General features: G+C 43.6%; 1 protein-coding gene across 1 annotated transcript; it reads right to left on the bottom strand.

Annotated features, from left to right (window-relative positions):
- Positions 1-31374: 31374 nt before the first annotated feature.
- On the bottom strand, positions 31375-48811 carry LOC106583884 (aspartate beta-hydroxylase domain-containing protein 1-like). The gene is made up of 4 exons (XM_045705887.1): positions 48785-48811; positions 41016-41223; positions 40561-40674; positions 31375-31612 (listed from the first exon to the last, which is right to left on the bottom strand). Exons 1-4 carry the CDS (start codon positions 48809-48811, stop codon positions 31503-31505), a joined length of 459 nt encoding a protein of 152 aa, XP_045561843.1. The 3' UTR covers positions 31375-31502.
- Between the last annotated feature and the right edge of the window lie 23278 nt (positions 48812-72089).

The following is a 72089-nucleotide window of genomic DNA, read 5'->3' on the forward strand; positions in this document are numbered from 1 at the left end:
CATGCTACACTTAAACACTTTAGCGTTTATTGATGGGCACAATGTCACGTCCTGACCAGCAGATGGAGCTGTTGTAATAGTTTGGGGGTCAGGACGTGGCAGTCTTGTGTGTGTGTTTGAATGTTCTGTGTGTCTTGTGACTCCTGATCAGGAACAGCTGGGAATCGTTGTTCCTGATTGGGAGTCATATATGTAGGAGTTGTTTGTCACTGGGGTTTGTGGGTGGTTGTTTTTACACTGCGTTTATAGCATGTAAAACTGTTACTGTTGTCACCTTCATTGTTTTTTCAAGTGGATGCTTTACTCTTTTTGGTAATAAATAACCATGAGTATTCACATACCTGCTGCGCCTGAGTCCATTTATGAAGACAACCGTTACAGAACCACCCACCAAAGGACCAAGCAGCAGAGGAACAAGGAGGAAGGATGGACATGGGCCGAGTTAAGGAGGAGCGTTTCCAGGGCGATGGAAGACCTTAGGAAATTCGAGAGGCAGCCCCAATAATTTTTTTTTGTGGGGGGGCACAAGGGCAGTTTTGCGGGGCAAGAATGGAGCCCCAGGCCAGCTCCCCGCACTAGCCTGGAGGTGCGTGTTCCCAATCTGGTACGCCCAGTACCAGCACCACGCAACAGGCTTCAAGTGCGTAAACCCAGCCTCGCCAGACAACAGTCACCAGAGCTGCCCGCCAGTCAACAGTCGCCAGAGCTGCCCGCCAGTCAACAGTCGCCAGAGCTGCCCGCCAGTCAACAGTCGCCAGAGCTGCCCGCCAGTCAACAGTCGCCAGAGCTGCCCGCCAGTCAACAGTCGCCAGAGCTGCCCGCCAGTCAACAGTCGCCAGAGCTGCTCGCCAGTCTACAGTCGCCAGAGCTGCCCGCCAGTCAACAGTCGCCAGAGCTGCCCGCCAGTCAACAGTCGCCAGAGCTGCCCGCCAGTCAACAGTCGCCAGAGCTGCCCGCCAGTCAACAGTCGCCAGAGTTGCCCGCCAGTCAACAGTCGCCAGAGTGGCCAGACTGCCCTGAACTGCCGGAGTGGCCAGACTGCCCTGAACTGCCGGAGTGGCCAGACTGCCCTGAACTGCCGGAGTGGCCAGACTGCCCTGAACTGCCGGAGTGGCCAGACTGCCCTGAACTGCCGGAGTGGCCAGACTGCCCTACACTGCCGGAGTGGCCAGACTGCCCTGAACTGCCGGAGTGGCCAGACTGCCCTACACTGCCGGAGTGGCCAGACTGCCCTGAACTGCCGGAGTGGCCAGACTGCCCTGAAATGCCAGTGGCCAGACTGCCCTGAACTGCCAGAGTGGCCAGACTGCCCTGAACTGCCAGAGTGGCCAGACTGCCCAGAACTGCCAGAGTGGCCAGACTACCCTCCGGTCCAGCCCGAGTGGCCCTCCTGCCCTCCGGTCCAGCCCGAGTGGCCCTCCTGCCCTCCGGTCCAGCCCGAGTGGCCCTCCTGCCCTCCGGTCCAGCCCGAGTGGCCCTCCTGCCCTCCGGTCCAGCCCGAGTGGCCCTCCTGCCCTCCGGTCCAGCCCGAGTGGCCCTCCTGCCCTCCGGTCCAGCCCGAGTGGCCCTCCTGTCCCCCGGTCCAGCCCGAGTGGCCCTCCTGTCCCCCGGCCCAGCCCGAGTGGCCCTCCTGTCCCCCGGCCCAGCCCGAGTGGCCCTCCTGTCCCCCGGCCCAGCCCGAGGGGCCCTCCTGTCCCCCGGCCCAGCCCGAGGGGCCCTCCTGTCCCCCGGCCCAGCCCGAGGGGCTCTCCTGTCCCCCGGCCCAGCCCGAGGGGCCCTCCTGTCCCCCGGCCCAGCCCGAGGGGCCCTCCTGTCCCCCGGCCCAGCCCGAGGGGCCCTCCTGTCCCCCGGCCCAGCCCGAGGGGCCCTCCTGTCCCCCGGTCCAGCCCGAGTGGCCCGTCTGCCCAGCGCAGCTATCGGCGCCATCAAAGTGGGGGACGCCGAAGGTGGAGCGAGGTCCACGGCCTGCACCTGAGCCACCTCCAGGATAGGTGGGTTGGGGAGGGAGGGTGTAGCACAGTGCCGTCGCTGACGGCAGCCACCCTCCCTTCCCTCCCTTATTGTTTAGGGTTTATGGGTTTTGTTGGGGATTTTGTTTGTTGGTGGTTTTTTTTTGTGGTTAGGTGCATTCCGGGGTCTGCACCTTGGGGGGGGGTACTGTCACGTCCTGACCAGCAGATGGAGCTGTTGTAGTAGTTTGGGGGTCAGGACGTGGCAGTCGTGTGTGTGTGAGTGTTTGAATGTTCTGTGTGTCTTGTGACTCCTGATCAGGAACAGCTGGGAATCGTTATTCCTGATTGGGAGTCATATATGTAGGAGTTGTTTGTCACTGGGGTTTGTGGGTGGTTGTTTTTACACTGCGTTTATAGCCTGTAAAACTGTTACTGTTGTCACCTTCATTGTTTTTTCAAGTGGATGCTTTACTCTTTTTGGTAATAAATAACCATGAGTATTCACATACCTGCTGCGCCTTGGTCCATTTATGAAGACAACCGTTACACACAAGCACTCACATTTGATTCCATTTCATAGTGGTTCATGTCAGTATTTGTGAATTCATGTTTATTGTATTGCACATTTTTCAATATTCTGAGTACATAGCTCAGCCATCACGGCTAGCTATTTTGACACCGGCCAAGTTCAGGGCACACTAAACTCAGAATTAGTATTAGAAATATTATATTACCTTTGCTGATCTTCGTCAGAATGCACTCCCAGGACTGCTCCTTCCACAAGAAATGTTGTTTTTGTTCCAAATAATCCATAGTTATGTCCAAATACCTCTGTTTTGTTCGTGCGTTCAGGTCACTATCCAAAGGGTAACGCGCGAGAGCATTTCGAGACCAAAAAATGCAACATTTTTAATTACCGTACTTAGAAGCATGTCAAACGCTGTTTAAAATACATTTTTATGGTATTTTTCTCGTAAAATGGCGATAATTTTCCAACCGGACAATAGTGTATTCATTCAAAGAGGAAAAAAAACAGCGTGCTCGCGTGAACGCGCATATCCAATTTCTTTGTCACCAGGCAGACCACTGAGAAACTGAGCTACTATACTCTGCCCAGAGACAGAAGATGCCTCAATCCTCTTTCTGAAGGCTTTAGAGAGCCAATGGAAGCCTTAGAAAGTGCAACGTAACCCCACGGATACTGTAGTTTTGATAGAGAATCAAAAGAAGAACTACAAATCCTCAGACAGGCCACTTACTGTAATAGTAATAGCATTTCTAAGGTTTTTGAATAACGCGCCACAGGATTCCACTGGCTGTTACGTAGGTGGGACGATTTCGTCCCACCGACCCCAGAGAGGTTAATGAATAGTATTTTTAAATTTGTTGTGCTGATTCACCGGCGGTATTGGAGGGAAAATATTTTCTGAACATCACCGCCATTGTAAAATGCTGTTTTTGGATATAAATATGAACTTGATAGAACAGAAAATGCATGTATTGTCTAACATAATGTCCTAGGAGCGTCATCTGATGAAGATTGTCAAAGGTTAGAGCATAATTTTTGCTGGTTTTCTGCTTTTGGTGACGCCTGTACTTTCATTGAAAATGGCTGTGTGTAATGTTTTGTCTATGTACTGTCCTAACATAATCTAACTTTATGCTTTTGCCATAAAGCATTTTTGAAATCGGACAACGTGGTTCGATTAAGGAGATGTTTATCTTTCAAAGGGTGTAAAATAGTTGTATGTTTGAGAAATTTGAATTATGACATTTAGTCGTTTTCAAATTTGGCGCCCTGATATTTCACTGGCTGTTGATAGTGTGTACCGCGGGTGGGACTAGTGTCCCACCTTGCCCATAGAAGTTAATGCCACATGGTCAAGGTTAAGCTTGCACAGATCCGGAGGACCTTAGGACCGTTCCTGTGGTTGAATTGTTTGTGCTTCTAACTTTAAAACCTCTTTAACCTGTTGGGGATCGGGGGCAGTATTTACACGGCCGGATAAAAAACGTACCCGATTTAATCTGGTTACTACTCCTGTCCAGTAACTAGAATATACATATTATTGGCTTTGGATAGAAAACACCCTAAAGTTTCTAAAACTGTTTGAATGGTGTCTGTGAGTATAACAGAACTCATATGGCAGGCAAAAACCTGAGAAGATTCTGAACAGGAAGTGGCCTGTCTGACAAGTTGTTGTTCATCTTGGCTCTTTTTATTGAAGACTGAGGATCTTTGCTGTAACGTGACACTTCCTACGGCTCCCATAGGCTCTCAGAACCCGGGAAAAAGCTGAACGATATCGAGGCAGCCCCAGGCTGAAACACATTATCGCGTTTGGATAGTGGCCGGTCAGAGTACTCTGAGACTCAGGCTCGTGCACGAGGGCACGAGATGTTTTTATATTCTCTCTCTTTGTACGTATACACGCTTTCCCGGTCGGAATATTATCGCTTTTTTACGAGAAAAATGGCATAAAAATTGATTTTAAACAGCGGTTGACATGCTTCGAAGTACGGTAATGGAATATTTAGAATTTTTTTGTCACGAAATGCGCCGTGCTCGTCACCCTTATTTACCCTTTCGGATAGTGTCTTGAACGCACGAACAAAACGCCGCTATTTGGATATAACAATGGATTATTTGGGACCAAACCAACATTTGTTATTGAAGTAGAAGTCCTGGGAGTGCATTCTGATGAAGAACAGCAAAGGTAATAACATTTTTCTTATAGTAAATATGACTTTGGTGAGTGCTAAACTTGGTGGGTGTCTAAATGGCTAGCCCTGTGATGCCGGGCTATCTACTGAGAATATTGCAAAATGTGCTTTCACCGAAAAGCTATTTTAAAATCGGACATAGCGAGTGCATAGAGGAGTTCTGTATCTATAATTCTTAAAATAATTGTTATGTTTTTTGTGAACGTTTATCGTGAGTAATTTAGTAAATTCACCGGCAGTGTTCGGTGGGAATGCTAGTCACATGCTAGTCACATGCTAATGTAAAAAGCTGGTTTTTGATATAAATATGAACTTCATTGAACAAAACATGCATGTATTGTATAACATAATGTCCTAGGGTTGTCATCTGATGAAGATCATCAAAGGTTAGTGCTGCATTTAGCTGTGGTTTGGGTTTATGTGACATTATATGCTAGCTTGAAAAATGGGTGTCTGATTATTTCTGGCTGGGCACTCTCCTGACATCATCTAATGTTTTGCTTTCGTTTTAAAGCCTTTTTGAAATCGGACAGTGTGGTTAGATTAACGAGAGTCTTGTCTTTAAAATGGTGTAAAATAGTCATATGTTTGAAAAATTGAAGTTTTTGCATTTTTGAGGTATTTGAATATCGCGCCACGGGATTACACTGGCTGTTGAGTAGGTGGGACGCAAGCGTCCCACCTAGCCCAGAGAGGTTAATTAAGGACTTGTGGATAGTACTACACATGACCACCTCTCTGGTATCCATCCACTTCACAAAGAGCAGGCCATCTTCACGAATCCATCGCATCGTACCCCGCTCAGCCCGCTTAGGCATGTCGTTTACCGGTGTCTTTGGAAAGCCCACTCTGTTGGTACGAATGGTGCCACACGCCCATACATCCCGCTTCCTCAGGTCTGCAAACAGGGTAGGGCTTGTGTAAAAGTTGTCCACAAACAGTTTGTAGCCCTTCCCCAGAAGTTGAAAATCTAATAACTCCATGACAGAATCATAACTGAGTCCCTTACCGGTCGCAAAAGTGCTTTTCCCCTCATAAACAAAAAAATTGCAGGTGTATGCACACACAGAATCAACCAAAACAAACTGTTTGTAACCCCATTTTGTAGGTTTGTTACGCATATATTGTTTTAGGCCAATTCTGGCCTTTGAGGCTAACATCCTCTCATCTATGGACAAGTTCTGGGCAGGCTGAAAATAAGTCTTGCAGGCCTCAACCATGCTGGGGTAGAGAGGTTTGATTTTGCTGAGCCTAAAAGTTGAAGGGGGCTGTACTTCGCAATCATGTCTAATTGCGGCCCTGGCTGCCTTTTCGGTCGAAATACTGGTGGAATTGGATCTACATCCTCCTCCAGCACAGAGTGCCAACGCCTATCTACCTCTCTGCCAGCAGGTTCCACACTTCCCTTCCTCCGCTTCTTTGCTAGTGTCTTCACACCTCTAGATGGCCGGGCGGGGGTAGGTGTGGAGCCGGAGATAGCAGGGGTCCGGCTGGATGAACCAGCTTCAGTGGGGCATGGGCACCTTGGTACCCGGGTCTCAAGGTCGGAGTCGCTATCACTGTGAAAGAAAACATAAAAAAAAATATTTGTTATGTATGAGCCTTGTATCATCACGTAAAATAAACAGATATGTATTATATAGAGCAGAGTCACTATGTCACTGTCACTATGGTGAAGTGGTGTTCCATTCAACTCCGGCCATTGTTGTGGGCCTGCCCTCCCCCCAACAGCATCCAATGGCTATTTAATATGGAAAGCATCTAATGGCTATTTCATATGGAAATGGTGTGGAGTGGAGCAGCAGACGCACGCATCTCGGCACAGTGGCCGTGTGTGTGTTTGCTGTTCTACTCCATTCCATTTTTATATATAAAAAAAAAATAATATATATATATATACACACACACTACTCAAAAAAATAAAGGGAACACTAAAATAACACATCCTAGATCTGAATGAATTAAATAATCTTATTAAATACTTTTTTCTTTACATAGTTGAATGTGCTGACAACAAAATCACACAAAAATAATCAATGGAAATCCAATTTATCAACCCATGGAGGTCTGGATTTGGAGTCACACTCAAAATTAAAGTGTAAAACCACACTACAGGCTGATCCAACTTTGATGTAATGTCCTTAAAACAAGTCAAAATGAGGCTCAGTAGTGTGTGTGGCCTCCACGTGCCTGTATGACCTCCCTACAGCGCCTGGGCATGCTCCTGATGAGGTGGCGGATGGTCTCCTGAGGGATCTCCTCCCAGACCTGGACTAAAGCATCCGCCAACTCCTGGACAGTCTGTGGTGCAACGTGGCGTTGGTGGATGGAGCGAGACATGATGTCCCAGATGTGCTCAATTGGATTCAGGTCTGGGGAACGGGCAGGCCAGTCCATAGCATCAATGCCTTCCTCTTGCAGGAACTGCTGACACACTCCAGCCACACTCCAGCAAATGCCAAACGTCCTGCACGGTGTTGGGCTGTAAGCACAACCCCCACCTGTGGACGTCGGGCCCTCATACCACCCTCATGGAGTCTGTTTCTGACCGTTTGAGCAGACACATGCACATTTGTGGCCTGCTGGAGGTCATTGTGCAGGGCTCTGGCAGTGCTCCTCCTGCTCCTCCTTGCACAAAGGCGGAGGTAGCGGTCCTGCTGCTGGGTTGTTGCCCTCCTACGGCCTCCTCCACGTCTCCTGATGTACTAGCCTGTCTCCTGGTAGCGCCTCCATGCTCTGGACACTACCTGACAGACACAGCAAACCTTCTTGCCACAGCTCGCATTGATGTGCCATCCTGGATGAGCTGCACTACCTGAGCCACTTGTGTGGGTTGTAGACTCCGTCTCATGCTACCACTAGAGTGAAAGCACCGCCAGCATTCAAAAGTGACCAAACATCAGCCAGGAAGCATAGGAACTGAGAAGTGATCTGTGGTCCCCACCTGCAGAACCACTCTTTTATTGGGGGTGTCTTGCTAATTGCCTATAATTTCCACCTGTTGTCTATTCCATTTGCACAACAGCATGTGAAATGTATTGTCAATCAGTGTTGCTTCCTAAGTGGACAGTTTGATTTCACAGAAGTGTGATTGACTTGGAGTTACATTGTGTTGTTTAAGTGTTCCCTTTATTTTTTTGAGCAGTACACACATCCACCCAAACACACACACACACAGGTTATGGGTCATACACATGCATACACACACACTATGCGCACCTAGCATACCACTACTTATCCACTGTATTGAACAAGTGAGAAACAAGTTGATTCAGGGATCAAGTGTAACTGGGCCTGGCTTAAGCTGGATGCCACTATAGAGGTGAAACGAACAACACACGTTCCCTCTTTCTCACTTGTTCAATACAGTGGATAAGTAGTGGTATGCTAGGTGCGCACTGCCTGAAAGAGAGAAATTTTGCCAACAAATGGTCTCATGCTCTGCTACTGGGACATTGTAGAACACATGTCCAAGGCAGAAAGTGTACAATGTAATAGCCTGCAGTGTAGCCCAAACATATTGCTTTAGTTGTACCACGTGTGTGTGAATGAGGGTGGATTATTAAATGTTTTACTCGGTGAACGTTATTTTTGCACATGTAGCCTTGTGCACTTGATCGATGTCTGCTATAGTGGCCACAATAAAGAGCAAAAATAAAATGCCATTTTTTTCCCCCATTCTATTTCTAATTTAAGATGTTTTTTCCCAAGTGCAATATTTAGATTTAGACAAACAGTGTGTGTAGTCACAAGCGTTCTATTATAAAGGCTGTCATGGCTAACTGCAATATTAATGTATTGTTTTTTTTCACAGTCAAGTCTAGGCAACAAATAACATTGGATTGCTTTCTTTCCATTTTTTGCCTTGAGTTAGGTTCACATTAACCCATTTCTATTTTACACACACAAGCAACGCCTCATTTTTCACATTATTCTCTCATTCTGAAAATTAACCACATATTGTAGAGGGAAAACACTAGTTCAGATAGTAGTTAGTTCGTTAGCTAGTTAACGAGTTAACATTGCACACAGATTGCCAAGGTCCAGTAAGCAACTAACGCATTATAACTTGAGGAACGGCAAGGAGTCGTAACACTATACCAGTTAATACTATAGCGAATTGGTTAGGTTACTAATGTTAGCTCATCTGATGTAACGTTAGCTTGCTAAAGTCAGCCGTCTGACTTTATTACCCAGCTAATTTTCACACCATCAACTCAATTATTTGATATTGCTCGACCTTTCTCTGTCTAGCTAACGGAGAATTCGATCCCGCTTGCACGATAAAGTTACTTAACCTGTTGGGTCTAGGGGGCAGCATTTGCACGTCTGGATAAAAAAAATGTACCCGATTTAATCTGGTTACTAATCCTACCCAGTAACTAGAATATGCATATACTTATTATATATGGATAGAAAACACTCTAAAGTTTCTAAAACTGTTTGAATGGTGTCTGTGAGTATAACAGAACTCATTTGGCAGGCAAAACCCTGAGACATTTTCTGACAGGAAGTGGATACCTGATGTGTTGTATTGACTTTAAACCTATCCCATTGAAAAACACAGGGGTTTAGGAATATTTTGGCACTTCCTATTGCTTCCACTAGATGTCACCAGCCTTTACAAAGTGTTTTGAGTCTTCTGGAGGGAGATCTGACCGAACAAGAGCCATGGAACGGTGATGTCCCATTAGACACCTGGCGCGCTAGTTCATGTTGGGTACCCTCGTTCCAATACGTTATAAAAGAGTATGCATTCGTCCACCTTGAATATTATTCATGTTCTGGTTAAAAAGGCCCTAATGATTTATGCTATACAACGTTTGACATGTTTGAACGAACGGAAATATATTTTTTCCCCTCGTTCATGACGAGAAGTCCGGCTGGCTTACATCATGTGCTAACGAGATGGAGATTTTTGGACATAAATGATGAGCTTTTTTGAACAAAACTACATTCGTTATGGACCTGTGATACCTGGAAGTGACATCTGATGAAGAGAATCAAAGGTAATGGATTATTTACATAGAATTTTCGATTTTAGATCTCCCCAACATGACGTCTAGTCTGTATCGCAACGCGTATTTTTCTGGGCGCAGTGCTCAGATTATTGCAAAGTGTGATTTCCCAGTAAGGTTATTTTTAAATCTGGCAAGTTGATTGCGTTCAAGAGATGTAAATCTATAATTCTTTAAATGACAATATAATATTTTACCAATGTTTTCTAATTTTAATTATTTAATTTGTTACGCTGACTTGACTGCCGGTTATTGGAGGGAAACGATTTCCTCAACATCAATGCCATAGTAAAACGCTGTTTTTGGATATAAATATGAACTTGATAGAACTAAAAATGCATGCATTGTCTAACATAATGTCCTAGGAGTGTCATCTGATGGAGATTGTAAAAGGTTAGTGCATCATTTTAGCTGGTTTTATGGTTTTGGTGACCCTGTCTTTGACTTGACAAAACATTACACACAACTCTTGTAAATGTACTGTCCTAACATACTCTAAATTTATGCTTTCGCCGTAAAACCTTTTTGAAATCGTAAAACGTGGTTAGATTAAGGAGATGTTTATCTTTCAAATGGTGTAAAATAGTTGTATTTTTGAAAAATTTGAATTTTGACATTTATTTGGATTCAAATTTGCCGCTCTTGAAATGCACCTGCTGTTGATGGAGTGCACCACGGGTGGCACGCTAGCGTCCCACCTAGCCCCAAGAGGTTAACAATGCTAACAATACTTGTTCCACCACAGTTTGTCTCTCCCCTCAAACTTTCCAAAAGCCAGTTGTTTTTCGGTTACAGCTCATGAAGTACGCTTCATCACCTTCTCACCCCCGTTTCCGTGGTCAGGCTTCTCACCTACCTCTTCGTTATCGTTCAGGGGACTCGCTGCTGTAAATGGCAAACTTCCTTTCTACTCTGTCTTTCCAGAGCCCGCACTGATGCTGTAAAGAGCAAATTGGTTGTCTCTTATCTCTTCAGTCGCATTCTGCTGTTATGTGAACGATTGGCTGAGCCTTAGATACAGCCAGTATTGCTCCAAACGCACATCACTCGTTCGCTTACAGCCAGTAGTGTGATCCAAAGTAGTGTAAACCAAAGCCCCCCCCCCGAAAGGTGACTAGTTTGCATCCCTGATAATCACGATAGGACAAAGGTTGACATTGCCCAACTCTACATATGACTGCAATTTTCAGAGAAAAGATTGACCACAGAATCATGGAAAACATTATTCAAGAGAACTTGAGCTGGAAACTCAACCCCCCCCCCCCACACACACACACACACAGTCCTGAACACTCACTGGTGCAACAATAGGGGTAGGCATTCCAAGCTTTCTCGTGGAAGACCAGGGCTCCTTCTGGAGAAAACATCTGGATGAAACTGGGTACCTTGCTGTAAGGGTGAGAGGATGGAATGGATTCATTCATACAACATAAAGAGTTATGAGTTATTGTTTAACACAATGTCCTCCCAGTAAGGTTCTTATACTTTCAACCCAGGTGGAAGGAATCAACACAATCAGTAAATCAAAAAAATATATATATGGTAGCTGATAGTAAAAGTAATTGAAAGTTCTACATACCCAACTAGCTAGCTAACCTCTGATCTGACTGAAGCCATTTTCCAGTGACGATTGTGTTTGTTTTGTATTGGGATTTCCATCAAACCATTTTTATGCAAAGTCCTCTTGTACTCCAAAATGTACTTGAACTGCAAAACATGTATTGGGGACCAGCATTTATCACCGTTTGAGCTGTGGAAAGCCCAGCTCACCCTTTTATGTGGTTTTCTAGGTATACAAGTTGACAAAAACAGCTATTCATAATAGGTTGTGTTCAATATACTGCAAATGTTACCGGGGGGGGGCTGATCAGTTCTCTCTGGTAACATATTTGCATTTTGCCATTCAGAGATGAATCATTCAGCATGTGGTAGGGTTGCAAAGGGTCGGAAACTTTCCGGTAAATTTCCAGAATTTTCCCATGGGAAGTTAAGCCCAGGAATTTTGCTTAAATTAAACAAAAGAAGTTAGCTTATAACAGTGAACCTTTTTTGTGGGATACACATAAGGCAATTCTAGGTCTTGTGGCATATTTTCATTCAAGTAGAGACTCAGAGCTAGAAAATGGTACCATACACTACAGTTGAGGAACAATGGGAAAGAAATTCTTCTTTGAAAGTTGTTAAACTTGTAACCCTACTTTTGAGAAAATTGCCTTTGAATTTTTTGGTACACCTACTGGAGAGTTCTTATTTGTCTATACCCATTCAGCATCGTTCACACCCTCTTAAGCCTTAGCCCCACCCATCTCTTTAAGGATTCACGTGAGGCCATGCAGTAAACACATGATACAGAATGTGTAAACGATACAGTGAAGTGGTTACTTGCATGGAAATATCAAAAACAGAAAGTGTCCAGATAAAAATATTTTAGCATTACTAGATGCTGCTTACACACTTGTCTAAATTGATGGGTCATGTGAAGGAAATGCTATAACCACCCCCGAGCCACATCTAGCTAAGTGTGTCACACCAATACAAACATTGTCATAGCTGTAGTATGAATCTGAAGGTAGCTAAAGCTAACAAACTAGGTTCGGTGTTAGCTAGCTAACATTAGGCTATAACTAGCAATGCAAATTAATTTCTGATTCAAATAATATTACTACACAAATCATACATGTAATGTTAGCTAGCAGGCCAGCAAGCTAATGTTTGCTAGCTAACTAACAGTATGCTTTAACTTGCAATAGTTATGACAAAATTAGAAACTTATATTTGAAAATGTAGCTAGACTCTTACCCGAATACATAGATGAACACTTCACAGCAGACTGGAACCATTTAATTCCATTTTGTTTGTAGCTGCATCTTGTTTGGCAGCATTGTCACACTGACCGTGGAGTGTGCAGAAAGTATCCCATTACTTTTTCCAACTGATCTGTTGATAGCGCCTGCTAAATTCAAGGCATCATTGTTGTTGCGAAAAGTAGCAAAACTCTTTTAGTTTGATGGCTAACATTATATATTTCAAAAACGGCGAGGTAGAAAGGACTGTCAACACATACTGACCAGCTCATGTTATAGACAGAAGCATGCTACATGCTAGCATGCAGACCAATCCAAAACTCACCTCGCGGCATGTCCATCCCATCCATTATCTCAGCCAAATCATGGCTAGCGGGAACATTCTTGTCTTTTTCCATAGCTTAACCAACTAGGCTCGTAATTTAACAATTTTATTCGTATTTATGGATGAAATACAAGTTTGCAATTAAGGCACATGAAACTTCATATGTTAATGTGAATGTTTCCGTTCAAATGTCGCTCCGTGACGTGCATCATACGCCTAGGTTCCTGAAACTAGTCACATATAGGGTTTAACACCAGCAAAGTATTGTCATTTATGCACACTGAGATCATGGTTCAATAAAAAAAATTACATTCCACCGGGCAAGAAAGGGTTTTAAGTGTGCAACACTCATCATTGTTGGCTCAATTAACCACATTTTTATCAGGAAATATTCCAAAGGTATGGAAATCAGCTCAAGTTGTTTTCCTTTTCGTTTGTTGTCACAGTTTACCATGAGGTGTAAAAAATTACCAAAGAAAATGTGTAGTGTTCTGACCAGACACTTTTTTGCTATTACAAAAATTATTACTTTTGCTATTAGTTTCTTATTAAGAGGACTACTTTTACTTCAGTAAATTAGAATCGAATTAAAAGTACTTTTACTTAAGTACAACGTTTTAGTACTCTAGCCACCTTTGCAAATGATATATACAGTGGTTCCTCCTTTAAAAGTTACAAGCTTACACCGCGGGACTTAGAGGTACCCAGCGTCACGGCTTCATTGATGCAGACCACCGCAAGGGGGAGTTAGAGCACTTATTATGCATTTGGGTCCCAAGGTTTTTATATGACCAATCATATCGAGTGGTTTCAATGACGAATTTGACACAAGCCACCCGTCCCTGGTGACATTCTTCAGCAAAGGTGGCTGACAAAAAATTATGGTGGAAGCAAATGTAAGTAATTATAACATCATAACGAGTCAAGCAAAAAATGTACAATTGAGAGGAATATGTTAGTTAATGTAGAGACAAACGATTGTCCACATTTGTCATTAAGTTAATTTACAAAAATCTCTATTTGCAAGTTTCCTTTCAGTCATATCCAATACCAGGTGTATCAAACTCCATTCTTTAAATGATGCTGTGTCTGCAAGTACAGTTGAAATCGGAAGTTTATATACACCTTAGCCAAATACATTTTAAACTCAGTTTTTCACAATTCCTGACATTTAATCCTAGTAAAAATTCCCTGAAGGTCAGTTAGGATCACCACTTTATTTTAAGAATGTGAAATGTCAGCGTAATAGTAGAGAGAATGATTTATTTCAGCTTTTATTTTTTTCATCACATTCTCAGTGGGTCAAAAGTTTACATACTCTCTATTAGTATTTGGTAGCATTGCCTTTAAATTGTTTAACTTGGGTCAAATGTTTCGGGTAGCCTTCCACATGCTTCCCGCAATAAGTTGGGTGAATTTTGGCCCATTCCTCCTGACAGAGCTGGTGTAACTGAATCAGGTTTGTAGGCCTCCTTGCTCACACACGCTTTTTCAGTTCTGCCCACAAATTCCTATAGGATTCAGGTCAGGGCTTTGCCACTCCAATACATTGACTTTGTTGTCCTTAAGCCATTTTGCCACAACTTTGGAAGTATACTTGGGGTCGTTGTCCATTTGGAAGACCCATTTGCGACCAAGCTTTAACTTCCTGACTAATGTGTTGAGATGTTGCTTCAATATATCCACATAATTATCTTCCTCATAATGCCATCTATTATGTGAAGTGCACCAGTCCCTCCTGCAGGAAAGCACCCCCACAACATGATGCTGACACCCCCGTGCTTCACGGTTGGGATGGTGTTCTTCGGCTTGCAAGCATCCCCCTTTTTCCTCCAAACATAACGACGGTCATTATGGCCAAACAGTTCTATTTTTGTTTCATCAGACAGGGAGGACATTTCTCCAAAAAGTACAATCTTTGTCCCCATGTGCAGTTGCAAACCGTAGTCTAGCTTTTTTATAGCGGTTTTGGAGCAGTGGCATCTTCCTTGCTGAGCGGCCTTTCAGGTTATGTCGATATAGGACTCGTTTTACTGTGCATATAGATACTATTGTACCTGTTTCCTCCAGCATCTTCACAAGGTCCTTTGCTGCTGTTCTGGGATTGATTTGCACTTTTCACACCAAAGTACGTTTATCTCTAGGAGACAGAACACGTCTCCTTCCTGTGCGGTATGACAGCTGCGTGGTCCCTTGTTGTTTATACTTGCGTACTACCCAAACACGCTACTTTTTTTCAACCAGAGCCTGCAAAGCCACGATTCAGCTTTTTGCCGCCTTCTGAGAGCCCATGGGAGCCGTAGGAAGTGTCACGTAACAGCAGAGATCCTCTGTAATGGATAGAGATAATCAAGAAGGGCAAGAAATTGTCAGACAGGCCACTTCCTGCATGGAATCTTCTCAGGTTTTGGCCTGCCATATGAGTTCTGTTATACTCACAGACACCATTCAAACAGTTTTAGACACTTTAGGGTGTTTTCTATCGAAAGCCAATAATTATATGCATATTCTAGTTACTGGGCAGGAGTAGTAACCAGATTAAATCGGGTACGTTTTTTATCCAGCCGTGTCAATACTGCCCCCTAGCCCTAACAGGTTAAACCCAGTGATGTACTGGGCCGTACGCACTACCCTCTGTAGTGCCTTGCGGTCAGAGGCCGAGCAATTGCCGTACCAGGCAGTGATGCAACCAGTCAGGATGCTCTCGATGTTGCAGCTGTAGAACCTTTTGAGGATCTCAGGACCCATGCCAAATCTTTTTGGTTTCCTGAGGGGGAATAGGCTTTGTCGTGCCCTCTTCACGACTGTCTTGGTGTGTTTGGACCATTCTAGTTTGTTGTTGATGTAGACACCAAGGAACTTGAAGCTCTCAACCTGCTCCACTACAGCCCTGTCGATGAGAATGGGGGCGTGCTCTGTCCTACTTTTCCTGTAATCCACAACCATCTCCTTAGTCTTCGTTACGTTGAGGGATAGGTTGTTATTCTGGCACCACCCGGCCAGGTCTCTGACTTCCTCCCTATAGGCTGTCTCGTTGTTGGCGGGGATCAGGCCTACCACTGTTGTGTCGTCTGCAAACTTAATGATGGTGTTGGAGTCATGCCTGGCCATGCAGTCGTGGTTGAACAGGGAGTACAGGAGGGGACTGAGCACGCATCCCTGGGGAGCTCCAGTGTTGAGGATCAGCGTGGCAGATGTGTTGCTACCTACCCTCACCACCTGGGGGCAGCTCGTCAGGAAGTCAAGGATCCAGTTGCAGAGGGAGGTGTTTAGTCCCAGGATCCTTAGCTTAGTGATGAGCTTTGAGGGTACTATGGTGTTGAACGCTGAGCTGTAGTCAATGAATAGCATTCTCACATAAGTGTTCCTTTTGTCCAGGTGGGAAAGGGCAGTGTGGAGTGCAATAGAGATTGCATCATTTGTGGATCTGTTTGGGTGGTATGCAAATTGGAGTGGGTCTAGGGTTTCTGGGATAATGGTGTTGATGTGAGCCATTACCAACCTTTCAAAGCACTTCATGGCTACGGATGTGAGTGCTACAGGTCTGTAGTCATTTACACAGGTTGCCTTTGTGTTCTTGGGCACAGGGACTATAGTGGTCTGCTTAACCTCTATGGGCTAGGTGGGACGCTAGCGTGCCACCCGTGGTGCACTCCATCAACAGCAGGTGCATTTCAAGAGCGGCAAATTTGAATCCAAATAAATGTCAAAATTCAAATTTTTCAAACATACAACTATTTTACACCCTTTGAAAGATAAACATCTCCTTAATCTAACCACGTTTTACGATTTCAAAAAGGTTTTACGGCGAAAGCATAAATTTAGAGTATGTTAGGACAGTACATTTACAAGAGTTGTGTGTAATGTTTTGTCAAGTCAAAGACAGGGTCACCAAAACCATAAAACCAGCTAAAATGATGCACTAACCTTTTACAATCTCCATCAGATGACACTCCTAGGACATTATGTTAGACAATGCATGCATTTTTAGTTCTATCAAGTTCATATTTATATCCAAAAACAGCGTTTTACTATGGCATTGATGTTGAGGAAATCGTTTCCCTCCAATAACCGGCAGTCAAGTCAGCGTCACAAATTAAATAATAAAAATTAGAAAACATTGGTAAAATATTATATTGTCATTTAAAGAATTATAGATTTACATCTCTTGAACGCAATCAACTTGCCAGATTTAAAAATAACCTTACTGGGAAATCACACTTTGCAATAATCTGAGCACTGCGCCCAGAAAAATACGCGTTGCGATACAGACTAGACGTCATGTTGGGGAGATCTAAAATCGAAAATACTATGTAAATAATCCATTACCTTTGATTCTCTTCATCAGATGTCACTTCCAGGTATCACAGGTCCATAACGAATGTAGTTTTGTTCAAAAAAGCTCATCATTTATGTCCAAAAATCTCCGTCTTGTTAGCACATGATCTAAGCCAGCCGGACTTCTCGTCATGAACGAGGGGAAAAAATATATTTACGTTCGTTCAAACATGTCAAACGTTGTATAGCATAAATCATTAGGGCCTTTTTTAACCAGAACATGAATAATATTCAAGGTGGACGAATGCATACTCTTTTATAACGTATTGGAACGAGGGTACCCAACATGAACTCGCGCGCCAGGTGTCTAATGGGCCATCATCATTCCATGGCTCTTGTTCGGTCAGATCTCCCTCCAGAAGACTCAAAACACTTTGTAAAGGCTGGTGACATCTAGTGGAAGCAATAGGAAGTGCCAAAATATTCCTCAGCCCCTGTGTTTTTCAATGGGATAGGTTTAAAGGTAATACAACACATCAGGTATCCACTTCCTGTCAGAAAATGTCTCAGGGTTTTGCCTGCCAAATGAGTTCTGTTATACTCACAGACACCATTCAAACAGTTTTAGAAACTTTAGAGTGTTTTCTATCCATATATAATAAGTATATGCATATTCTAGTTACTGGGTAGGATTAGTAACCAGATTAAATCGGGTACATTTTTTTTATCCAGACGTGCAAATGCTGCCCCCTAGCCCTAACAGGTTAAAGCATGTTGGTATTACAGACTTAATCAGGGACATGTTGAAAATGTCAGTGAAGACACCTGCCAGTTGGTCAGCACATGCCCGGAGCACACGTCCTGGTAATCCGTCTGTCCCCGCAGCCTTGTGTATGTTGACCTGTTTAAAGGTCTAGCTCACGTCGGCTATGGAGAGCGTGATCACACAGTCGTCCGGAACAGCTGATGCTCTCATGCATGCCTCAGTGTTGCTTGCCTTGAAGCGAGCATAGAAGTGATTTGGCTCGTCTGGTAGGCTCGTGTCACTGGGCAGCTCGTGGCTGTGCTTCCCTTTGTAGTCTGTAATAGTTTGCAAGCCCTGCCACATAAGACAAGCATTGGAGCCGGTGTAGTATGATTCAATCTTAGCCCTGTATTGACACTTTGCCCGTTTGATGGTTCGTCGCAGGGCATAGGATTTCTTGTAAGTTTCCGGGTTAGAGTCCCGCACCTTGAAAGCGGCAGCTCTACCCTTTAGCTCAGTGCGAATGATGCCTGTAATCCATGGCTTCTGGTTGGGGTATGTAAGTACAGTCACTGTGGGGATGACGTACTCAATGCACTTATTGATAAAGCCAGTGGCTGATGTGGTGTACTCCTCAATGCCATCGGAAGAATCCCGGAACATGTTCCAGTCTGTGATAGCAAAACAGTCCTGTAGTTTAGCATCTGCTTCATCTGACCACTTTTTTATAGACCGAGTCACCGGTGCTTCCTGCTTTAATTTTTGCTTGTTTGCAGGAATCAGGAGGATAGAGTTGCGGTCAGATTTACCAAATGGAGGGCGAGGGAGAGCTTTGTATGCGTCTCTGTGTGTGGAGTACAGGTGATCTAGAATTTCTTTCCCTCTGGTTGCACATTTAACATGTTGATAGACAATTTGTAGAACTGATTTAAGTTTCCCTGCATTAACCTGTCTGGGCTAGGGGGCAGTATTTTCACAGCCGGATGAAAAACGTACCCAATTTCAACAGGTTACTACTCTGGCCCAGAAACTAGAATATGCATATTATTAGTAGATTTGGATAGAAAACACTCTGAAGTTTCTAGAACTGTTTGAATGGTGTCTGTGAGTATAACAGAACTCATATGGCAGGCAAAAACCTGAGAAAATTCCAAGCAGGAAGTGGAAAGTCAGAATTGTAGTTCTTCTTTTGATTCTCTATCGAAGCTACAGTGTCTGTGGGGGACGTTGCACTTCCTAAGGCTTCCATTGGCTGTCTAAAGCCTTCAGAAAGTGGTTTGAGCATTTTCCTGTCAATGGACAGATAATAGGAGCTCAGTTTCTGAGTGGTCTGCCTGGCAACAAAGGGATTGGATATGCGCAGTCACGCGAGCACGCCGTTCCTTCTTTTTCTTCTTGAATGAATATGCTATTGTCCGGTTGGAATATTATCGCAATTTTACGTTAGAAATACCATAAAGATTGATTTTAAACAGCGTTTGACATGCTTCTAAGTACGGTAATGGAACTTTTGACTTTTCGTCTCTCGTTCCGCGCTCGCGCGTTACACCTCTGGATAAGTGATCTGCACGAACAAAACGGAGGTATTTGTACATAAATATGGATTATTTCGAACAAAAACAACATTTCTTGTGGAAGTAGCAGGCCTGGGAGTCCATTCTGATGAGGATCAGCAAAGGTAAGAGAATATTTCTAATACTAATTCTGAGTTTAGGTTGCCCCAAACTTGGCGGGTGTCTGAATAGCTCGCCGTGATGGCTGAGCTATGTGCTCAGAATATTGAAAAATTTGCTTTCTCCGTAAAGCTATTTTAAAATCTGACACAGCGGTTGCATCCGGTGGTAGTCTATCTATAATTCTTTAAATAATTGTTATATATTTTGTCAACGTTTATGATGAGTATTTTTGTAAATTGATGTGCACATTCACCGGCCGTTTTGGTGGGAATACATTTTCTTAACATCACGCGCCAATGTAAAATGCTGTTTTTGGATATAAATATGAACTTTATCGAACAAAACATACATGTATTGTGTAACATAATGTCCTAGGAGTGTCATCTGATGAAGATCGTCAAAGGTTAGTGCTTCATTTAGCTGTGTTTTGGGTTTTATTGACAAATGTCCTTGCTTGGAAAATGGCTGTGTGATTATTTTTGTCTATGTACTCTCCTAACATAATCTAATGTTTTGCTTTCGCTGTAAAGCCTTTTTGAAATCGGACAATGTGGTTACATCAAGGAGAATTGTATATTTAAAATGATGTAAAATAGTTGTATGTTTGAGAAAGTTGAATTATGACATTTTGTTGTTTTTGAATTTGCCGCCCTGATATTTCACTGGCTGTGTGACGCTAGCGTCCCACCTAGGCCATAGAAGTTAAAGTCTCCGGCTACTAGGAGCGCCGCCTCTGGGTGTGGTTTGCTTATTTCCTTATACAGCTGACTGAGTGCGGTCTTAGTGCCACAATCTGTCTGTGGTCGTAAATAAACAGCCACGAAAAGTATAGCTGAAAACTCTCTAGGCAAGTAGTGTGGCCTGCAATTTATCACAATATACTCTACTTCAGGTGAGCAAAATCTAGAGACTTCCTTAGATTTCGTGCACCAGCTGTTGTTTACAAATATGCACAGACCGCCCCCTCTTGTCTTACTGTTGTGTGCTGTTCTATCTTGCCGGTGCAGCGTGTATCCCACTAGCTGAATATCCATGTCGCCATTCATCCACGATTCCGTTAAACATAGGATATTACAGTTTTTGATGTCCCGTTGGTAGGATATTCGTGATCGTACCTTGTCTAGTTTATTGTCCAATGATTGCATGTTGGCGAGTAGTATTGATGCTAACGGCAGCTTTCCCACTCGCCTTTTCCGGGTCCTGACCAGGCATTTGTCCTCTGTACCTGCGTCGCTTCCTCTTGCAAATAACGGGGATGTCGACCCTGCCAGGTGTTTGGAGAATGTCTTGTGCTGCGTCTTGTTTGTTGAAGAAAAAATCTTTGTCTAATCCGAGGTGAGTGATCGTTTTCCTGATATCCAGAAGCTCTTTTTTGCCGCAAGATACGGTTGCAGAAACATTGTGTACAAAATAGGTTACAAATAACGCGAAAAAAACCACATAATAGCACAATTGGTTGGGCGCCCGTAAAACTGCTGCCATTTCTTCCGGCGTCATTTTAGGTAAAAAAAAAAAAAAACATTAGGTACAATAATAGAAATATACATGTAAATAGGCCTAAACGTAACATAATATTGCTATAATCCTACCCTGAAAGAAATGATGTGTACCCAGAAGCACCTCTCTCACATAGGGTCCAGCATATCTCTTGATGATTTCTTCCTCAAAGAAATCTCGAGCCATGATACCTGAAAATGGAGGCAAGAGTGAATGATTGTGGAACACATAACAGTCTGTGAGGTGTAGGTTACAATATTTTATGTACCTTTTTCTCTGTAAATAGCCAAACTTTCTATCAAAAATCAAAATGGGCCTGGTCCCTGGCAAGAAATTGCCCCCCCACACATGGAGTTTGAGTGGATGCCGGAGCTGAGAGGATCACCAAAACCAAAGGTATTTTGGTTTCAGAGCATTTTATTTTAAAAAAGACAGTATATAGAAAATAAACATTCTCTGAGGGCAGATATACGGGTGACAGCTGATGCATTGGTATAGAGCCAGGCGGTATTGGCGGAGAGTCACTCCTCATTAGCAGAGAGTCAGGCGGCATTGGCGGAGAGTCAGGTGGAAGATGACACGTTGAAAAGAGCGAGGGACGAGATGGAGTCGCAATCCATGCCAGGCACACATGTGAGCTCTGGAACTCCACCTCCGACAGAGTCAACGTACGTGGCGGGTTCGTCAGGTCGTCGGTTCACCCTGACATTTCCATTCCTCTTCTGACAACAGAACTTGACCAACTGCTCACCAAACACAGCAAGGGTCACCCGGCCTGTTATGCTGTTCTGCTATTACAAGGATGTGTAACTGATGAGAGATACCACGAGTGGGCACAGAATACAAACAAACATAAAATACTATTTCAAAATGCTGATGTTTATTTAGTTATGGATCCATAACGAATTACTATGGGAATAAATATCACTGAATTACAGAAATATTGGAACAAAGTTGTCTAATGAACCTCTTTGGGAAAGGCGTACCGCTAGCGCCCGGCCTCGACAACATCCGGTGAAATTGCAGAGTGCGAAATTCAAAAATACAAAATTCGTAATATTAAACATTCATGAAAATACAAGTGTTATACATCGGTTAAAAGCTTAACTTCTTGTTAATCCAGCCGCTTTGTCAGATTTCAAAAAGGCTTTACGGCGAAAGCATACCATGCGATTATCTGAGGACAGCACCCTGCGTACAAAAGCATTAAACATTTTCCAACCAAGCAGATGCATCACGAAAGTCAGAAATAGCGATCAAATAAATAATAAATAACTTCCTCTGTTTGCAATTCAAAGGGTCCCAGCTCTTTTGTTCAATAAAGATCTTCTTTATATCTCAAAAAAGTCTTTTTTTTGGCGCGCTTGACTCAGTAATCCACAGGTTTCCCTCGTTCAAAATGCATACAAAATGAATCCCAAACATTACCAATAAACTTGGTCCAAACAAGTCAAACAACGTTCCTAATCAATCCTCAGGTACCCTAATATGTAAATAAACTCTAAAATTTAAGACGGAGAATAGTATATTCATTACCGTAGATAAATAACGAAGTGCGTGCCCTCACCGGAACGCGCAACAAACACTACATCCAAAATGGGAGCCACTTACAAAAACTGCAAATTCTAGCTCATTTTTCAAAAAACAAGCCTGAAACTCTTTCTAAAAACTGTTGACATCTAGTGGAAGCCCTAGGAACTGCAACCTGGGAGGTATTCCTTTTATATTCCCATTGACAGCCATAGTAATCAGGGGTGAGCTGAAAAAATAATTCTGGATGGATTGTCCTCGAGTTTTTGCCTGCCATATCAGTTCTGTTATACTCACAGACATTATTTTAACAGTTTTGGAAACTTTAGAGTGTTTTCTATCCAGTACTATCCTAGCTTCTGGGCCTGAGTAACAGGCAGTTTACTTTGGACACCTCATTCATCCAAACTTCCGAATACTGCCCCCTATCCCGAAGAAGCTAATGAAGGTAAACAAATTGTTGCTTACTGGAAAATACTCTTCCAAACACACAGTCACTTTGTACAGCGCCATTATTGGTATTAGCAGGGTTATATTTTGGCCTTTATAAATATTATTTTGGCCTTTATTAAGATTACAATCGCTCACTGTTGTTTTTTTTAAATGATATAATCTCCAAAATATGGTTATATATAGCCTTCCTGCTGTGGACGTCTATTTCAGCACCGTTTCGCGCTGCTCCGAGACAAGCATGGAGAAACGAAAATGTTCAAATATTCCATGATATTCTTAAGATATATGTGTTAACTGAATACAAGCAAGTGATGTCTGCTAAATAATCAAGTTAGGTTTCTCCAGAAATAAATAATTTTAAATAACAAACTGGCTTTATTTACAAATTAGTGAGAATGTCTCATCCCATGTTCAAGAATTGCCTTTTTCTCGCTCACTCTAGGTTAAATTACATTTACATTTACATTTAAGTCATTTAGCAGACGCTCTTATCCAGAGCGACTTACAAAATGGTGCATTCACCTTATGATATCCAGTGGAACAACCACTTTACAATAGTGCATCTAAATATTTTAGGGGGGGGTTAGAAGGATTACTTTATCCTATCCTAGGTATTCCTTAAAGAGGTGGGGTTTCAGGTGTCTCCAGAAGGTGGTGATTGACTCCGCTGTCCTGGCGTCGTGAGGGAGCTTGTTCCACCATTGGGGTGCCAGAGCAGCGAACAGTTTTGACTGGGCTGAGCGGGAACTGTGCTTCCTCAGAGGTAGGGGGGCCAGCAGGCCAGTGGTGGATGAACGCAGTGCCCTTGTTTGGGTGTAGGGCCTGATCAGAGCCTGAAGGTATGGAGGTGCCGTTCCCTTCACAGCTCCGTAGGCAATCACCATGGTCTTGTAGCGGATGCGAGCTTCAACTGGAAGCCAGTGGAGAGAGCGGAGGAGCGGGGTGACGTGAGAGAACTTGGGAAGGTTGAACACCAGACGGGCTGCGGCGTTCTGGATGAGTTGTAGGGGTTTAATGGCACAGGCAGGGAGCCCAGCCAACAGCGAGTTGCAGTAATCCAGACGGGAGATGACAAGTGCCTGGATTAGGACCTGCGCCGCTTCCTGTGTGAGGCAGGGTCGTACTCTGCGAATGTTGTAGAGCATGAACCTACAGGATCGGGTCACCGCCTTGATGTTAGTGGAGAACGACAGGGTGTTGTCCAGGATCACGCCAAGGTTCTTAGCACTCTGGGAGGAGGACACAAGGGAGTTGTCAACCGTGATGGCGAGATCATGGAACGGGCAGTCCTTCCCCGGGAGGAAGAGCAGCTCCGTCTTGCCGAGGTTCAGCTTGAGCTGGTGATCCGTCATCCACATTGATATGTCTGACAGACATGCAGAGATGCGATTCGCCGCCTGGTTATCAGAAGGGGGAAAGGAGAAGATTAATTGTGTGTCGTCTGCATAGCAATGATAGGAGAGACCATGTGAGGATATGACAGAGCCAAGTGACTTGGTGTATAGCGAGAATAGGAGAGGGCCTAGAACAGAGCCCTGGGGGACACCAGTGGTGAGAGCGCATGGTGCGGAGACAGATTCTCGCCACGCCACCTGGTAGGAGCGACCTGTCAGGTAGGGCGCAATCCAAGCGTGGGCCGCGCCGGAGATGCCCAACTCGGAGAGGGTGGAGAGGAGGATCTGATGGTTCACAGTATCAAAGGCAGCAGATAGGTCTAGAAGTATGAGAGCAGAGGAGAGAGAGTTAGCTTTAGCAGTGCGGAGAGCCTCCGTGACACAGAGAAGAGCAGTCTCAGTTGAATGCCCAGTCTTGAAACCTGACTGATTAGGATCAAGAAGGTCATTCTGAGAGAGATAGCAGGAGAGCTGGCCAAGGACGGCACGTTCAAGAGTTTTGGAGAGAAAAGAAAGAAGGGATACTGGTCTGTAGTTGTTGACATCGGAGGGATCGAGTGTAGGTTTTTTTCAGAAGGGGTGCAACTCTCGCTCTCTTGAAGACGGAAGGGACGTAGCCAGCGGTCAAGGATGAGTTGATGAGCGAGGTGAGGAAGGGGAGAAGGTCTCCGGAAATGGTCTGGAGAAGAGAGGAGGGGATAGGGTCAAGTGGGCAGGTTGTTGGGCGGCCGGCCATCACAAGACGCGAGATTTCATCTGGAGAGAGAGGGGAGAAAGAGGTCAAAGCACAGGGTAGGGCAGTGTGAGCAGGACCAGCGGTGTCGTTTGACTTAGCAAACGAGGATCGGATATCGTCAACCTTCTTTTCAAAATGGTTGACGAATTCATCCGCAGAGAGGGAGGAGGGGGGGGGAGGGGGAGGAGGATTCAGGAGGGAGGAGAAGGTAGCAAAGAGCTTCCTGGGGTTAGAGGCAGATGCTTGGAATTTAGAGTGGTAGAAAGTGGCTTTAGCAGCAGAGACAGAAGAGGAGAATGTAGAGAGGAGTGAGTGAAAGGATGCCATGTCCGCAGGAGGCGAGTTTTCCTCCATTTCCGCTCGGCTGCCCGGAGCCCTGTTCTGTGAGCTCGTAGTGAGTCGTCGAGCCACGGAGCAGGAGGGGAGGACCGAGCCGGCCTGGAGGATAGGGGACAGAGAAAATCAAAGGATGCAGAAAGGGAGGAGAGAGGTTGGAGAAGGTTTGAGCAGAGGGAAGAGATGATAGGATGGAAGAGGAGAGAGTAGCGGGAGAGAGAGAGCGAAGGTTGGGACGGCGCAATACCATCCGAGTAGGGGCAGAGTGAGAAGTGTTGGATGAGAGCAAGAGGGAAAAGGATACAAGGTAGTGGTCGGAGATTTGGAGGGGAGTTGCAATGAGATTAGTGGAAGAACAGCATCTAGTAAAGATGAGGTCAAGCGTATTGCCTGCCTTGTGAGTAGGGGGGAAGGTGAGAGGGTGAGGTCAAAAGAGGAGAGGAGTGGAAAGAAGGAGGCAGAGAGGAATGAGTCAAAGGTAGACGTGGGGAGGTTAAAGTCACCCAGAACTGTGAGAGGTGAGCCATCCTCAGGAAAGGAACTTATCAAGGCGTCAAGCTCATTGATGAACTCTCCAAGGGAACCTGGAGGGCGATAAATGATAAGGATGTTAAGCTTGAAAGGGCTGGTAACTGTGACAGCATGGAATTCAAATGAGGAGATAGACAGATGGGTCAGGGGAGAAAGAGAGAATGTCCACTTGGGAGAGATGAGGATTCCAGTGCCACCACCCCGCTGGCTCGATGCTCTAGGGGTATGCGAGAACACGTGGGCAGACGAAGAGAGAGCAGTAGGAGTAGCAGTGTTATCTGTGGTAATCCATGTTTCCGTCAGCGCCAGGAAGTCTAGGGACTGGAGGGTAGCATAGGCTGAGATGAACTCAGCCTTGTTGGCTGCAGACCGGCAGTTCCAGAGGCTGCCGGAGACCTGGAACTCCACGTGGGTCGTGCGCGCTGGGACCACCAGGTTGGAGTGGCAGCGGCCACGCGGTGTGAAGCGTTTGTATGGCCTGTGCAGAGAGGAGAGAACAGGGATAGACAGACACATAGTTGACAAGCTACAGAAGTGTTGTTTCTTGTATTATTGTCTCCTGTGTCTTTAGAGAACTGTTTCACTTTGATATCCTTTTTCTTCTGTCCTGATTTTCTCTTTCTTTTCTTCTGTTAACTAGATATTCTTTGTTGTTCTTCGTTAGCTAGCTAGCTTCTTCCAAAAGAGTCCCTAGCAACTGCTTAGCAACTGGTAAACAATTCAGCTAGCTAAGATAACTACAATTTTATGAAAAATAGTTATTTTTCAAAAGCCTATCTTCTTTGTTTGTTGCTTGTTTTTTCTCCTATTCAGTCTTGCAGTTTTCTTTTGCTTTTTTCCGATGTACTTCACTCTAAAAATCATGTAAATTTCAATATTTGTAGGAGCTCATTTTTCAGCTGCTGCATGAAAATGAGTTTTTAAATTAAAACTAAATCTCCAAAATATCATTACTTTTTAAACAAAGCGATTATTATTAATTCATTTAGAATTATATAAAAGCCCCTTAGATATTCTCACAGATCCTAACAGATAATGCCCCTGAGATATTAATTTAGAATCCTCCAATCCTCTAAATGTAATTATTGGCGGAGAGTCACGTCACTGAAACAAATATTTTTAGATATACTGTAGGCCTACCACAGGCGAAATGAGTCTCACTAGTTTTGAGTAATGTGCTGTTAAAAATGGTGTAGGTCTTATTTATTTAAAGAGCATATTGTAGTTGGAAGCAAAAGCTTACAACTATTTTAGCACCATTTTGCGCTGCTCTGAGACAAGCATGGGGACTGGTCTTGATAAATCAATGAGATTTTTATTTTCACTTAATCTCCGTTTGGGTATTGGTTAGACTAGAATTAGAAAATTAGTTATGGATCCATAACGAATTACTATGGGAATAAATATCACTGATTTACAGAAATATTGGAACAAAGTTGTCTAATGAAGGCAAACAATTTAGAATCCTCACATCATCTTATGCTGTAGCCTACTCCCGACCGTCACGTTGTACAGTGCCATATTTTTCATTTTTCTCGGAAAAGAAACACCATAATATTAATCAAATTAATTAAGCCAAATTTCTTAAAATCAATTCCATATACAATGTTATTACAAAAAAGGTTTTAAATTCTCTGGTAATGCCAATATGGAAGACTATGAAATGCTTCTCAAAGATGCCATCTGGTGGTTAAACTAGCACTAACTTGCATTAACAGAAAAAATGGTTGACAATTAAATAACGTGCCACAGAATGCTGCAGGTGTGCTGCAGTATGACGCAACTTTTAAAGGCGAAACCACTATGTTCACCCTCGGGTTGGTATTGTCATCAGAACAACGACTAAGAGTGATTTATCTATTTTACAAGCATTCCGTACACTAGAAATAAAGTATTTCCTCGTTTCCCATGGCAAATCTACTATTTCAGATAGAGTTTTGTACATTTGAATGTTGCAGTAATAGGACCTAAGCCTAGCATTTGAGTGAGAGACAATGTTATTTTGACAGCAGGCCTGATCCAAATGACTCGACTGCCACCGCATGGAGAGAAAGAGAACTGCTCATTTTCAAGGAATCACAAGGCTCATTTGAATTTCCTGATGCAACAGGAAATTTCTCTGTGACGAGTGATCAAGTTAAGATCCAACATCTGTAGTGTCGTTTTAACTCCAAAAATATTAACACCATAACCAGAGTAGTTTCAACACAAAATGGGGGTGGGACCATATAAACACCAAAATAGTGTTACATTTGGCTCCATAGAAGTTGAATTAACTCTTGCGACATTACCGTGCAATAGCACCTCGCATCAAATGAAAGATTCTGGCTTGCCTACAGGGAAGCACGGGGGAACCATTCCTCCCTACCTGAACTAAATGGTCAAGTCCTACACTCCGGCATGAGCACTCCATTCTGCCACCTCTGGCCACTTGGAACCTCCATCCCTGCGAGGGGACAATTCCCACTCATCCCAATTTCAGTTATTCTCTTTTGTGGCACCTCAGTGGTGGATCTAATGCACTTTGGATTAGATAGTCTTCTAAATGACTAAAATATAATGAAAATATTGAATGAGAGCATATTTGGACAATTTTATTAGCTGCATATTCACATACAGTGCAGAGCATGCTTCATAAGTGCTATGATTTGTTCTTACAGACTATGCTTGTCACTACCACATGATTGTGTATATACACAATAATGTGGTATTGAAAAGCATGAGTAGGTGTGTCCTACTCATTCCAGGGTTTTTCTTTATGCCAAGAGTGTGCAAAGCTGTCATCAAGGCAAAGGGTGGCTACTTTGAAGAATCAAAAATATCAAATATATTTAGTTTTGTTTAACACTTTTTTTGGTTACTACCTGATTCCATATGTGTTATTTCATAGTTTTGATGTCTTCAGTATTATTCTACAATGTGGAAAATAGTACAACTAAAGAAAAACCCTGGAACAAGTAGGTGTGTCAAAACTTTTGACTGGTACTGTACATGCATGCTCACACAAAAAAATGTATTGAGTCAAACAAAATGAAATATCTATATCACTGTATATGCCAAAAGGGGTCACCGTAAATAAACATCAGGCACAATTGAGAAAAGAATAGATAGAAAACAGGCACAACAAAATAAGAAAATAAATAGATAAGAGTCATAAAACAGGAGTTAATTGACTTTTTCCCCACAGTTTCTGCAGTTACTTGTGGTATTTACTAGTTTGTTGTGGGATTCAATAAATTAAGTTGAGCACATGTTTATGAAAAGCATGACTACAGTCGTGGCCAAAGGTTTTGAGAATGACACAAATATTAATTTTCACAAAGTTTGCTGCTTCAGTGTCTTTAGATATTTTTGTCAGATGTTACTATGGAATACTGAAGTATAATTACAAGCATTTCATAAGTGTCAAAGGCTTTTATTGACAATTACATGAAGTTAATGCAAAGAGTCAATATTTGCAGTGTTGACCCTTCTTTTTCAAGACCTCTGCAATCCGCCCTGGCATGCTATCAATTAACTTCTGGGCCACATCCTGACTGATGGCAGCCCATTCTTGCATAATCAATGCTTGGAGTTTGTCAGAATTTGTGGGTTTTTGTTTGTCCACCCGCCTCTTGAGGATTGACCACAAGTTCTCAATGGGATTAAGGTCTGGGGAGTTTCCTGGCCATGGACCCAAAATATCGATGTTTTGTTCCCCGAGCCACTTAGTTATCACTTTTGCCTTATGGCAAGGTGCTCCATCATGTTTGAAAAGGCATTGTTCGTCACCAAACTGTTCCTGGATGGTTGGGAGAAGTTGCTCTCGGAGGATGTGTTGGTACCATTCTTTATTCATGGCTGTGTTCTTAGGCAAAATTGTGAGTGAGCCCACTCTCTTGGCTGAGAAGCAACCGCACACATGAATGGTCTCAGGATGCTTTACTGTTGGCATGACACAGGACTGATGGTAGAGCTCACCTTGTCTTCTCCGGACAAGCTTTTTTCCAGATGCCCCAAACAATCGGAAAGGGGATCCATCAGAGAAAATGTTTTTACCCCTGTCCTCAGCAGTCCAATCCCTGTACCTTTTCCAGAATATTAGTCTGTTCCTGATGTTTTTCCTGGAGAGAAGTGGCTTCTTTGCTGCCCTTCTCGACACCAGGCCATCCTCCAAAAGTCTTCGCCTCACTGTGCGTGCAGATGCACTCACACCTGCCTGCTGCCATTCCTGAGCAAGCTCTGTACTGGTGGTGCCCAGATCCCGCAGCTGAATCAACTTTAGGAGACGGTCCTGGCGCTTGCTGGACTTTCTTGGAAGCCCTGAAGCCTTCTTCACAACAATTGAACCGCTCTCCTTGAAGTTCTTGATGATCCGATAAATGGTTGATTTAGGTGCAATCTTACGGAGCAATATCCTTTTTGTGCAAAGCAATAATGACGGCACGTGTTTTCTTGCAGGTAACCATGGCTGACAGAGGAAGAACAATGATTCCAAGCTCCTTTTGAAGGTTCCAGTCTGTTATTCGAACTCAATCAGCATGACAGAGTGATCTCCAACCTTGTCCTCGTCAACACTCACACCTGTGTTAACGAGAGAATCACTGACATGATGTCAGCTGGTCCTTTTGTGGCAGGGCTGAAATGCAGTGGAAATGTTTTTGGGGGATTCAGTTCATTTGCATGGCAAAGAGGAACTTTTGCAATTAATTGCAATTCATCTGATCACTCTTCATAACATTCTGGAGCATAGGCAAATTGCCATCATACAAACTGAGTCAGGCAGACAGTGAAAATTAATATTTGTGTCATTCTCAAAACTTTTGGCCACGACTGTACATATGTTGAGCGAAAACTGTGATGATACAGTTCTACAAAATAAGAAATAGACTTGTTTTATCGGAGGATTCGTTTGCATCATGAGGTCACCTATCAAAAAGCTGTGATCATCCCGCAATGTAATTTGTGTGTTTTTGAGTTTTTCTATTAACATAGTTCAGTCCAAATATATGTGTGTGCATTTGAGTGCACGTGTGCAGTTTAAAGCAGCAAAGACCAGTTCTGATCTTAGATGACAGTACGTTCATTCTGTTTCTACACACTGGGCAAAACTGGTTGAATCAACATCGTTTACACGTCATTTCAAAAACAAAAAGTTCAGTGTCATGATGTTGAATCAACGTGGATTCAAAAAAAGTTAGCAACATAAGGAAATGTAATCCTTTTTTCACCCAACTTTTTACCCAAATCCAATGACATGGTGATTTATTTATTTTCACATTGAATTCAACTTAGTTGACAACTCAACTAAATGTAAATCAAAACTAGATGTTGAACTGACATCTGTGCCCAGTGGGTAAGCTCCCTTTGGCTATTTGGACTGTTTCAGTGGATTCACACAGTAATACTCGGTCTGGATGAACATTGAGTTTGAAGAGCACAGCCCTTGAGACTAGGTTTGTGCACCTTTCCCTCATATCAAAGAAGGATGGAACTAGAACATGTGCACAGTGGGAGTTGTAGTTCATTGTTCAGGGCAGAAAATGTAGTCCAAGGCCTGTCTTTCTGCTGCAGCCACATTTGGATGCCAGAGGTCCACACTGAAAATCACTCGTGGCCCGTCCTCTGCCACCCCTTCACGAAAAACAAAAACAAGAAAACATTATAAACTAAGACCGAGATTAGACGTATTATAGAGCACTATAAAGCCGAAAATGAGCCTTTTTAAAGACATTTTCCCTGACGTTCACAGAGATTGCATTCATGGTAAGAATGTTGTATCAAACATAAATTAACTTTAAAAGTCTGTTATAGTGTGCTGCTCCGTAACCCACCTCAGATTCATTCCTGTCTTTGTACAGATAATGCACTTGTAATTATGGAGTTAGCTTCCAAAATTGAACAGAGTGGATGGGACTGTAACCAATGTTCACATACACTGCCAGAATTCTCAGTTGTCTGCGAAACTACTGCTTATTACCATCTAGTGCTCTAAAAGGCTAAGTCTTGTTTTATGGTCAGTTTTTTTCAAGTTCAGAACGAGAAAGTGTTAAACTAAATAATGGGCATGTACACTGAGTGTACAAAACATGAGGAGCACCTGTTCTTTCCATGACAGACTGACCAGGTGAAAGCTATGATCCCTTGTTGATGTCACGTTAAAGAAAGATTTTTAAGACTTGACATGGCTTGTGTATGTGTGCCATTTAGAAGGTGAATGGGCAAGACAAAAGATTTAAGAGCCTTTGAACGGGGTATGGCAGTAGGTGCCAGGCGCACTGGTTTGAGTGTGTCAAGAACTGCAACGCTTCTGGGTTTATCATGCTCAACAGTTTTCCGTGTGTATCAAGAATGGTCCACCACCCAAAGGACATCCAGCCAACCTGACACAAGCATGGGCCAGCATCCCTGTGGAATGCTTTCAACACCTTGTAGAATCCATGACCCAACGAATTGAGGCTGATGAGGGTAAAATGGGGTGCAACTCAATATCAGGAAGGTGTTCCTAATGTTTTGTATACAGTGTGTTGTATATCAGCCTAATTGAGGTGTAGATTACATCCCGTACATCTAATGGTAATGTCCGCAATAGAAGCTGCTTGTGGATTTGTGGACGATAACTACTGTTCCTAGGAGGGAAACGAGGTACAACATACTATGAGGAGTCACGCTCTCGTGACTTTGGATGAAGGATCTAAAGTCAAACCTGACAAGTCCAATGAAATCCGCACCTCGCTGGAAGCCCTGCCTTCTACAGGTGAAAAGCATGAGGCATTGATTCATTCTTTCAATTTAATACCACTCTACAGAGCACAGGAACACCTGTACTTCATTTCCCTCATTCAGGGAAGAGTAGTTATAGTCATAACTAGGGCTGTTGTGATGACCATATTACTGCCACACCAGCAGTCATGAGTCATGACCGCAGTCAAATTCAATGTGACTGTTGAGCCATGGTAATCTTGTTGATGTACTCTGGACATGCATTAGTAGTACCCGACTTGCTAACTACCATCAGGTCCTAATGGACTGGTAATCAGGGCTCTATTGTCCCTCTAATCACTCTGACATCAATACAAATGTAATCGAAAATAACATCAAACACTTTATCAAAACAGGCCTATTGTACTTTTTAAAACTCACCTTACTGTGATGATCAATTAGAAGTGTAAAACATGGTTGTTGTGGATGTGGTTTCAAAATGAAATTACATTTTACTGGTCACATGTGTTTAGAAGATGTTATTGCGGGTATAGTGAAATGCTTGTGTTTCTATCTTCAACAGTGCAGTAATATCTAACAATTTCACAACAACACACACAATACACACAAACCTAAGTAAAGGAAGGGAATTAAGAATATATAAATACAGTTTAAGTCGGAAGTTTACGTACACTTAGGTTGGAGTCATTAAAACTCATTTTTCAACCACTCCACAAATTTCTTGTTAACAAACTATAGTTTTGGCAAGTTGGTTAGGACATCTACTTTGTGCATGACATAAGCAATTTTTCCAACAATTGTTTACAGACAGATTATTTCGCTTAAAATTGACTGTATCACAATTCCAGTTAGTTAGAAGTTTACATACACTAAATTGACTGCGCTTTTAAACAGCTTGGAAAATTCCAGAAAATGATGTCATGGCTTTAGAAGCTTCTGATAGGCTAATTGACATAATTTGAGTCAATTGGAGGTGTACCTGAGGTGTACACTCAGTGCCTCCTTGCTTGACATCATGGGGAAATCTAAAGAAATCAGCCAAGACCTCAGAAAAAAAATTGTAGACCTCCACAAGTCTGGTTCATCCTTGGGAGCAATTTCCAAACGCCTGAAGGTACCACGTTCATCTGTACAAACAATAGTACGCAAGTATAAACACCATGGGACCCCGTGGCCATCATACCGCTCAGGAAGGAGACGAGTTCTTTCTCCTAGAGATGAATGTACTTTGGTGCGAAAAGTGCAAATCAATCCCAGAACAACTGCAAAGGACCTTGTGAAGATGCTGGAGGAAACAGGTACAAAAGTATCTATATCCACAGTAAATAAAACAAGTGCTAAATCAACATAATCTGAAAGGCCGCTCAGCAAGGAAGAAGCCACTGCTCCAAAACCGCCATAAAAAAGCCAGACTACGGTTTGCAACTGCACATGGAGACAAAGATCGTACTTTTTGGACAAATGTGGCCATCGTTATGTTTGGAGGAAAAAGGGGGAGGCTTGCAAGCAAAAGAACACCATCCCAACCATGAAGCACGGGGGTGGCAGCATCATGTTGTGGGGGTGCTTTGCTGCAGGAGGGACTGGTGCACTTCACAAAATAGATGGCATCATGAGGAGGAAAATTGTGGATATCAGTCAGGAAGTTAAAGCTTGGTCGCAAATGGGTCTTCCAAATGGACAATGACCCCAAGTATACTTCCAAAGTTGTGGCAAAATGGCTTAAGGACAACAAAGTCAAGGTATTGGAGTGGCCATCACAAAGCCCTGACCTCAATCCCATAGAAAATTTGTGGGCAGAACTGAAAAAGCGTGTGTGAGCAAGGAGGCCTACAAACCTGACTCAGTTACACCAGCTCTGTCAGGAGGAATGGGCCAAAATTCACCCAACTTATTGTGGGAAGCCTATAGAAGGCTAGCCGAAACGTTTGACCCAAGTTAAACAATTTAAAGGCAACACTACCAAATACTAATTGAGTGTATGTAAACTTCTGACCCACTGGGAATGTGATGAAAGAAATAAAAGCTGAAATAAATCCTTACCTCTACTGTTACTCTGACATTTCACATTCTTAAAATAAAGTGGTGATCCTAACTGACCTAAGACAGGGAATTTTTACTTTGATTAAATTTTAGGAATTATGAAAAACTGAGTTTAAATGTATTTGGCTAAGGTGTATGTAACTTCCGACTTCAACTGTATATAGATGAGAAGTCAGAGCGGCATAGTCTAAGATACAGTAGAATAGAATACAGTGTATACATATGAGATGAGTAATGCAAAATATGTAAAAAATTATTAGTGACTGTAAACATTATTAAAGTCTAACACAACGAAATGGACAGCGCTTTCTAAGGTGATGATTAACTCAAAACACCCATTCCATATTAGCGCTTATGCATAGGTTTATGAGCCCAAGCCTGGAAGAAAAATCTGAATTAAAATGATGATTGTGCCATTATACAACACACAGCCTACCGCATATTAGGCATGGCAGAAAAACATCACTGATTTAAGATGTCTTTGGTACATAATTGGTCTATCCTTTGAGTGTGGACTGTATACTGTAACCAGTCCATGCATACTGGATGGCCTAGTTACCTTATGCTATGTTCCAAAATTTCTATCCATGAGTATGGGAGAGAATGTATAGCTCTAGACAATACTGTTGATTCATTGATTGTGCAGGGCGGCTTACAGTTAGCCTACAATTAGTGAATTTGTATTTGATTTTGAATAGCCTAGTAATGGGGATTTTTTTATATTTTCATAATTACCTTTAGCTACACAGAATATCTCACCACCATGTGTTTCCATCTCCTCCTCTCTGTCCTTTATTCCTTGCTCGAGCGTGCAGAAGGGCTGTCAACAGTTTAGTGAAATATGTTTAGTTGCGAAAACATGTTACTATTGATGTTCCCGAACAGATTTCACTTGGTTTCCCAAATTAAGCACTGGGTAGCTGCAGGAATTAGCCCATGGCATTCAGAGTTTGGGCAGAATATCACCTGTCGGGCAGCGAGAGCATGCTCCTCAAACAGTGTTTTATGCATGGAGTGAAATAAGTGTTCTTATATTTATTTTTCAGTGGACAGCTCCGCCCTAAAACTGAAGTAGCCTACAAAACGGACCGGCGGGAAAGCCGGTGACCTCCATTCGCTATTCTAGTGCATACAGATGACATATTTTTCCCATGCCCCTATTCCTGCCCATGGGCCATTCTAAATCTAAACTAATTTTACATATTAGTAAAGACAAGATTAAATTGAGAATAGTCTGATGGGTGAAAATATGATCACTTGATGAGAGAACAGCTTGCAAGCTTTTTTTGCTACTTTCTCAAATCGCCTATAGTCACTTTTATGCTTTTATGCTAAACATAACTTTACTAGCTCCATAATGGGAAAATATTCTTTCTATTTTATTCAGTTAAGTTCAATTATATTCTTCTTAATCATATAAAATAAAATATTGGCATATTTTGTCAGCTAACAAGCCTATAGCATGGATCATAGCAAGATAACATTCTGTAGGCCTACAGTAGGCAAACTCATATTCTGTTCTTCTGAAATACATTTTCTTCATATTATAATGTTTCATTAGGCCTGACTAAAATAAAGAATGGCTGTATTGTGATGGTGTATATTACATTTATTTATTATAATTTTTTGAATGTAGATGTTCCAAAGGCGCCCATCAGCGGTGTGGAGGCCTGAAGATGCAAAACATGTTTATGTTGATTAACGGTCAATTACCATGAGACCAAAAGTCTTCTGCATGACAATAACCGGCTGACAAAATGTCATGACTGCCACAGCCATAGTCATAATGTGACGTTCCCTTTCAGTCAGTCAACTTCAGTACAACATATTATGGGGAAATAGAATCACATCCCATGCCGACCCCAAAGGATACTAAACCCTGCAAGATGTGGCAACCTGAGTATTGCGCACAAGGTGCGCTGCCTAGTGACTTTCCCCTGTCCCAGCCTTAAGCACACTGGGAGCAGTGACATCAAAGAGATAAAACCTCATAAAAATGTGTGGTAATGCCCAACTCGCCTCAGCACAAATATCTCCTACAGTCAAATAATTTAAATAATTTATACCTAAAGGGGTCCTACAATTCAAAATCAATTAGCTAAATGATCCATGGCATGACCATTTAAAAAAAAAAAGATTAACCCCTCCACCCTCTTCGGGAGGGCAAAACATTTTTTTACAGCTTTTTTGCTAAATATACATACATTTTACTTTTATATAAAGCAGTCACATAACAATAATACATTACCAAACATAAGCTCTTTAATCCCAACCCTCAGCCACTCTCAGCCCATCCCACCTATCACCATAGACCACCCTCGTTTGGTTTCCATGTGTCATATATTTTCAAATTGTGCTGTGATGTTTGACAACATTTTTTAACCTTTCTAATCGTATATTATCCACAGATTGTGAGCTAAAGATTAAAACCTTTCCTACGAGTATTATTGACTGACTAATGCTTTCCAAATCTCCCAACATTGCTATTTGTAAGGTTAATTTTAAGTGCATGTTGTGATTTTTAACCATTCCTGAACCTGTCACCAGAAACAACCTACATAGGGGCAATACCAGAATAAATTAACTATTGATTCTGTCACTTCACAACAAAATCTACAGAGCTGAGATTGTTCATTGCCCCATATATATAGAATTCTGTTGGTGGCAAGAATGTTATATAAAAATGTAAATTGAAAAACTCTAAGTGTTGAATCAAGTGTAGTTTTTTGTACCTGTCCATAAACCATGTGCCATGGAATTGGTACATCGAAAATCTCCCATTGATTTCGCAACCTGTATGGCGCAGCTGTCAACATTTTTATCCTCAGATGAAACTGGTCTATTTTTCTATTTTTGGCGGTTCCTTTCAGCCAATTTGTATCTTTAATATATGGCAAACAAGTTCCTTACCTTCTCCCTTTTCCACTTTTCCACCTCCAGTTTTGTGGTAGTGCTGCAATCAGTTGGTTGTAAATTTGGATTGAGCAGATATTCCCATATATTTTCGATAACTGCACAATCATTCCAAGATGGCGTAGCAGTCGGACATGTGTTTTGTCTTATCCCGTCCTGTCCCGTGTAAATATCATTTTCTTGTCGTATATATTTTAATCTCATTTTCCATCTACGGACTGACTATACTCTCCTGCAACCCGGTTCACCCAATGTGGTACGGCTCTGATATTGTTATACTTTAGAACCGGAACCCCCATCAGCAGCTAGCCAGCTAACTAGCTAGTAGTCAGTTAGCCACTGCTAGCGGTCTTCACCGTTAACTCGGACACCAGCCAGCCTCAGCTCGGTTAATACCTGCCAGTCTACACAGCGCGATATCAACCCAGAGCATATCGGACTGCTTTTTCTCTACCACATTTCCGGATTCCTACCGCAAGCTCTGAACCTTTACACCGGATCATCGCAGCTAGCTAGCAATCCAAGTGGCTACTCCTGGCTAACGTCTCTGTCCCGAAGAAAGCACCAGTTAGCCTCGAGCTAGGCCCATCTCCTGGCCAGCTGAAGAGGTCCACCAGCTAATTCTTGGGCTACAATACCTCTTTTGCCAATTGGCCTAGACCCTTTACTGCTGACACGGAGCCTATGTATCACGACTGGTCTGCCGACGTAATCGTCCGAGGTGGTTTCAACAGGCTCTTCCGTTGCGACATTGCCGAAGGCCCATCTGCTATCCCCGGCCCGCTAGCTGTCGGAATCGCCGTGTCTCCAGCTCGCCTAGTGTAGTAGCGACTACTGAATCGGCTCCCTGACTCACCTATTGGTACTCATTGGACCCTATGATCACTCGGCTACACATGCCTCTCCCTAATGTCAATATGCCTTGTCTATTGCTGTTTTGGTTAGTGATTATTGTCTTATTTCACTGTAGAGCCCCCAGCCCTGCCCAATAGGCCTTAGATAGCCCTTTTGTTCCACCCCCCACACATGCAGTGACCTCACCTGGCTTAACTGGTGCCTCTAGAGACAAAACCTCTCTCATCGTCACTCAATGCCTAGGTTTACCTCCACTGTACTCACATCCTACCATACCCTTGTCTGTACATCTTGCCTTGAATCTATTCTTCCACGCCCAGAAATCTGCTCCTTTTACTCTCTGTTTCCGAAACACTAGACGACCAGTTCTTATAGCCTTTAGCCGTAACCTTATCCTACTCCTCCTCTGTTCCTCTGGTGATTTAGAGGTTAACCCAGGCCCTGCAGCCCCCAGCACCACTCCCATTCCCCAGGCGCTCTCATTTGTTGACTTCTGTAACCGTAAAAGCCTTGGTTTCATGAATGTTAACATTAGAAGCCTCCTCCCTAAGTTTGTTTTATTCACTGCCTTAGCACACTCCGCCAACCCTGATGTCCTAGCCGTGTCTGAATCCTGGCTTAGGAAGACCTCCAAATATCTTGAAATTTCATCCCCAACTACAATATTTTCGGACAAGATAGAACTGCCAAAGGGGGTGGAGTTGCATTCTACTGCAGAGATAGCCTGCAGAGTTCTGTCAAACTATCCAGGTCTACGCCCAAACAATTCGAGCTTCTACTTTTAAAAATCCACCTTTCCATTAAACAAGTCTCTCACCATTGCCGCTTGCTATAGACCCCCCTCAGCCCCCAGCTGTGAATTGATCGCCCCCCATCTATCTTCAGAGTTTGTACTGTTAGGTGACCTAAACTGGGACATGCTTAACACCCTGGCCGTCCTACAAGCTAAGCGAGAGGCCCTCAATCTCACACAAATGATCAAGGAACCTACCAGGTACAACCCTACAAGGTGTGCTGCAGTATGACACACCTTTTAAAGGAGCAACCACTGTAGCTATGTATACTAAACAAGAGAGCTACCCAAGCAATTCCACCATTAGGAAGCCTGAATAGCTAGCCCAAATCTGCGAGTTAGCTAACCTGGCTAGCACGCTATGCAGTGCTTGTTAGCTAGATTGGTTACGAAAGTCTACTTTGGACCGTAACCGGTAACAGAGCGCACAGGAGCCGGAAGACATTCAACCCGACCAATGACCGAGCCCATCTCCACGTCCCTCAGCTCAATCTCAGCTGAGGAACAGGCACCCGAGAGAGAAAGTCACCATCAGACACACCAAGCCCTCTAAAGAATGCTACACGATTGTCAAGAGTGGACAAGTAGGGGAAGTGGACAGTGGACAAGTAGGGGAACAGTGCCCGCCGTCCACTAGTCTCGCACACAAACTGATTCAAGTGTGGACAGCCTGAGCATGCACCGAGCTGAAACATCCAAGTCAATAAATGTGAGTATCTTTTAATTCATTGGGGTTTGGTCACGAACCCTGGCTTCTTAGCCTTCATTGTTTCGGTCGGGTTAGCCATCTTACTTAGTGCTATAGCCAGGTCAAGCAATCCGAAGAATAACTAATTGTTCATCATTAAGAAACTTATGAGAACCATAAAAACTTTGGCACTCAAAGTCCAAGGGGTGAGCACGCTCTACCACTAAGGGACAGTTTAGATGGTGCAATGTAAGACGGTCTCTTGTTGCAATTGTTTGTTTTAGTAGCGTGAATCGTTCCTGTTCCTGAGGTTAAGAGCGGAATAATTGAAGGAATGAATCCGAGCCTCACGCTTGTCATCTGTGGAAGGCGGGGCTTCCAGCGAGGAGTGGATTTCATTAGCTTTGCCAGGTGGGATTTTAGGTTCTTCTACACAAGTTGCAAGAGTGTGACTCCCCATAGTATGTTATAACAAAGTTGACTGACTGAAAGGGAACTGGAATCTGAGCACAGCTTGAGTTTGTTTGGAGAGTGACTGCCTTGTTATGGGAGGTGGAGTTGACTGACCATTGTGGGAGACAGTGTGCAGGAAGGAGTCATCCACCAGGAGGCAGTGTCCCTCTGACCAGCACTGAGGCTCTCCTCCCACCACCAGCTCACACTGAGGTGGGGTCTGCACTCCTTAAAAGTAGTTGTGTCAAAAGGATAGATTCATGGCAATCATATAATTACACTGATTTGCATTGTATATAGCAGACTTGACATACTAACACTTTGTTAACAAACAGTGAAGTAAAACAACTTCATATCTTTTGGGTTATGATGGAGTTAGTTGTGCTAAGCTCATGAGGCATTTATTTATCAAACGTTATATCATTCATTTCAATGATCGTTAATATTAGACTGCACATTTAATATACAAAATCATGCACAGAGAGCATGTAAGCAAAACTTTCCCAAATTGTTCAGAACTATACTGAGACCAAATGATATGTGGGCTGGAACATGTCTGTCTCACTCACCGAGGTGGCAGCATAGGCGAGTATTGGTGGGGCCATACACTCCCCCTAGTGTGGCCCCAGGCCCAAGCAGCCAGAACCCGGCGGCCCCCAGGGAGTTGCTACTTATGAAGGTGCGCAAGGAGAGAAGACTGCGGTAGGTACAGGGACAGGAGCGGCAGTTCCCTGCTACACACACGCCTGCGCTGTACAAGGGGAATACAGCTTGGCCCTGAGAAAGACACATAGACCTGCCTTGTCACACACACAACTGTGTTAAATAAATGTTACACACACCACTGCAACATTCAAACACAGCTATTGCAAACCCATGTACCCACACTTGTTTGTATTGTATGTGTTTTGAACAGCTGCACTGCATGCACATTAGCACATATTCTTTTACGTATGACAACTTTATAGTTCTGATAATGTTGACTCAATGCTTTTCCACTATACAAATAAGGAGGACGTAGCCATGTGGCTTTTGTAGGCTGGTATTTAGTTTAATAATTACATTTGAGTGTCATTATTTGAGTCATCAATAAAGCCTAGGGGAGAGTGGGGTAAGTTGAGTCAAAGGGGTAAGTTTCTGAATAATTTGACCAAATGTTTAGGAAGAGGTCATGATTTCATTGAGTCTATGAAGGAAGAAACCACATGGAAAAAGTGGTAAGCAAGTTAGGTCTAAAAAAACATATTTTCACCAAGTCAAATGAATTTATTGTGTTACAGAGGTTTCACGATCCTTGTCCCTAAACCAAAGAAGTTCATTTTAAGAATGTTCTATACATCAGTTGGGGTCTCTATAAGTTTCAATATCAGGTCCTAAACCTAGCATGAAAGTGCATCATTGTAGCTGTGTGGGATAATATAGTCAAAATGTTTGCCTTGGGGTAAGTTGTGGCATTCGGATGAGTTGAGATGGGACTTCGAATACCTGAGGGTCGGCTAATGGCTACTGGCAAGCAGATTGTCCTTTCCGGCTCTATCCCAACATATGGTCGTGGAGTTGATCGCTTCTCCTGGCTATTTGCACTGGACTCGTGGATGATACAGTGCCTTGCAAAAGTATTCACCCCCCTGGCCTTTTTCCTATTTTGTTGCATTACTACCTGCAATTTAAATTTATTTTTATTTGGATTTCATGTAATGGACATACACAAAATTGTCCAAATTCGTGAAGTAAAATTAAAAAAATTACTTGTTTCAAAATATTCCCAAAAAATTAAACGGAAAAGCAGTGCGTGAATATGTATTCACCCCCTTTGCTATGAAGCCCCTAAATAAGATCTGGTGTAACCAATTACCTTCAGAAGTCACATAATTAATGAAATAAAGTCCACCTGTCACATGACCTCAGTATACAGTTGAAGTCGGAAGTTTACATACACTTAGGTTGGAGTCATTAAAACTCATTTTTCAACCACTCCACAAATTACTTGTTAACAAACTATAGTTTTGGCAAGTCGGTTAGGACATCTACTTTGTGCATGACAAGTAATTTTTCCAACAATTGTTTACAGACAGATTATTTCACTTATAATTGACTGTATCACAATTCCAGTTAGTTAGAAGTTTACATACACTAAGTTGACTGTGCCTTTAAACAGCTTGGAAAATTCCAGAAAATTATGTCATGGCTTTAGAAGCTTCTGATAGGCTAATTGACATCATTTGAGTCAATTGAAGGTGTACAGGTGGATGTATTTCAAGGCCTACCTTCAAACTCAGTGCCTCTTTGCTTGACATCATGGGAAAATCTAAAGATATCAGCCAAGACCTCAGAAAAAATTGTAGACCTCCACAAGTCTGGTTCATCCTTGGGAGCAATTCCCAAACGCCTAAAGGTACCACGTTCATCTGTACAAACAATAGTATGCAAGTATAAACACCATGGGACCACACAGCTGTCATACCGCTCAGGAAGGAGACATGTTCTGTATCCTAGAATATGAACGTACTTTGGTGCGAAAAGTGTAAATCAATCCCAGAACAACAGCAAAGGACCTTGTGAAGATGCTGGAGGAAACAGGTACAAAAGTATCTATATCCACAGTAAAACGAGTCCTATATCGACATAACCTGAAAGGCCGCTCAGCAAGGAAGTAGCCACCACTCCAAAACCGCCATAAAAAAAGCCAAACTACGGTTTGCAACTGCACATGGGGAAAAGATTGTAGTTTTTGGAGAAATGTGGCCAAACGTAATGACCATCGTTATGTTTGGAAGAAAAAGGTGGATGCTTGCAAGCTGAAGAACACCATTCCAACCTTGAAGCATGGGAGTGGCAGCATCATGTTGTGGGGGTGCTTTGCTGCAGGAGGGACTGGTGCACTTCACAAAATAGATGGCATCATGAGGAAGATAATTATGTGGATATATTGAAGCAACATCTCAAGGCATCAGTCAGGAAGTTAAAGCTTGGTTGCAAATGGGTCTTCCAAATGGACAATGACCCCAAGCATACTTCCAAAGTTGTGCCGAAACGGCTTAAGGACAACAAAGTCAAAGTATTGGAGTGGCCATCACAAAGCCCTGACCTCAATCCCATAGAAAATTTGTGGGCAGAACTGAAAAAGCGTGTGCGAGCAAGGAGGCCTACAAACCTGACTCAGTTACACCAGCTCTGTCAGGAGGAATGGGCCAAAATTCACCCAACATATTGTGGAAGGCTACCCAAAACATTTGATCCAAGTTAAACAATTTAAAGGTAATGCTACCAAATACTAATTGAGGGTATGTAAACTTCTGACCCACTGGAAATGTGATGAAAGAAATAAAAGCTGAAATAAATCATTATCTCTACTATTATTCTGACATTTCATATTCTTAAAATAAAGTGGTGATCCTAACTGACCTAAGACAGGGAATTGTTATTAGGATTAAATGTCAGGAATTGTGAAAAACTGAGTTTAAATCTATTTGGCTACGCTGTATGTAAACTTCCGACTTCAAGTGTATATACATACCTGTTCTGAAAGGCCCCAGAGTCTGCAACACCACTAAGCAAGGTGCACCACCAAGCAAGCGACACCATGAAGTTAAAGGAGCTCTCCAAACAGGTCAGGGACAACGTTGTGGAGAAGTACAGATCAGGGTTGGGTTAAAAAAAAATATCCGAAACTTTGAACATCCCATGGAGCACCATTAAATCATTTATAAAAAAATGGAAAGAATGTCGCACCACAACAAACCTGCCAAGAGAGGGCCGCCCACGAAAACTCACGGACCAAGCAAAGAGGGCATTAATCAGAGAGGCAACAAAGAGACCAACGATAACCCTGAAGGAGCTGCAAAGCTCCACAGCGGAGACTGGAGTATCTGTCCATAGGACCACTTTAAGCCGTACACTCCACAGAGCTGGGCTTTACAGAAGAGTGGCAAGAAAAAAGCCATTCCTTTAAGTGTTCACCAAAATGCACGTGGGAGACTCCCCAAACATATGGAAGAAGGTACTCTGGTCAGATAAGACAAAAATTTAGCTTTTTAGCCATCAAGGAAAATGCTACGTCTGGCACAAACCCAACACCTCTCATCATCTGAGATCACCATCCCCACAGTGAAGCATGGTGGTGGCAGCATCATGCTGTGGGGATGTTTTTCATCGGCAGGGACTGGGAAACTGGTCAGAATTGAAGGAATGATGGATGGCACTAAATACAGAGAAATTCTTGAGGGAAACCTGTTTCAGTATTCCAGAGATTTGAGACTGGATGGAGGTTCACCTTGCAGCAGGACAATGACCCTGAGCATACTGCTAATACAACACTCAAGTGGTTTAAGGGGAAACATTTAAATGTCTTGGAATGGCCTAGTCAAAGCCCAGACCTCAATCCAATTGAGAATCTGTGGTATGACTTTAAGATTGATGTACTCCAGCAGGAACCCATCCAACTTGATGGAGCTGGTGCAGTTTTTCCTTGAAGAATGGGCAAAAATCCCAATGGCTAGATGTGCCAAGCTTATAGAGACATACCCCAAGAGACTTGCAGCTGTAATTGCTGCAAAAAGTGGCTTTACAAAGTATTGCCTTTGGGGGGGGGGGGTGAATAGTTATGTACGCTCAAGTTTTCCATTTTTTTGTCTTATTTCTTGTTTGTTTCACAATAAAAAATATGTTGCATCTTCAAAGTGGTAGGCATGTTGTGCCAATGAAATGATACAAACCCCCCAAAAATCTATTTTAATTCCAGGATGTAAGGCAACAAAATAGGAAAAATGCCAAGGGGGTGAATACTTTCGCAAGCCACTGTATCAAAACTCTGACCGGGAAAAGTGTTGGATTTTATCGACAACTTTGATTTATTTTGTGAGCAACCTCAGTTCTCAAAAAGGGATGGCTTACACCTGAATAGAAGAAGAGCTAGATTGCTAAGTTCTAATATTGCAAATATACTAAACAATCTGATCTGAAATTCCGCAGCTGTAGCTTTGGACTGATTCATGTAAATACCAACAGTTTGATTTAGAAAATAGATTTTATAGTAATTCTGGCTTCTCAAACCAACAAACATTCTGATAATTACTCAGTCTTGGTTAAATATAACTGTGCCGGACTCTGACGGGTTCTAATGTTTATAGGTCTGCCAGAGTTGGGGGTGTCGCCATATTCATAAAGAACAACTTAAATATTTATGGGTCTATTTCCACCTCTGCCCTAAGCAGTTTGAATGTCTAGTACTTAATGTATACTTTGGTAGTAATCCCCAGCTAACGCTAGTGGGAATTTATTACCCTCCCTTGGCTCCCCCATGTGTTCTTAGCAAATTGTCTGACTTGCCATCTAAGTATGCTAAATCTGAATTATTAATAACAGGTGATCTTAACCTGGATTGGTTGATGCCAGTGTCAGATAGACTAACAGATATTTGTACTGAGCTAAACTTAACTCCGCTGATAACTCAACCAACCTGCCCCAACTTTAAACACCCTGATACATCTACTCTTTTAGATATTATTCTGACTAATGCCCCCTCATAAGTATATAGCCAATGGAATATTTGCTAATGAGCTCAGTGACCATTGTCCCATTGCCTGCATAAAATATGTTAAACATTGAGATATTAAAGACATGATAGATCAGATGCATAGTATATTAAGGACTGAGATCTGTAGAAAGACAGGTTGGTTAATTCTTGAAGCCCCTGTAGTCTCCTTGGTTTTCATGCCCCCCAGTTTTGGAATGGCCTGCAAGGCTCTTTACATCTTTTAAATAAACTTCAGTTAGTGCTAAATACGGCTGCTAGAATCCTGACTAGAACCCCAAAATTTGATCATATTACTCCAGTGCTAGCCTCCCTACACTGGCTTCCTGTTAAGGCAAGGGCTGATTTCAAGGTTTTACTGCTAACCTACAAAGCATTACATGGGTTTGCTCCTACGTATCTTCCGATTTGGTTCTGCTGTACATAACTACACGTACGCTACGGTCACAAGACGCAGGCCTCCTAATTGTCCCTAGAATTTCTAAGTAAACAGCTGGAGGCAGGGCTTTCCCCTATAGAGCTCAATTTTTATGGAACGGTCTGCCTACCCATGTGAGAGATGCAGACTCGGTCTCAACCTTTAAGTCTTTATTGAAGACTCATCTCTTCAGTAGGTCCTATGATTGAGTGTAGTCTGGCCCAGGAGTGTGAAGGTGAACGGAAAGGCACTGGAGCAACGAACCGCCCTTGCTGTCTCTGCCTAGCCGGTTCCCCTCTCTCCACTGGGATTCTCTGCTTCTAACCCTATTACAGGAGCTGAGTCACTGGCTTACTGGTGCTCTTCCATGCTGTCCCTAGGAGGGGTGCATCACTTGAGTGGGTTGAGTCACTGACGTGGTCTTCCTGCCTGGGTTGGTGCCCCCCCTTGGGTTGTCCCATGGCGGAGATCTTTGTGGGCTATACTCGGCCTTGTCTCAGGAGGGTAAGTTGGTGGTTGAAGATATCCCTCTAGTGGTGTGGGGGCTGTGCTTCGGCAAAGTGGGTGGGGTTATATCCTGCCTGTTTGGCCCTGTCTGGGGTATCATCGGATGGGGCCACAGTGTATCCTGACCCATCCCGTCTCAACCTCCAGTATTTATGTTGCAGTAGTTTATGTGTTGGGGGCTAGGGTCAGTCTGTTATATCTAGAGTATTTCTCCTGTCTTATCCGGTGTCCTGTGTGAATTTAAGTATGCTCTCTCTAATTCTCTCTTTCTTTCTCTCTCTCTCTCGGAGGACCTGAGCCCTAGGACCATGCCTCAGGACTACCTGGCGTGATGACTCCTTGTTGTCCCAGTCCACCTGGCCGTGCTGCTGCTCCAGTTTCAACTGTTCTGCCTGCGGCTATGGAACCCTGACCTGTTCACTGTGATTACTATTATTTGACCATGCTGGTCATTTATGAACATTTGAACATCTTGGCCATGTTCTGCTATAATCTCCACCCGGCACAGCCAGAAGAGGACTGGCCACCCCTCATAGCCTGGTTCCTCTCTAGGTTTCTTCCTAGGTTTTGGCTTTTCTAGGGAGTTTTTCCTAGCCACTGTGCTTCTACACCTGCATTGCTTGCTGTTTGGGGTTTTAGGCTGGGTTTCTGTACAGCACTTTGATATATCAGCTGATGTAAGAAGTGCTATATAAATACATTTGATCTGATTTGATTCCCTAGTGCCTCTAGGGTAGTTTAGGATTCTGGTGATGAATGTGTTAATGCCAGCTGTTATTGTTTTGATTGAGTATAAACATCTGTCTGTATTGTTGATTGTGGTACTGAAATTGTAAATTGTAGTCAAACCAACTATAAATTGTAGAAATGTATGTAAATATTGAAAGCATTAATTGAGTAAACTAAAAGGTGTGCAACATGAAAACATTGTCCCATTTACATTGTATAATTTATTGACCGTCCTTAACTTGTAAGGCTGGGATTGCCAGGGACCTTAAGATACAATATCACAATACCTAGGTGCCGATACGATATGTATTGCGATTTTGTTTATTCTATATGTATATCGATTCAATACTGTGATTATATATTGATTCGATGTTTCAAATGTATTGCTCACCATATGTCTGCTACAGAGGGACAAGTGAGAGCCATGAGATAAGGAGTTTTGATCAGTCATGAAAATAAAAGTGCTGAAAACGAATTGGCTCCCTGTTCAAAAAGATGGAGAACAAGCTTTGAAGGAAAAATACTGGAGTTTTGGTGCAGGTACAGCAAACTAGCGCAAAAATAATTTTGTGATATTGTCAAAACAATACGATATGATATCGTCAAAAATAATATCCCGACATGTAACTGTATAGATTTTTTCCCCCCATCACTACTAACTAGCCCCATAGATGTCCAATGTCGAACCAGCTTTGCCAAGGTCGCACACCAGGTCAGCAGGTCGAAGCGAATTGGACCAACAATTGGGTAGCGAGTCAGTTCAGCCCCCCTTTAAATCAATTTCCCGTGGATTGTGGCATAGCAAGAGTTAGAAGTGCAAACTTACGGCACCAAAGCATAGTGGGAGTTTGACTGCAACGGTGCAGACTGCCTCCATTTGAAGTGAATGACTTACGCCGAATTTCAAATATGTGTGTGTAGGGTGGGACTAGTAGTGCAGGGTCAGAGGCTATGGAAACATAAAAAATGTATTCCATCTCCCTCTGTTTTGGAAGAACTCACTGATGTGACATGACTGGATCTGTGAAAGCTATGTAAGAGAACCTTTGCTTTCACCTAATTGTCCAATCAGGTTAGATCAGTGAATAAATCAAGGAAATGAGGAAGGAACAATTAATTAAAAGGTGTTGAACAGGTACTGGGAGTTGTACCTTGGGTCCCAGGCCAGTCCAGCCCATCTTCGGATCAATGCCTCTCTGGTAGAGCGCTTGGAACTCTGCGAGGATTATGGGATAGTTGGCCTCCAAGACCTCAATGTCATGTCGATGGGCGTCACGTGGGAAAAAAGGAATGCTAGGGACATCTGGGAGGAAGAAGAGATGAGGCTTTTGGATGGAGGAGCGATCATTTAATGTGGCCTGAGAAAGACAAATCACAGAGAAAGAACTAAACATTAGACATTGGTTAAAACATATTTATTGTAATTGTTTTGCACTGAGGATGAAAACAAACAAAATTATGCAACGGATGTTTTTGTATTATTTATCTTTTTGCTTTCTGTACTTTAAATCCCAACTACCAGGACACCAAACACTCACTGAGTGGCTGGTAGAAACACATAGCAGCACCCCTAAAGCAAAGCAGGTTAGGGATTGTCTTGTTCAAGGGCATAACAGTAGTCCACACTTAAGAAAGAGAATTCTTCAAGGGTTCTTTGGTAAGGCTGTTTTGGTAAACAGCTGAGGGATATCACAGGAGAAATGTAACCACTCAAATTCATAGAGCTACAGATGCAAGCACTGGCAATTAGTTTTGTTTTTATTTCTTTTTGTGATTTTTACCCCCTTTTTTCTCCCCAATTTCATGATTATGATCTTGTCTCATCGCTGCAACTCCCCAACGTTCTCAGGAGAGGCGAAGGTCGAATCATGCGTCCTCCGAAACATGACCCGCCAAGCCACGCTTCTTAACACCCTCTCAACCCAGAAGCTGGCCACACCAATGTGTCGGGAAAAACATTCAACTGACAACCAAAGTCAGCCTGAAGGTGCCCGGCCCACCACAAGGAGTCGCTACAGCGCGATGAGCCAAGTAAAGCCCCCGGGCCAAACCCTCCCCTAACTAGGACGACGCTGGGCCAATTGCGCGCCGCCCTATGGGACTCCCATTCATGGCCGGGATCGAACCCCAGGCTGTAGTGATGCCTCAACACTGTGATGCAGTAACTTAGACCACTGAGCCACTTGGGAGGCCCGGAAATTATAGTTTTGATCATGTTTTGATGTTATACAGTGTTTGTTTTTACTCTATTGTTTGTAAACAATGTCAATAAATATAAACCCTGGAAGCCACTGGCCCCCATATTGGTACACCTCAGAAGGAGCAGTCCTCCATAGGAATAAATGGAATTCTACAGTATTTCAATAACATAATAAAATGTATTTATACCACAGCATTATTGAATACTTGTTTCTGATTGGCTTGAAGGGCATTCTAGAGTGTGCATTATTTAAGTGATAATGCCCTCGAAGCCGGTGTTTGGAGGAGATATGGGCACGGGTGTTGTTAGGTCCGTGCCAATATATCCTCCAAACACCGGCTTCGAGGGCATTATCTCTTTTATTCAACGGGTTACCAACATATTCAAATAATGATATTCAAATCAAATCAAATTTTATTGGTCACATACACATGGTTAGCAGATGTTAATGCGAGTGTAGCAAAATGCTTATGCTTCTAGTTCCAACCATGCAGTAATATCTAACAAGTAATCTAACAATTTCACAACAACTACCTTTTACACACAAGTGTAAAGGAATGAATAAGAATATGTACATATAAATATATGGATGAGCGATGGCCAAACGGCATAGGCAAGATGCAGTAGATGGTATAGAGTACAGTACATACATATAAGATGAGTAATGTAGGGTATGTAATCATTATACACTGCTCAAAAAATAAAGGGAACACAAACAACACAATGTAACTCCAAGTCAATCACACTTCTGTGAAATCAAACTGTCCACTTAGGAAGCAACACTGATTGACAATACATTTCACATGCTGTTGTGCAAATGGAATAGAAAACAGGTGGAAATTATAGGCAATTAGCAAGACACCCCCAATAAAAGAGTGGTTCTGCAGGTGGAGACCACAGACCACTTCTCAGCTCCTATGCTTCCTGGCTGATGTTTTGGTCACTTTTGAATGCTGGCGGTGCTTTCACTCTAGTGGTAGCATGAGACGGAGTCTACAACCCACACAAGTGGCTCAGGTAGTGCAGCTCATCCAGGATGGCACATCAATGCGAGCTGTGGCAAGAAGGTTTGCTGTGTCTGTCAGCGTAGTGTCCAGAGCATGGAGGCGCTACCAGGAGACAGACCAGTACATCAGGAGACGTGGAGGAGGCCGTAGGAGGGCAACAACCCAGCAGCAGGACCGCTACCTCCGCCTTTGTGCAAGGAGGAGCAGGAGAAGCACTGCCAGAGCCCTGCAAAATGACCTCCAGCAGGTCACAAATGTGCATGTGTTGGCTCAAACGGTCAGAAACAGATTCCATGAGGGTGGTATGAGGGCCCGACATCCACAGGTAGGGGTTGTGCTTACAGCCCAACACCATGCAGGACGTTTGGCATTTGCCAGAGAACACCAAGATTGGCAAATTCGCCACTGGCGCCCTGTGCTCTTCACAGATGAAAGCAGGTTCACACTGAGCACGTGACAGACGTGACAGAGTCTGGAGACGCCGTGGAGAACGTTCTGCTGCCTGCAACATCCTCCAGCATGACCGGTTTGGCGGTGGGTCAGTCATGGTGTGGGGTGGCATTTCTTTGGGGGGCCGCACAGCCCTCCATGTGCTCGCCAGAGGTAGCCTGACTGCCATTAGGTACCGAGATGAGATCCTCAGACCCCTTGTGACACCATATGCTGGTGTGGTTGGCCCTGGGTTCCTCCTAATGCAAGACAATGCTAGACCTCATGTGGCTGGAGTGTGTCAGCAGTTCCTGCAAGAGGAAGGCATTGATGCTATGGACTGGCCCGCCCGTTCCCCAGACCTGAATCCAATTGAGCACATCTGGGACATCATGTCTCGCTCCATCCACCAACGCCACGTTGCACCACAGACTGTCCAGGAGTTGGCGGATGCTTTAGTCCAGGTCTGGGAGGAGATCCCTCAGGAGACCATCCGCCACCTCATCAGGAGCATGCCCAGGCGTTGTAGGGAGGTCATACAGGCACGTGGAGGCCACACACACTACTGAGCCTCATTTTGACTTGTTTTAAGGACATTACATCAAAGTTGGATCAGCCTATAGTGTGGTTTTCCACTTTAATTTTGAGTGTGACTCCAAATCCAGACCTCCATGGGTTGATAATTTGGATTTCCATTGATTATTTTTGTGTGATTTTGTTGTCAGCACATTCAACTATGTAAAGAAAAAAGTATTTAATAAGATTATTTCTTTCATTCAGATCTAGGATGTGTTGTTTAAGTGTTCCCTTTATTTTTTTGAGCAGTATATAAAGTGTAATTGTTAAAAGTGACTAGTGATACATTTATTACATCTAATTTTTATTATTAAAGTGGCTAGAGATTTGAGTCAGTATGTTGCGTTGTGCAGACCTCACTACCCTCTGGAGAGCCTTACGGTTGTGGGCGGAGCAGTTGCCGTATCATGGCGACGTCGTGCACTATTTTCCAGAGAACGCATTGATCCTGTTTGATTATCCCTTACAAAAGTATTTCTTGTTGTAGTGGGTACAGTAACATTAGTAGTCTCTTCAAAAAAATACTTGAAGGAATATGTTTTTATTTATATACACTGAGTATACAAAACATTAAGAACACTTGATATTTCCATTACATTGACTGACCAAGTGAATCCAGGTGAAAGGTAGAATAGAATAAAGCATTATTGTCCATTCAGGATGGACATTTTACTTTAGCATCACCTTACATTAAAAGGATCACAAACACATACACTACCAGTCAAAAGTTTTAGAACACCTACTCATTCAAGGGTTTTTCTTTATTTTTACTATTTTCTACATTGTAGAATAATAGTGAAGACATCAAAACTATGAAATTACACATATGGAATCATGTAGTAATGAAAAAAAATGTTAAACAATTTAAAATATATTTTATTTTTGAGATTCTTCAAAAAGCCACCCTTTGCCTTGATGACAGCTTTGCACACTCTTGGCATTCTCTCAACCAGAGGTAGTCACCTGGAATGCATTTCAATTAACAGGTGTGCCTTGTTAAAAGTTAATTTGTTGAATTTGATTTGTTTAACCCTTTTTTGGTTACTACATGAGTCCATATGTGTTATTTCATGGTTTTGATGTCTTCAGGGATTGGTTAAATGCGGAAGACACATTTCAGTTGAATACATTCAGTTGGACATCTGACATCCCTTTCCCTTTTACTATTATTCGACAATGTGGAAAATAGTAAAAAAAAAAAGAAAAACCCTTAAATGAGTAGGTATTATAAAACATTTGACCGGTAACATACATTCTCACATAATACACATTTAAACCAGTCAGTCCATCATATTGCATTGATACATTCACTCACAACTGACCGCTGCCCCAACTGCACTGGATAGATAAGTATATATACACTGTACCAATAGAATTTCTGTTGCATTTAGTAGTCCAACAGCACAAAGAATGCATGAATGTTTAAACACATTCTTCGCCATGGGCATTCTGAAGCGCCGTCCAGAGGGAAGCCTCTTGAACTGAGGGTGTAGTAGAGGGTGGGAGTGGTCGCCAGCGACAGACAGTGCCTTCTTTTCAGTTGCCTTGTGGAACAGACTGCTCAACTGTGCCTTTGGCCGACCAATTACTTTTCTTGCTGTGTTTACTATTCTGGTCAGTTTGCTTTCGCTCATTACCATGTCATATTGAATGTGAGGATGCTCTCCACCAAGCTGCTGTACTCCCTCTCCAGAACACCCTGGCTGACCCCAAACCCCTTCAATATCCTGATTAAAAACAGGCGCTGGCTTGCCCTATGGGACTCCCAATCACAGCCGGTTGTGATACAGCCTGGAATCGAACCAGGGTCTGTTGTGACACCTCTAGCACTGAGATGCAGTGCCTTAGACTGCTGCGCCACTCGGGAGCCCATGTACATGGATGGACGCTTCTCCCTCTATGTCACTAATACCATGGTTGCCCTTAGTTTGAAGATGCAATCCAGGGAGAGGTGTTTTATACAACAGCCTTCTGTGTGTTCTCTTTCGACTTTGTCTGCATATTTGCAATCAAACTCTAGCCTTTTGTCCATCTCCTTAGCTATCATACTCTAATTCTACTGCTTTCAGAACTCGGTCCTCCAGAAAAGTGGAATGCAACAATTTTGCAGTTCTACTACGTGATACCTTTCAAAAAAGTTGTGTTAGAAAGGACTACCTGCACATATTGACCAGCTCATATTTATTGACAGAAGAGCCCTACATGGCAGACCAATCCGAACTCATCTCTCGGCATGTCCAGCCCACTCATTATCTCAGCCAATCATGGCTAGCGGGAAGGTTGCTGTCTTTTTGGTTAAACCAACTAGGCTCGTAATTTAACAATGTTATTCGTATTTACAGATGGCATTTACGTTTGTTATTAAGGCACATGAAAGTTCACATGTTCCAGAAGGCATTTCTGACCAAAAACGCATTTTGATAAAAAGGCTCTTGTGAAGTAGTAACGTGTGACATACGCCTAGTTTCCTGAAACGAGTCACATGTAGCCTATTCTCATTGTATTACTTATCTTAAATTCATCACTGTCCATAAATGCTGACAACAATCCATAGACAAAATTGGTAAGAAGTGAAATAATAAAAGTCTGGAGAATAACAGTAGTGTTCTTGCTAAGAAAAGCACACTAATTAGTCTATATTTTAGCCTATTGTAGGGGATGATATTTGATCTAATGACTTACATCAGCTATTGTGAAAGATCAAATAAATTAAACAGATAATAAAGTATCCTGAAGACAAGATGACATAGCCTAAATCTGCACCTACACCAAACACAAATGACCTTGCAATGTATTGTCTTCCCACTAGCATCAGTTACATATTTGGGTTCACAATCTATTTGGGCAAAATAATGTTCATCATACAGTTAGACAAACAAAGTCACCCTAACCAAAATTCCAGCTGAATGCTGCCCTTTCGATGTTACAACCATGGGACGGAGAGAAGATTTAGCAATTTCATAACTAATTTCAGACAATTCTATGCATTTTGCCATGAGGTGGAGATAAAAATGTGCAGTTTTTCAGCTAATTTCCTGCAATTCTACACATTTTGCAGTAGGGTGGAGAGAAATGTTAGTTGTTTTTAGTATGATATCTGACTTAGAGTGATTAACAAAATCAAATCGGACCCCCGGGTCGGTATTTCGACCATGAATAATGCAAGTTTAGATGTTTAGGTGGCCGCCAGACTAACTTACAAGGCAGCAGCTGGGGTCCAAACACATTAAAGCACATACATTACATATAAAACAAAAGATAAAACAGTATACAACATTATTACACGACTACATATCTACAATACAAAATGTACAATACAAAATGTATAATACAACAATATTACAATGTTTGCATATGCATGTGTGTGTCTCTTCATAAGGTGTATTTTTACCAGTTTTTTAAATCTAATTCTGATGCTTGCATGTAGTCATTGCTCTATGTAGTACTGTGCACCTCCCATAGTGTGTTCTGGAATTGGGGACTGTGAAGAGACCTCTGGTGGCATGTCTTGTGGGGTATGCATGGGTGTCCGAGCTGTGTGCTAGTAGTTTAAACAGACAGCTCGGTACGTTCCGCTTGTCAACACTTCTTACAAAAACAAGAAGTTATGACTTCAATCTCTCTTCCACTTTAAGCCATGAGAGATTGACATGCATATCATTACAGTTAGCTCTCCGTGTACTTTTAAGGCCCAGCATTGCAGCCCTGTTCTGAGCCAACTGCAATTTTCCTAAGTCCCTCTTTGTGGCACCTGGCCAAACTACTGAACAGTAGTCCAGGTGAGACAAACTTGGGCCTGTAGGACTTGCCTTGTTGATAGTGTTGTTAAGTTGGGACTAGGGGGCAGTATTTGCACGGCTGGATAAAAAACGTACCCGATTTAAACTGGTTACTACTCTTGCCCAGAAATGAGAATATGCATATAATTAGTAGATTTGGATAGAAAACACTCCAAAGTTTCTAAAACTGTTTGAATGGTGTCTGTGAGTATAACAGAACTCATATGGCAGGCCAAAACCTGAGAAGATTCCATACAGGAAGTGCCCTGTCTGACAATTTGTTCTCCTTCTGTGGCATCTCTATCGAAAATACAGCATCTCTGCTGTAACGTGACATTTTCTAAGGCTTTCATTGGCTCTCAGAAGGCGCCAGAAAGTGTAATGGGGTGTCTGCAGTCTCTGGGCTAAGTACAGCAGCTCTGTTTGTGAGTGGTCAAGCTGGGAACGGTGACACTGGAGATGCACGTTCATGAGAATAAAAAAAAAAATGTATTTCAGCCTTTGAATGAATACAACGTCGCCCAGTTGGAATATTATCGCTATTTTACGAGAAAAATGGCATAAAAATTGATTTTAAACAGCGTTTGACATGCTTCGAAGTACGGTAATGGAATATTTTGACATTTTTTGTCACGAAATGCGCTCGTGCGTCTCCCTTCGGATACTGACCTGAACACACGAACAAAACGGAGGTATTTGAATATAACTATGGATTATTTGGAACCAAAACAACATTTGTTGTTGAAGTAGAAGTCCTGGGAGTGCATTCTGACGAAGAACAGCAAAGGTAATCCAATTTTTCTTATAGTAAATCTGAGTTTGGTGAGGGCCAAACTTGGTGGGTGTCAAATTAGCTAGCCGTGATGGCCGGGCTATGTACTCAGAATATTGCAAAATGTGCTTTCGCCGAAAAGCTATTATAAAATCTGACACCGTGATTGCTTAAAGGAGTTCTGTATCTATAATTGTTAAAATAATTGTTATGTATTTTGTGAACGTTAATCATGAGTAATTTAGTAAATTCACCGGAAGTTTGCGGTGGGTATGCTAGTTCTGAACATCACATGCTAATGTAAAAAGCTGTTTTTTGATATAAATATGAACTTGATTGAACAAAACTTGCATGTATTGTATAACATAATGTCCTAGGAGTGTCATCTGATGAAGATCATCAAAGGTTAGTGCTGCATTTAGCTGTGGTTTTGGTTTTTGTGACATATATACTTGCTTTGAAAATGGCTGTCATTATTTTTGGCAGGGCAGCATTTTTTAGGTATTTGTATTTCGTGCCACGGGATTCCACTGGCTGTTGAAATGCAAACGTCCCACCTTGCCCAGGGAGGTTAAGAAGACAGAGCTACGCTTTATTATGGACAGACTTCTCCCCATCTTAGCTTCTGTTGTATCAATATGTTTTGACCATGACAGTTTACAATTCAGGGTTACTCCAAGCAGTTTAGTCACCTAAACTTGCTCGATTTCCACATTATTCATTACGAGATATAGTCAAGGTTCAGGGTTTAGTGAATAATTAGTCCCAAAAAGAATGCTTTGTTTTGGAAATATTTAGGACTAACTTATTTATTGCAACCCATTCTGAAACTAACTGCAGCTCTTTGTTAAGTGTTGCAGTCATTTCAGTTGCTGTAGTAGCTGACGTGTATAGTGTTCAGTCATCTGTATACATAGACTAACTTTACTCAAAGCCAGTGGCATGTAATTAGTAAAGATTGAAAACAGTAAGGGGCGAAACAGCTACCCTGGGGAATTCCTGGTTCTATCTGGATTATGTTGGAGGGGCTTCCATTAAAGAACACCCTCTATGTTGTTAGACAAGTAACTCTTTATCCACAATATAGCAGGGGGTGTAAAGCCATAACACATCACTTTTTCCAGCAGAAGACTATGATTGATAATGTCAAAAGCTGCACTGAAGTCTAACAAAACAGCCCCCACAATATTTTTATGATCAATTTCTCTCAGTCATTTGTGTAAGTGCTGTGTTTGTTGAATGTCCTTCCCTATAAGCATGCTGAAAGTCTGTTGTCAATTTGTTTACTGTAAAATAGCATTATATCTGGTCAAACACCATTTTTTCCAGAAGTCTACTAAGGGTTGGTAACAGGCTGTTTGGTCGGCTATTTGAGCCAGTAAAGGGGGCTTTACTATTATTGGGTAGTGGAATTACTTTTGCTTCCCTCCAGGCCTGAGGGCACACACTTTCTAGTAGGCTTAATTTGAAGATATCCTCTCCAGCGTCTCATCCCGTCAGCGGGATCAAAATCCAGCGAAAAATCATATCGCCAATTAGCATTAAAAAAAAAATCATAATAAAAATTAAAAAAAATTAATATATATATATTTTTTTTATAGATACACCTCTCCTGAATCGACCCACGTCGTCCGATTTCAAAAAGGTTTTACAGGAAAAGCAAATCATTAGATTATGTTAGATGAGTCCATCGTAAAAAGCAGCTTCATAGCCATTTTCCGACCAACCACTTGCATCACATATAATCAAAAAACAGCTAAATGCAGCACTAACCTTTTACAAACTTCATCAGATGGCACCCCTAGGACATCATGTTATACAATGCATGCATTCTTTTGTTCAATAAAGGTCATATTTATATATAAAAACAGCATTTTACATCGGCGTCTGACGTTGACTAAATAATTTCCCCTCAAATGCGTCCCGGTAAACAATGCTACAATTCCCTAAATTACTATCCGATAACGATTTTTTAAATTTATATTGTCAATCTAACATTTATAGATGAATATCTCTTGAGAACACCTGTCATACCAGATTTTAAATTAACTTTACTGGGTAATCACACTATGCGATACTCAGAAAATGAGCTAATATACAGAGCTCGGCGCCATCTTGGAAACAATCGCATGTCACATCTCATCTTGTATAATATTGTCAATAATCACCTACCTTTAGTTGTCTTCATCAGAAAGCATCCCAGGTCCACAACAGATGTATTTTCGGTCAAAAAGTCCATACTTCACGTTCCATTAGCCTGCTGTTGGTAGCGCGTCCTATGGCTCTCTCCAAGCGCAGGGCTGAAGTTCCGGATAAAATGAGATTCTCCCGCCTGTAGGTTCGTTCGAACATGTCTAATGTTGTAAAACATTAATCTTCAGGGCCTGTAACACCAAGAGAGCCAATAAGATTCGAGGGGGATGATTTCATTGCCTTTAAAACCGTTTCCAAAGGTGGGGGTAGACATGGCCGCCGGCGTCATAATGGTGATGGCCCATCCCCTGTGACCAATTTCCAACGCGTCTCATTCACCGAGTTTCGACTGTATAAGGCTCAAACCACTGTGAAAAGACTGGCGACATCTAGTGGAAGCAATAGGAAGTGCTCACTGAACCATGGTTAACGGTGTGATTTATAGGGAAAGATGAGAAGTCGAGTCCACAATTCTGAATTCCACTTCCTGTTTCAATCGGTCTCGGGGTTTTGACTGCCATTTGAGTTCTGTTATACTCACAGACACCATTCAAACAGTTTTAGAAACTTTAGGGTGTTTTCTATCCATATATAATAAGTATATGCATGCCCTAGCTTCTGAGTTTGATTAGTAGGCCGTTGAAAATGGGAACGATTTTTTTTCAAAATGCGCTGTGGCGCCCCCTATCCTAGGGTATCCTCAAGAGGATATGGCAAATAGGAGTGGCAATATCATCCGCTATTATCCTCAGTAATTTTCCATCTAGATTGTCAGACCCCGGTGGCTTGACAATGTTGATAGACAACAATACTTGTTTCACCTCTTCCACACTAATTTTACGGGAATTCAAAAGTACAGTGCTTGTCTTTCATAATTTGGTCCGATATACTTGGATAGGTTGTGTCAACGTTTGTTGCTGGCAAGTCATGCCGAAGTTTTCTTATCTTGCCAATGAAAAAGTAATTAAAGTAGGCAATAGCAGTGGGTTTTATGATGAAAGAGCAATCTGATTCAATGAATGATGGACCCAAGTTTTCCTTTTTTCCCAAAATGTCATTTAAGGTGCTCCAAAGCTTTTTACTATCATTCTTTATATCATTTATTTTTGTTCCATAGTATAGTTTATTTTTTATTTAGTTTAGTCACATGATTTCTTAATTTGCAGTACGTTTGCCAATCGATTGGGCTGCCAGACTTATTTGCCATACCTTTTGCCTCATCCCTCTCAACCATACAATTTTTCAATTACTCAGTCATTTTCTTAATGGGTGCATATTTATTATTAGTAACTGGAATAAGCAAATTCATAAACGTGTCAAGTGCAGTGTCATTACACACCAAAGACCAGCAAATATTCATTACATCATCAACATAAGAATCACTACAAAACTTATTGTATGACCTCATACACTATATTAGGCCCAGCCTTTGGAACTTTGGTTCTCCTAGATATAGCTACTATATTGTGATCACTACATCCTATGGATTTGGATAGTGCTTTAAAGCAAATTTCTGCAGCATTAGTAAAGATGTGATCAATACAAATAGCACAGGAATTTAATTCCTGTGTTATTTGTAACTACCCGGTAGACTGACAACCTGAACCAGGTTGCAGGCACTGGTTACAGTTTGAAGTAATTTCTTGAGTGGGCAGCTTGATGAGTGACAGTCAATATTTAAATCACCCAGAAAATATACTTCTCTGTTGATATCACATACATTATCAAGCATTTCACCCATATTATACAGATACTGACTGTTAGCACTTCCAACAAGTGTCCCACCCTGATCTGTTCCACCTGTCTTGTGATTGTCTCTACCCCCTTCAGGTGTCGCTGATTTCCCTGGTGTATATATCCCTATGTTTCCTGTCTCTCTCTGACAGTTCGTCTTGTATGTCTTTCAAGTCAACCAGCGTTTTTTTCGTACTCCTGCTTCTATTCTCTTTTGCTAGTCCTCCCGGTTTTTGACCCTTGCCTGTTTTCTGGACTCCGTACCCGCCTGCCTGACCATTCTGCCTGCTCTGACCTCGAACCTGTCTGCCACTCTGTACCTCCTGGACTCTGAACTGGTTTTGACCTTTTGCCTGTCCACGACCATTCTCTTGCCTTCCCCTATTGGATTATTAAATACATATCAAGACTCAATCCATCTGCCTTCTATGTCTGCATCTGGGTCTTGCCTTGTGCTGTTATAACAAGCTTCCAACAAGAATGGGCTTTAGGTGAGGCAGATGAACCTGTAGCCATATTATAGTTTTTAACATGAGATCTTCTCTAAGCTTTACAGGAATGTGGTTCTGAATATGTGACCCGATTCAAGAAACTAGGCGCATGTCGCAAGTCCCGACTTCACAGTAGAGCCGTTTGAACGTAAACATTATTTTTGTATCAAGATGCATTTTTTGGCAGAAATGCCTTCTCGAACATGTGAACTTTCATGTGCCTTAATATCAAACTTGTATGGCATCTGTAAATACGAATAAAATTGTTAAATTACGAGCCTAGTTGGTTTAGCCACAGAAAAAGCGAGCAAACCTTCCCGCTAGCCATGATTGGCTGAGATAATGAGTGGGTTGGACATGTCAAGGGATGAGTTTGAACTGGTCTGCCATATAGCACGCATCTGTCTATTGGAGCTGGTCAGTATGTTTAGGTAATGTGTAGAACGCGGCTTTAAAAAAATTGCGTAGTAAAACCATAAACCTGCACTGTCAAGTTAACCTCTATGGGCTAGGTGGGACGCTAGCGTGCCACCCGTGGTGCACTCCATCAACAGCAGGTGCATTTCAAGAGCGGCAAATTTGAATCCAAATAAATGTCAAAATTCAAATTTTTCAAAAATACAACTATTTTACACCATTTGAAAGATAAACATCTCCTTAATCTAACCACGTTTTACGATTTCAAAAAGGTTTTACGGCGAAAGCATAAATTTAGAGTATGTTAGGACAGTACATTTACAAGAGTTGTGTGTAATGTTTTGTCAAGTCAAAGACAGGGTCACCAAAACCATAAAACCAGCTAAAATGATGCACTAACCTTTTACAATCTCCATCAGATGACACTCCTAGGACATTATGTTAGACAATGCATGCATTTTTAGTTCTATCAAGTTCATATTTATATCCAAAAACAGCGTTTTACTATGGCATTGATGTTGAGGAAATCGTTTCCCTCCAATAACCGGCAGTCAAGTCAGCGTCACAAATTAAATAATTAAAATTAGAAAACATTGGTAAAATATTATATTGTCATTTAAAGAATTATAGATTTACATCTCTTGAACGCAATCAACTTGCCAGATTTAAAAATAACCTTACTGGGAAATCACACTTTGCAATAATCTGAGCACTGCGCCCAGAAAAATACGCGTTGCGATACAGACTAGACGTCATGTTGGGGAGATCTAAAATCGAAAATACTATGTAAATAATCCATTACCTTTGATTCTCTTCATCAGATGTCACTTCCAGGTATCACAGGTCCATAACGAATGTAGTTTTGTTCAAAAAAGCTCATCATTTATGTCCAAAAATCTCCGTCTTGTTAGCACATGATCTAAGCCAGCCGGACTTCTCGTCATGAACGAGGGGAAAAAATATATTTCCGTTCGTTCAAACATGTCAAACGTTGTATAGCATAAATCATTAGGGCCTTTTTAACCAGAACATGAATAATATTCAAGGTGGACGAATGCATACTCTTTTATAACGTATTGGAACGAGGGTACCCAACATGAACTCGCGCGCCAGGTGTCTAATGGGACATCATCGTTCCATGGCTCTTGTTCGGTCAGATCTCCCTCCAGAAGACTCAAAACACTTTGTAAAGGCTGGTGACATCTAGTGGAAGCAATAGGAAGTGCCAAAATATTCCTCAGCCCCTGTGTTTTTCAATGGGATAGGTTTAAAGGTAATACAACACATCAGGTATCCACTTCCTGTCAGAAAATGTCTCAGGGTTTTGCCTGCCAAATGAGTTCTGTTATACTCACAGACACCATTCAAACAGTTTTAGAAACTTTAGAGTGTTTTCTATCCATATATAATAAGTATATGCATATTCTAGTTACTGGGTAGGATTAGTAACCAGATTAAATCGGGTACATTTTTTTTATCCAGACGTGCAAATGCTGCCCCCTAGACCCAACAGGTTAAGCTACATATGTTAATGTTCTGGTTAAAAAAGGCCCTAATGATTTATGCTATACAACGTTTGACATGTTTGAACGAACGGAAATATATTTTTTCCCCTCGTTCATGACGAGAAGTCCGGCTGGCTTACATCATGTGCTAACGAGACGGAGATTTTTGGACATAAATGATGAGCTTTTTTTAACAAAACTACATTCGTTATGGACCTGTGATACCTGGAAGTGACATCTGATGAAGAGAATCAAAGGTAATGGATTATTTACATAGTATTTTCGATTTTAGATCTCCCCAACATGACGTCTAGTCTGTATCGCAACGCGTATTTTTCTGGGCGCAGTGCTCAGATTATTGCAAAGTGTGATTTCCCAGTAAGGTTATTTTTAAATCTGGCAAGTTGATTGCGTTCAAGAGATGTAAATCTATAATTCTTTAAATGACAATATAATATTTTACCAATGTTTTCTAATTTTAATTATTTAATTTCTGACGCTGACTTGACTGCCGGTTATTGGAGGGAAACGATTTCCTCAACATCAATGCCATAGTAAAACGCTGTTTTTGTATATAAATATGAACTTGATAGAACTAAAAATGCATGCATTGTCTAACATAATGTCCTAGGAGTGTCATCTGATGGAGATTGTAAAAGGTTAGTGCATCATTTTAGCTGGTTTTATGGTTTTGGTGACCCTGTCTTTGACTTGACAAAACATTACACACAACTCTTGTAAATGTACTGTCCTAACATACTCTAAATTTATGCTTTCGCCGTAAAACCTTTTTGAAATCGTAAAACGTGGTTAGATTAAGGAGATGTTTATCTTTCAAATGGTGTAACATAGTTGTATTTTTGAAAAATTTGAATTTTGACATTTATTTGGATTCAAATTTGCCGCTCTTGAAATGCACCTGCTGTTGATGGAGTGCACCACGGGTGGCACGCTAGCATCCCACCTAGCCCCAAGAGGTTAATATGGGCTATTTTTAGCACTTTTCTGCGTTGCTTGATTGTTTTTAATGCTTTACTGGGAAGCTTATCAGAGGTAGACTTTCTCATGTTATTTACATTGGAGCTGATAGTGCAGGGTTAGCTGCATAAAGTGGTCTTCCTACTATTGCACACCGCCTCAGTGCTAAGAGTGTAATTCTGGTTTATAGGCTCATGATTACTGCTTACAGTAGCTGTAGGATAAACAGATGTATTTGGCGCAATTAGGGGTACATAAATTAAATGACTTACATTGTGTTTGCCAATGCCCCTAAGATCATGTACATTTGATGCAGCATTATGACAACTCATTGTCACAATGGTAGGGATTAACTGAGCTGGTCCTGGATAATTTACCAGTCAATGTTTCAACGCAGTCTTGAAATTCGTGGACAGAGTCCAGGAGCCAAGATGATTTGGATGGACTCCGTCATTCCTGTAAAGTCTCTTCTGTTTCCGGAAGGTGTCAAAGCTATCAAAAAAAGTGACTCCAGCAGAGCTACAGTAGTCTTTTAGCCAGATGTGTAATGCCAGCAGTCTGCTGAATCTTTCACATCCGCGGCCCAACGATGGTACTGGACCTGTTTTTTTTTTAGTCTTTTAATGCTATTATCAGTTCTTTAAAATCCATTTTCAAATGTTCTGAGCTAGCCCTCCTGATGTCGTTTGACCCCACATGGACTACGACAGTGTCCGCTTCCGGCATCTGTGGTAGAACAGTCGGAAGCAACCTTGTTATATCCTGTACTCGTGCTCCTGGGTAGCACAGGGTTTTTGCCTTGGGGACCGAGATGTTTCTCACCATAGAACTGCCTATGATGACAGCTGGTGGTGTTGAATGTGCCGGTTTCTCAGGCAGCCTCACTGTCTGGGAGCTCTGAGGATCTGAACCCAAGGTAGAAGCAACCGGAGAAGGAGACAGAGCCAAGGACGAAGACGCAGGTACCTTCGGATCCGAACTTGATTGGGAAGCCACCACGGACGAAGGCGCTGGAACCTCTGGATCCAGGGCGGTATAGCTGTTTCTGGTTTGTGTCAGTTTCGGGCTCAACATCTCCATGGAGACCCCCATTGCCAGAGGACGCCTTCTTCGACTTCCACGTGTGTCGTACCTCCATGGCTGGTTGGTTGGGTTGAGATCAGCTCCGTTCTCCAGGGATGGGGGAGACCCCTTTGGGGATGGAACCCAGCCTAGCACCGGCCAGTTGGCTGGAGAGAGCCGACACGGCGGCGAAACTTCCACCAGACCAGAGTGGCGTCCGGCTACTGGGGTGGAAGAAAAATAAAAAGTAAGTGGGCGTGGGTTCACCAGTAGCTTATGTAGGTTTGCTACTTGCTTGCTAAGAGTAGTTACTTCGCTCCTGTAGTTCTCCGCAAGTATGCAGTTGCTACATTGAAAGTCAACGCGGTCCACAATGTCCTGGAACAAAGCAAAGTAAACGCAGCTCCTGCAACATTGGAAACGTTCAATAGCGGCCTCCATTTGAGCCGCCGAGCCAGCTAGGCTTTCGCGTCTCTTCCCCTATACAGAATCTGTCAGGATCCTGGGACAGATAGCAGCGCACACAGCAATTTAGCCGAACAGAGCCGCAGGATTCAAAATAAAATAAAAGTATATAAAACAAACACTGTATAAGCTTTTAAACCGAGGTCTTTAGTTCAGGTGTCAGCATTCGACAGATTTCAGTTTTGAACATACGTCGCACTCTGACGTCAGTGTCTCTGTACTCTCACTGGTCAAGATGGAGGTCCAGATGCAGGTAGCTAACCATCCAGTCTATAACTAGTCAAGCAAATGGGTCTGAGATACAAATAACAAGATCATACACATAACGTTAGCTAGCGAGCCAGCCACCTAACGTTAGCTAGCTAATAGTACACTTTATCTTGAAATTAAACAACTTTCTGTCAAAATTAGAAACGTGTAATATCTGACAATGTAGCTAGCTAGACTATCTTACCTGTATACATCATCGATGGATGCGTCTCCTGTCGGATGCCATGGTTGCCCTTAGATTGAAGATCCGGAGACAGATGTTATCTCAATCTCCTTAGCTATCATACTCGAATTCCACTGATTTCAAAACTTGGTCCTCCAGAAAGTGGAGAGCATAGACGTAACATTAGTTAGCTAACCGTACACTTTAACTTGACATTAGGCTTATGCACGCAATTTTTTAAAGCTGCGTTAGAGAGGATTACCTAGACATACTGACCAGCTCAAATAGACAGAAGCGTGCTTTATGGCAGACCAATCCAAACTCACCTCTCGGCATGTCCAGCTTACTCATTATCTCAGCCAATCATGGCTAGCGGGAAGGTTGTTGACATTTTCTGTGGCTAAACCAACTAGGCTCATAATTTAACAATTGTATTTGTATTTACAGATGGCATACAAGTTTGTTATTAAGGCACATGAAAGTTCACATGTTCGAGAAGGCATTTCTGCCCCAAAAAAAATCATTAAAAAAAGTTTGTTCTAACAGCTCGCCTGTGAAGTAGTGACCCGTGACATACGCCTAGTTTCCTGAAACAAGTCACATATGGAAAAACAAAAAAACAGAAAATTCAAATGTTCAATCAATTTTATTCGTGCCTTTGTTAAAACTAGGCTTCCCTTCAAAAAAAATACCCCAACCACCACAGCGCACGGTCAAGACGCGCAGTCAAATGACGATAACATTATTAGCCTAAACATCGTTATAAGTGCCAAAATAGTGAAACTCAGCACAAAAGCAATAATGGAATTATAATGAATATGTCGATAAGACAACAATAAAAATGCTTGTGGTCGTCTTCATGCAATGTCCTCAGTTGGATTTAATTAAGCTGTTATCCCTTATCCTAACAGTTCACACAATTTTCGTAACTTTCACTTGCTTTACACACTTTGACATGCCTTTGTTTGGTTGTAGTGCATAATGATCTCCAGTTTTCTCTTCATTGTCATTCTTCAGCACTGTTCTGGAGTACAACGGCTGTACAGGTGCCTTATTTTGTGCAAAGGGAGGCAGCTCCTATCTCACTTTGTTCATGTTGCCGGCCAGACTTGTTTTCTTAGCAAGCAACTTGCTTGTCAATGACAGTGAAGTGAAGAAATTGTCCATGGTGACATTTCTCCCCTTGCCAACTTAAGGTTCCACAAGCCTAATCACTCGCTCACCTGCTGCCCAATATGGATATTTTCCCAGATATTGAAAGCCATTCAGCATGTACAATTACGCACACTCTCACTGTGCAGCCTACTCTAAATAGGCCAGAGTAGACTGGTAAGACGTCTGTCACGACACCGACGGATGGTGGCGCCCCTCCTCGGCCGGGCGGAGCTCGGCGGTCGTCGTCGCCGGCCTACTAGCTGCCATCGATCCTTTTTTGTTTCACTTTCTGTTGGTTAGGTCTAGGTAGGCACGCACCTGTTTTGGGTTAGTCATTAGTAGGGGGGGTTATTTAGTTTAGCGTAGGATGTCTGTGTTTTGTGCGTGATTGTGTTTCTTGTCCGGTTTATGTGCTTGAGGAACGTGTGCTGGTTTTCCTCTGCCTGTGGTTGGTTTCGTTGTGTTCACCACCGCAGAAGTATTTAAGGGCTGCGTCCCTATATTTTTGGCGACCACATCCATTGTCTTGAATAAAGAAGTGTGGTCAAGAATTCTCTGTCTCCTGCGCCTGACTCTACCTCTCCTGCTTTTTTTTGAGCCAGCCCGTGACAGAAATCACGCACCAAACTTGATGGAGTCAGCAGGAGCTTCAGCGCCAACCCTGTCCATGGAGGAAAGAGTTGACCAACACTCCACCCTGCTCCACCGTCTGGGGAACGCCATGGATCAGGTGTTGGCGCGCATGGAGAGCTGGGACCGAAGCGCTCTCGGCCCCCTGAACGCGGCAGGTCAACAGCCTGCGCCCCCACCAGCACCCACAGCACCCAGTACCAGTGGGGTGAAACTCGCTCCCCCCAGGGAGTACGATGGGACGGCCACTGGGTGTAAGGGCGTCTTACTCCAGTTGGAGTTATACCTGGCGACCGTTCGTCCCTCTCCCTCGGGGGAGGAGAGCGTCAGCGTCCTCGTCTCCTGTCTCACGGGTAAGGCCCTGGAATGGGTAAACGCCGTGTGGGACAGCCAGGGACAACTACCCAGAGTTCGCTCCTGCACCTCATGTGGTCGCAGAGGGCACACTGTGGACCGGTGCTGGAGAGACTCACCTGGGAGTCCAGAAGGCAGGCAGAGCGCTCCTTTGACACCTCAAGTGAGTCAGCACCAGCCTCACCCAGAGCCCCCTGTCCGTCACATGTATGTGTCAGTGTCTTTTCCTTGTTTCTCCCCTCACTCCCGGTTTAAGGCGCTAGTCGATTCAGGCGCGGCGGGGAGTTTTATGGACCGTGGGGTCGCGGCTAAGTTAGGGATTCCCCTGGTCCAGTTGGACCAACCCTTCCCCATGCACGCCCTAGACAGTCGACCACTAGGGTCAGGGCTGGTCAGGGAGGTCACTGTGCCACTGGTCATGGTAATGCGGGGGTCATGAGGAGCGGATTAGTCTTTTCCTCATTGATTCCCCAGCGTTTCCAGTGGTTCTAGGGATTCCCTGGCTAGCCACTCACAACCCTAAGATTTCGTGGGGACAGAGGGCTCTTAAGGGGTGGTCAAATGAGTGCTCGGGCAGGTGCATAGGAGTTTTCATCGGTGCGACTACGGTGGAGAGTCCAGACCAAGTCTCCACCGTGCACATTCCCTCAGAGTATGCCGATTTGGCTATCGCCTTCAGTAAAACGAAGGCGACCCAATTACCACCTCATCGACGAGGAGACTGTGCGATAAACCTCCAGGTGGGCGCTGCACTTCCTCGTAGTCACGTTTATCCCCTGTCTCAGGAGGAAACAGCGGCTATGGAAACATACATCACTGAGTCTTTGAGGCAGGGATACATTCGGCCATCTAACTCACCCGTCTCCTCGAGCTTCTTTTTTGTGAAGAAGAAGGAGGGAGGTCTGCGCCCGTGCATTGACTATAGAGGTCTAAATGCCATCACAGTGGGTTTCAGTTACCCACTACCTCTCATCGCCTCGGCGATAGAGTCATTTCACAGGGCGCGCTTCTTCACGAAATTGGATCTCAGGAGTGCATATAATCTGGTGCGTATCCGAGGAGGGGACGAGTGGAAAACTGCATTTAGTACCACATCTGGCCATTATGAGTACCTCGTCATGCCGTATGGGTTAAAGAATGCTCCCGCAGTCTTCCAATCCTTTGTGGACGAGATTCTCCGGGACCTGCTCGGTCAGGGTGTAGTGGTGTACATCGATGACATTCTGGTCTACTCCGCTACACGCGCCGAGCATGTGTCACTGGTGCGTAAAGTGCTTGGGCGACTGGTGGAGCATGACCTATACGTCAAGGCTGAGAAATGTGAGTTTTCCAAACCAGCCGTCTCTTTCTTGGGGTATCGCATTTCCACATCAGGGGTAGTGATGGAATGTGACCGCATCTCAGCCGTGCGTAATTGGCCGACTCCCACCACGGTGAAGGAGGTGCAGCGGTTTTTGGGATTTGCCAATTACTACCGGAGGTTTATCCGGGGCTTTGGGCAGGTGGCGGCTCCCATTACCTCACTGATGAAGGGGGGCCCGGTGCGGTTGGGGTGGTCCGCGGAGGCGGACAGGGCCTTTAGTCGTCTGAAGGTTTTGTTCACCGACGCTCCGGTGCTGGCGCACCCGGACCCCTCTTTGCCCTTCATAGTGGAGGTGGACGCATCCGAGGCTGGGGTAGGAGCTGTGCTGTCCCAGCGCTCGGGCGCCCCCCCCCAAGCTCCGCCCCTGCGCCTTCTTCTCTAGGAAGTTGAGTCCGGCGGAGCGTTACTATGATGTGGGGGACAGGGAGTTGTTGGCTGTGGTCAGAGCCCTGAAGGTGTGGACACATTGGCTTGAGGGGGCGCGTCACCCTTTTCTCATCTGGACTGACCACCGCAATCTGGAGTACATCCGGGCGGCGAGGAGACTGAACCCGCGTCAAGCCAGGTGGGCGATGTTCTTTACTAGATTTCAGTTTAACATCTCGTATATCCCAGGTTCCCGGAACACTAAGGCCGACTCACTGTCTCGTCTCCATGACGCCGAGGAACGGTCCACCGATCCCACTCCCATACTTCCAGCCTCCTGCCTGGTGGCACCGGTGGTCTGGGAGGTGGACGCGGACATCGAGCGGGCGTTACGGACGGAGCCTACTCCTCCGCAGTGTCCAGTGGGTCGTAAGCACGTTCCGCTCGGTGTTCGCGATTGTCTGATTCGGTGGGCTCACACGCTTCCCTCCTCGGGTCACCCAGGGGTTGAGCGGACAGTGTGTGGTCTTAGTGGGAGATACTGGTGGCCCACCTTGGTGAGGGACATGAGGCACTATGTCTCCTCCTGTTCGGTGTGCGCTCAGAGTAAGGCTCCCAGGCACCTGCCTAGAGGGAAATTACAGCCCCTCCCGGTTCCACAACGACCATGGTCCCACCTGGCGGTGGATTTCCTGACCGATCTCCCGCCGTCTCAGGGCAACACTACGATCCTGGTCGTTGTGGACCGGTTCTCTAAGTCCTGCCGTCTGCTTCCGTTACCCGGTCTTCCTACGGCCCTGCAGACCGCGGAAGCCTTATTCACCCACGTCTTCCGGCACTACGGGGTGCCCAAGGATATCGTCTCAGATTGAGGCCCCCAGTTCACGTCCCGAGTGTGGCGGGCGTTTATGGAGCGACTGGGGGTTTTGGTCAGTTTGACCTCGGGGTTTCACCCCGAAAGTAATGGGCAGGTAGAAAGGGTAAACCAGGAGGTGGGCAGGTTTCTGCGGTCCTACTGCCAGGACCGGCCAGGGGAGTGGGCAAGGTTCGTGCCATGGGCCGAAATGGCTCAGAACTCTTTGCGCCACTCCTCCACCAACATGTCACCATTCCAATGTGTGTTGGGTTATCAGCCGGTCCTGGGGCCATGGCATCAGAGCCAGACGGAGGCCCCTGCGGTGGAAGAATGGGTTCAGCGCTCAAGGGAGACCTGGGACGCTGTGCAGGAATCCCTGGAACGAGCCAGGGAGCGACAAAAGGAGAGCGCTGACCGGCACCGCAGCGAGGCCCCCGTGTTCACCCCAGGGGAGAGAGTCTGGCTCTCGACCCGGAACCTGCCCCTCCGCCTGCCCTGCCGGAAGCTGGGTCCGCGGTTTGTGGGGCCATTTAAAGTCCTGAGGAGAATAAACGAGGTGTGTTACAGATTACAACTTCCTTCTTATTATCGTATTAACCCCTCGTTTCATGTGTCTCTCCTCAGGCCGGTGGTAGCTGGTCCGCTGCAGGAAAATGAGGTACGGGAGGTCCCTCCACCCCCCCTGGACATCGGGGGGCCCTCGGTGTACACAGTCCGGTCCATCTTGGACTCCAGACGCCGGGCGAGGGGCCTGCAGTACCTCGTGGACTGGGAGGGGTACGGCCCGGAGGAGAGGTGCTGGGTACCGGTGGAGGACATATTGGACCCAGCGCTCATCCGGGAGTTCCACAGCCTCCATCCGGATTGCCCTGCGCCTCGCCCTCCGGGGCGTCCTCGAGGCCGGCGTCGGCGCGCTGCGGGAGCCGCACGTCAGGGGGGGAGTACTGTCACGACACCGACGGATGGTGGCGCCCCTCCTCGGCCAGGCGGGGCTCGGCGGTCGTCGTCGCCGGCCTACTAGCTGCCATCGATCCTTTTTTGTTTCACTTTCTGTTGGTTAGGTCTAGGTAGGCACGCACCTGTTTTGGGTTAGTCATTAGTAGGGGGGGGGTTATTTAGTTTAGCGTAGGATGTCTGTGTTTTGTGCGTGATTGTGTTTCTTGTCCGGTTTATGTGCTTGAGGAACGTGTGCTGGTTTTCCTCTGCCTGTGGTTGGTTTCGTTGTGTTCACCACCGCAGAAGTATTTAAGGGCTGCGTCCCTATATTTTTGGCGACCACATCCATTGTCTTGAATAAAGAAGTGTGGTCAAGAATTCTCTGTCTCCTGCGCCTGACTCTACCTCTCCTGCTTTTTTTTTGAGCCAGCCCGTGACAGAAATCACGCACCAAACTTGATGGAGTCAGCAGGAGCTTCAGCGCCAACCCTGTCCATGGAGGAAAGAGTTGACCAACACTCCACCCTGCTCCACCGTCTGGGGAACGCCATGGATCAGGTGTTGGCGCGCATGGAGAGCTGGGACCGAAGCGCTCTCGGCCCCCTGAACGCGGCAGGTCAACAGCCTGCGCCCCCACCAGCACCCACAGCACCCAGTACCAGTGGGGTGAAACTCGCTCCCCCCAGGGAGTACGATGGGACGGCCACTGGGTGTAAGGGCGTCTTACTCCAGTTGGAGTTATACCTGGCGACCGT

The sequence above is a fragment of the Salmo salar genome, chromosome ssa23, assembly GCF_905237065.1.
Source record: "Salmo salar chromosome ssa23, Ssal_v3.1, whole genome shotgun sequence".
Classification (NCBI taxonomy): Eukaryota; Metazoa; Chordata; class Actinopteri; order Salmoniformes; family Salmonidae; genus Salmo; species Salmo salar.

Coding starts and splice junctions, on each gene's coding strand:
- LOC106583884 (XM_045705887.1), bottom strand. CDS start 48,811: ATGGGCTGGACTGGCCTGGGACCCAAG. Junction 40,675..41,015: donor TCGCCTATGCTGCCACCTCG/GTGAGTGAGACA, acceptor ACTACTTTTAAG/GAGTGCAGACCCCACCTCAG. Junction 31,613..40,560: donor GCACACTGTCTCCCACAATG/GTCAGTCAACTC, acceptor TTTTTCGTGAAG/GGGTGGCAGAGGACGGGCCA.